Below are 72,089 nucleotides of genomic sequence, written 5' to 3'. Positions count from 1 at the left end.
CCAATCCGCCCTCTAATGATTGGCCGAGTGAGCATGTACTTGATCAAATCAGTCTTGGCGATTATATGCACCACGGAAGGCAACATATAGTGCCTTAACTTGGTCGCAGTGAAGTATAAGGCTAAACAAAGTTTCTCCACCGGTGAATATTTTCTCTCGGTGGCCGTTAGAATTCGGCTTAGGTAGTACACTGCTTGCTCCTTTTTCTCATCGTTGTCTTGGGCCAAAAGACTTCCGATGGAATTTTCTGCGGCCGAAATATATAACTTCAAAGGTCGACCTCGCTTCGGCGGGATTAGCACCGGTGGCTTGGTTAAATACTCTTTAATGGAATCAAATGCCTTTTGGTGAATTTCTTCCCATCGAAATTTCTCCTCATCCTTGAGTTTTAGCAAAGATGAAAAAGGCTCGACTTTCCCGGCGGAATTAGCTATAAACCTCCGAAGGAAGTTTATTTGGCCTAGCAAACTTTGCAATCCTTTCTTGTTTTTCGGGGGCGGCGCCTCAATGATGGCCTTAGCCTTATTTTTATCAATTTCGATCCCCCTTTGATGTACCAAAAATCCTAGGAAATTCCCGGCGGAAACCCCGAAGGCACATTTCTTTGGATTCATCTTCAATTGATGCTTTCGCATTCTCTCGAAGGCTAACCGAAGGTCGTCCAAATGACCTGGTCTCGATTCCGACTTCACAACCACATCGTCGATATAAACTTCTAAGTTTCGACCGATCATGTCATGGAAGATGGCATTCATCGCTCGTTGATATGTGGCTCCGGCATTCTTTAGGCCGAAAGGCATCACGACATACTCAAAGGTTCCAATGGAACCAGGACATCTAAAGGCTGTCTTGTGAATATCTTCTTCGGCTATGAAAATTTGGTTATAGCCAGAGTGTCCATCCATGAAGGATAAAATTTCATGCTTGGCCGCCCCATCAACTAAGAGGTCCGCCATAGGCATGGGATATTCATCTTTGGGAGTTGCGAGATTAAGGTTACGAAAATCAACACAAATTATTATTGCTCCCGTTTTCTTCTTTACAGGTACAATATTAGAAAGCCACTCCACATATCTTGCTGGCCTAATAAATTTGGCTTTAACAAGCCTTACAATTTCTTCCTTGACCTGTAATTCTACTTCCGCCGACATTCGGCGAGGTGGCTGCTTGAAGGGTTTGAAATCCTCCGTTGTTGGCAGACGGTGCTCGACCAAGTCACGACTTAGTCCAGGCATCTCAGTGTAATCCCAAGCAAAGCAATCCTTGAACTCTTTTAAAAGCTCTTCCATCTTGGCCCGAAGTTCTGGCTCCATCAGACCACTGATGTAGATTGGTCGATGGCTGTCTTCCGTTCCCAAGTTGATTTCCAACAAAGGGTCTTGGACTTCCGCCTTCGAATCATCCATCTGAGTTGGTGCCAATTCCACTTCCTCAATTTCAAGCGCATCATCTTCAGGGCCTTCGTGGAGGAATTCCACCAAATGAGCGGTGGACCCATGCTCGGCCGCTCTCTCGGCCCAAAAACCATATAGCCGTCTCAAGGTGTCTTCCACCGCGGCTCTATTCTCTTCTTTCATGGTTGTATCAATCATTAAGAGAGAAAAAATCAGACATCGTGGGGCGCTCCCCATCTGCTTGGGCATCGTGTGCCCCCAAGTCTATCAACTTCTTGGCCGAGACTCCCGTAGGTCGGCCGTTCATATCTGACCCTGTGAAATAAAGAGGACCAAGATCATCCTCGTAAAACCTGGCCTCCACCGCGTTGGCTGAAGCCATGAAAGGCCGTGAGTCGGCCCGAACCAATTCCACGCTCCCATCCTCATGCCAAAACTGTAGAGTTTGATGGAGCGATGAAGGGACACACATATTTCCATGAATCCAATCTCGACCTAACAACGCGGTAAAGTGAGCCGTTGTTTCCACCACAAAGAAAGCTGTCGCCCTGACCTTTTCTCCTACTCTGACTTGGAGTGGGATGATTCCTTTTGATATTGTGGTGTCTCCCACAAAGCCACTGACCGTTGTCTCAGTTGGAATTAGTTCTTCTGAGCTTTTCTTCAATTTCCTCATCACTGAAGCTGGGAGGATATTCACTGTGGCTCCCGTATCAACTAGAACTCTGCTCACTGGAACCCCATCAAAGTGAGCATTTACGTATAAAGGTTTAAGGTGGGAAGACATCTTCTTGGTAGGCATGTCAAAGCACACTTTCTCTGGCATTTCCTTCTCCGCACTTGGCATCACAATTTGAGGTTGAGCTACCTCTGCCTTTGGAGTCTCCCGAATTACCTCGATTTCCTTTGGTTCTCCCATCTGAACCATGGACTCGACTTCATCAAAAACATCTCCCTCCATGGAGTTTGGTTGACCTGGCTGAGCTTCGAAAAATAGTGGAAGTGTGACCACCATAGCATCGACCTCGTCGAAGTCCCCAAACCTCACCTTGGTCTTATTTGTCTTCAATTCACTTTCCAACTTGGTAATCTCTTCCCTACACTCATTAGCTAGTTGCTCCATAGCTTCTTCTGGGAGGTCTTCAAAATACTCGTCATCACCATACTCTTCATTCTCCCCATAAAGTTCTTCATCATTGGCCAAAGCGCCTCCTAGGTTTTCTGAAGTCTCTTCGGTTTCTACGTTGGCCGTTGGTTCGGCCTTTTCTCCCACTACGGATGTTTGGACATCGACCATGACTTGGTCCTCCTCTGCTGTCAGCTTATCTTCTGTCGTCTGGGGTTTTCCTCTGACATCCTCGACCATTTCATGGTCATTTTCCTTTTTCTCCTCGACCACGGGTGATGATACCACTTTAATTGGTGTTTGCCTCTTGGAGGTCGAAGGATTGGCCTTGGGCTGATTCTTTTTAAATCTCTCAACTTTTGATGGCCCATCGTCCAACACCTTCATTAGCTTGCTAGATTCCTCCTTAAGATTGTTTGCTTCGAAAGCTCCGGTCAAATGAGCCTCCAACTCCAACATCGGCTCATCTAATGCTGTCACCACAACTTGGCCATTCACCAATTGTCGATGTATTTTCATCCCCTTGGCCGCTGCTGCCTCTAGCGAAGCCACGGCGTCAGCTTTGGCGAACTCCAATTCTTCCAGTCGAAGCTTCTCTCGAAGGTCGACCAATCGGTTGAGTTGGGCTTGCCTCTCGTCCGCCCACTCGAACTCTGCTTTACAAGTGGCAGCATATTGTCTTTGAGCCCTTCTTGTCTGAGTTTTGCTCAATGGTATCAGAGGCAACTTCGAACCTCTACTCCTATACCATTGTCCTGCCTTTGTGCTTGGCATCTTGAAAGTTGGGACACCACTACCATCAGATGGGCGAGGTCTTGACACATAGGCCACATCTCGATTCTTTCCTTCTCCCACCGAAACCCACATGCTTCTATTTTTATCTTGGCTTGGGTTCAGCGGATCAACATCTTCATACTTGAGTGGCATCTGATGATTTCTTCTCTTAGGCTGATATCGAGGCCTTTCGTACCTATCTTGGTACTCATGCAATGGCCGTTTGTTCGGCCTAGTCTCCATCATGCCCCTCGGGCTATATGGGCCGTAATTCCCGGCCGAACTTTTAATCATATTTTTCCCAGCACTTTTTGGTCTACCTGTCTGGGCTTGATCCTTGATTGCCTCCTTAGTCAGTTCCCTAGCTGGCTCCTTGGGTTTTGGTAGAACTACCTCCAATGAGACCTCACATTGACATCGGCTGCATAGCACAATAGCCTTGGGAAGTTCTTCCATAATTGGGATTTTCTCTTCTAGAGCCTTTGTCATTTCTGGGTACATTTTGGCCTTACCCTTCGCCTTAGGGTCCATCAGGTTCTCCCTTGCTCTTCTCTCAGCTGCTGCTTTTCCGGAGCCACCCAAGTCTAATCTTGGTCGAGGTTGATCTGGCCTTGGGAAGTTGGCATTCACCATGTTGGCTTGAGCATTTGGGAATGGATTCTGATCAACACCCATTGTAGCTTTCTCTGGAAATTTCAAGATCTTTCGATCAATGAGATCCTGCACGACATTCCGAAAAACAAGGCAATTGTTAGTCGCGTGAGACCATACATTATGCCATTTGCAAAAAGTCTTGTTTCTAAGTTCATTAGCCGATGGAATATCATGACCATTTGGCAATTTTATCATCTTTTCTTTTAAAAGTTGGTCAAAGATTAGTTCGGCTTTCGAAATGTCAAAGGTATAGGACTTGGTTCCGACTCCCTTTTGAGAAGTTCCGCTAAACTTAGAAATCTGGACCGTTGTCGGCCTCTGATCCTTGGAGGCTTTGGACAAAGCCTTGCATACGCGTGGTTCGCTGACCACGATTTCAGCCAAGTTTACCCCGGTCGATTCTTCTTCCTCTTCTAGGAAAACTTCATCGTCTGCCTCATTCGAGTCCATATTTTCGACATCCACCGCGTGGACAGCCATGGTTCTAGATGTGGAAGGTTTTGGTAGATCTCTATAAAAAGTTGGCCGAGATGTCGGCCGATTCTTTTGTTGTTCCTCCTTTAAAAGAGCTTCATATCGATCCACCCGAAGTAGAAGGTCATAAATATTGCGAAATTCAATACCCTCGAACTTCTTCCGGAGATCGAGCAACAACCCACCTTGAGCTAACTTTGCAAACTCATGTTCAGGCATGTTGACCGTACATTTAGCCCTTGCTTCTCTGAATTTCCCCAAGTATTCTTGAACTGACTCGTTTTGTCCTTGGCGCATCTTGGCCAAGTCGGCCATTGACACATCTGGCTCCGGCCGATAAAATTGTTCGTGGAAGATTTGCTCCATGGTCTGCCAATTTGGAACGGAGTTCTGAGGAAGTTTGACATACCATGAAAAAGCAGCCCCTGTGAGGGTGCTCGGGAATAGCCTTAATTTCAAGACCTCGCGATGTCCGATTTCGGCACATTGAGCAGTGAATCGACCAATATGCTCCACGGTCGACTGGAGTCCATCTCCTGAAAATAATGCAAAATCCGGAACTTTGAATCCTCGTGGAAATTCCTCTTGATCAAAATGCTCCGGATATGGCCTCCGGTAGACGGGTCTACCAATTCTTCTAGCATGGGGCACCATATCTTGGATCATCTGCTCGACCGCTCCTCGGTCGATTGCTTGATTTCCTAGTAATGGATTGTTCCCACCAAGATTATTCCATCCACCAACTCCAGCGAATTGGTTTATATGAGGCCCAGCGAATTTGACCCCTGCCCCCTGGTGAACTTGTGGGCGGAATTGGTTGAACTGCGGGAGTCCTTGGAATTGATTGGCCGCCGCATATGGGTTATTACCCATCGGTAGAACATTGACCGCTGGGGCTGGGTTGCCCCCAGCCGGTGCATTTGGTTGAGGCGGATTTGCCCCAAAGATATTTAGTTGGGCCTCCACTTGAAGCCCTGCCATTGGCACTCCATTTGCCGCCTGATTTCCATTTTGGCCATTTTGTTGGCCTAGCAATCGGTTAAACCTCTCATTGATCTGAGCATTTTGAGTGGCCATGGTTTGAGCCATGACTTCTATCGTACGAGAGAGTTGTTGGACTTCCATAGATGTGGCCAAATTTGGCCTCAAGATTGGTCCCTCGGCGGCTTCCATGACATCTTCGATCTCCACGTGGTCGAGACCCACACCCGTATTTCGGCCAAGGCCATTTTGTCCTTGCTGAGAGTTTGGAACATCTTGTGGCTGAGAACTTGTAGGAAGTGAACCAGCCATGCTTGACTTTGATTCCAAATTAAGTCTAAATTCTTCAAATTCCTGGTCTCTTCTAGGATTCCTCCTAGTGTTTACAACCATACAATTCTTTTCTAGTCCCACCGGGCGTGCCAAATTATGTTTCCCTCTTTTCGGCCGGGTAGGCCGACGGAAGGAGTTTTTGGTCCTTCTTCTCTTGAGATGCGTAGGCGTGCCACCACCAAGCCACTTGATGGCTTGGATAGAAAGATTGTGTGAGTGTGTTTGCGCTTCTGACTTCTTAATCAAACGATTGATCGACCAAGCAAGGAACCTCCTCTTGGCCTAGGTTCTTTTTCTTCCTTGAGGTCAAGGATGATTGAGCTTTGTATGACTATTTTTCGGATTTTTGTGATAAGTGTAATGAATGTAAAGGCAATGAAAGAAATGACAGAAATGTAAATGCGATAAGATAGATTAAAGCGATAAAGACTTGAATTAAATTCGAATGTAAAGACAATTGAAATTGAATTGCAAGAAAGTAAGCTTACACTAGGAAAACGAAGAACTTGGATAATTTGAAGAGCTTGAAAGATAAAATCCTAGACTATGAATTGAAAAGTACATGATGAAAAGATAGATTTTGTGTGTTCGGTTGGAGGTCTTTCTTTCTTCATCTGATGTTCTATTTATAGAGCTCCTCAGCTCATGGGTTTGGCCATTCAACTAACTCTGCCTTGGAAATCTTCCCAATATTAATGCTTTCGGGAGCTCTAGGCACGAACTGCCCGATGTCTTGGAAATCTTCCCAATATTAATGTCTTCCTGTCTTTAAACTCCGCCACTTGTAGGAAAACATCTGCTGGAACTTGTAGGCTGGGCTTTGGACTTGATGAAGACTCCCACCAACATTAAGTGGCATGTGAACTCCAAATATTTGATATCGGCCGCATGATGAATTCTCCAAATATTTGGAAATTCTAACCTTGGTTGAGAACTTGTTGGCATAGGAATTCTCTATTTTTTATTTATATGGCCATACCTTGTCGACCGCATGATGAACAGATGTCTTACTAATTTCCGCCCAAACGATGAGTGGATGCCTCCCATATGAATAATTATATTAAATTCCAAATATATATATATATATATATAATATTATATTATCACAATATATGAGATGGAGGGTTTAAACTTGGGAGCCTCCAGCCGCATTCATATAATATATATATGTATATAAGACAAAAAACTTCAGCCCAGCTTGCACAAAAAATCCATGCGCCCTATCTACTCCAAAAACCAAATACCCGGCCGACATATATATATGTATATATGATTAAGTTTCCTACTCAAAGCCCTTCAGCCCAGTTTGTAAAGAAACTAAATACCCAGCCGACATATTCCAAAATTGTGTTCGCTCAAAACCAAAAAACAACTGGCCGCAATTTCTAGCAAACCCCAGCCGAGATATCCCAAGCATCACAATCCGACCGCAATCTTTTCGCAAGCCTTAAACCCCGGCCGAATTTGAACAATTCTCGGCCGCCATTCTTTGCCCAGCTTTCCTAGCTTCACCCGGCTGCAAACTTGTGTAGCCCAAATTGCTACGACCTCCAAACTTCAAGGTCCCGGCCACATCAATTCCAAAGAACTCCAAGCTTTGGCCGTATTCATGCATGCATCCACCCATTTATATATATATATATATATATATATATATATATAAATATATAAATGAATATATCAATATGATATGCCCAATCACTTTAGCCCAACTTTTTTGCAAGAGAAGACACCTTGGCCACCTTTTTTGAGAAAACACTCGGCCACCTTTTATCCGCCTCTATGAATTCTTCCTATTATATATCTATATGTAATAGGACAAAACTCAAAAACTCTTCGGCCGAACCAATTCCATGCTCCAAACTTTGGCAACCCTTATTCATTCACTTTATATATATATATAATAGCATAAGGAAAGAACTTTTCAGCCACATTGGCAAACCATCCAAATGCTCCAGCCAATGCTTTTCCATTTATCCACCTAAACTTTCCTTCAGCCAACTTTTCTTCAACCAACTTTCCTTCAGCCAACTTTTCTTCAACCAACTTATTATATATATATATATAAGCATGCAATGATGAAGGTTGAATTCCAGCTTGGTTCGCATTCACTTTCTAAACAAAACCCCAACTTCAGCCAACTTGGTTACACGTTCCCATCTTCAGCCAACTTATTATATATATATATATATAAAGCAAACCATATAATGATGGCTTTGAATTTGGTTTCAACGTTTGCTTTCACTTTCTAATATTATATATATATATATATTACACCATACTTGGAAGCCTTCAGCCACATTCAAGCATGCAAATCTGCCCCAAACTAAACAAAAACCCCATCTGCTCCATCTTGGAACTCCAAGTAACAACACCAAGCCGTGACCTTTTCCTCAATAGAATAAAAATCCAACCGCAACTTCCAGTGCAGCCCGGCCACGAAAAACTCCAAGATTTCGGCCGCAACCTCTTCGCAAGCATCAAATTTGGTTGTGATTTTCAACAGCCCCAAACAGGTGTAATAAAAAAAATGACACGTGAAAAAGAGATATTCCTTAAATAAACTAATTATCATAATTAAATCCTATTGAGCATTGATCCATCTTAGTAATTTGTAATGTTGGGCTGGGAGCTTGCTGTGGACAGCTATCTTCAAGTAGACTTTGAAGTCTTCGTATGGAAACTCATGATGACTGACTCACACAAAAAGACTGTTAAGTCTTTTCAATTTTTTGGTTCCACAAAAAGACTGTTAAGTCTTTTCAATTTTTTGGTTCCACAAAAAGACTGTTAAGTCTACAAACGGTAATTTCCTTTTTTTTTTTTTTCCCTTTTGCTTTATTAATTGCTCAATTACTTTATTTTACCATTTTTATGTTTTTTTCTTTGAAAGGAGCTCTTAGATATAGGTTCAATTTCACTTATGTCATCAGAATTGGACTATTCCAAATTTTCTAAAAAGAAGAAGAAAAAAATTGTACAACGTACAACTGACTCTTATTCATGTCACTACGTGGAAAAAGATGATTGAAGAAAAATTTGTCAAAGGTCCAAGTAAACAAGTAATAAATCAATGAATATTGGGGAAATTAATGGATGAGATCGCGAAGACTTGTGACTTAGACTTGATATGGTGATTTGCCTTTCAACGCAACTATTGTCTTAGACTTAATATGGTGATTTGTCTTCCAACGCGTGTGTCAGAAACATGGGATAGGGCGGATTGGGGGTGGGCTGGGTATTTTATTTTAAATTTTTTTGCAGAGATTTTTTTAAAAGATTATGTTTAGATTTTCAAAAGTTCTTACAAATAAGAATACAAATCACTTGCTAAAGAAAATTCCTAATACTTTGGATTCGAAACTCTTTATTATGGAGGTAATTAAATTAAGTACACTCTAATTGTTCCGTCATAACTTACAGAAACCAAATTAATTATGATGCATGAGCTAACAAGTAAGATGCAGGAATAACAATTACCGAAACCAAATTAATTATGATGGCATGGACGAAATGAATGATGATCACAATACTCAAATTAATATTCCACTACTTTAATTCTCAACAGCAACCAAATTGTTTTTTGTCAATTGTATGCATTTTTTTTTGTTTCCCCATTGTTCGTTCTTTGAAGGGTTTTGCTTCTTATCACCTCGTTATTTTAATTTTAATTTTTTGTTTCTTAATGTTATATTAAGTTTATGTTTTTTTTACTTAAGAGTCGAGGGTGGGTCCAACAAAAAATAAGAATCCAAGGTGGCATCTTGTAACCTGTAATGAGGAGAACTCTCTAGCTATAATTTACAAAAAGGAAAAAGAAGCTCTTAGGTCCAATTTCACTTATGTCCTCAGAAGTGGACTATACCAAATTTTCTAAAAAGAAGAAGAAAAAAACTATACAACGTACAATTGACTCTTATTCATATCACTAAGTAGAAAAAGATAATTGAAGAAAAATTTGTCAGTGGTCCAAGTAAACAAGTAATAAATCAATGAATATTAGGGAAATTAATGGATGAGATCGAAGACTTGTGACTTAGACTTGATATGGTGATTTGCCTTCAAACACGTGCTCCAACTGACTTGCAGGTATTGATTCGACTTGACTTGGTAAGGTGCCTTATCGTGTTTGACCATTGGCTTTGCATCTCATCCCCCTGGGCACAAGTTACAAATATCTTCTTGCAAATGTGGACTTGACTTAAGTGAAACATGTGGAAATATCTCTACCCAACCCAATATTAATATAATACCTATATATTTATTGATACTAATAAATGAAAATTGGGTTTTTATTCAACAACTATAATAGGAGAGCTTTTCAAAACATTTTGGTTATTGACCAAGTATATTTTGAAATGCCCTTATAATTTAGGTTAATATTACATGGGGTCATACGATTCCGCACGAAAGTGGATTATACCAAATTTTCTAAAAAGAAGAAGAAAAAAACTATACAACGTACAACCGACTCTTATTCATATCACTATGTGGAAAAAGATAATTGAAGAAAAAATTCAGTGGTCCAAGTAAACAAGTGATAAATCAATGAATATTGGGAAATTAAGGGATGAGATCGAAGACTTGTGACTTAGACTTGATATGGACCGTATGGTGTTGCGTAGATACAGCTGCACCAAAATGGATTCAGCTGCATCCTCAACTTGTGATACTCGCAAGTGCACGAGCCGTTCGGTAGTATAGCGTATGTAAGTGCGAGGTCGATCCCACGAGGATTGGTGATTGAATGATTCAATTCATTTTCCCTACACAAAACAGAAATGAAAAAGAAGGGAAATAAATAAAACAAGGAAGAAAGAAAATAACTAACTCAAGCAGATAAGTTCCCAAGTTCAATTAGATTAACGGATTGATTCTAGCTAATGTATGATTAAGCCATGGTGTGTGGTCATAACCTTGTGTTCCTAATTCCCTAATTTGATCATTTGTTGTCTAACCTAAAATTAAGCATTAGGAACCCATTAAGCATAGAAGAACAATTTAAACAACCAAGCATGTATCTAATCCTTGTTGTCGAATGTCCATACATACTCTTCCTATTCATAGTTCAATTCGAATTAAAGTATGGTGTCTACTCTTAATTCAAACCAAGATAGCTAACATGCAAGCCTAAATGGTGATCAATCATTCAAACTAGCATATTAACTTATAAGCATAATGAATAAGAACAAAAATCATAATTGAAACTTGGAAACTAATCAAACTTGAAACTAAAGAAAAGAATTTACATAACAATGAAAATTAAAGTAGAACTTGGAAAGACTTAAAGGAAAATTTCAGCACAAAGATCTCATTATAACAATTGAAAACTAGAAAGAGAAACTAAGAGAATTTGAGGGAGAGAAGGGAAGGGAGCTCTAGAGAAGTGTTTGAGAGCTCCCCCCCTTGGGGTGTGTTTACAAGCTTAGAGAACCTCCCTATTTATAGGCCTAGGGGAAGTGAAAATCTGAATTATACAATTGAATTTTCTAAACACACTAACTTCACCTAACACACAACACTTAATTCATCAACTTAACCTAACACACAATTGCATTTGAAAACAATTCTTCTTGTCATTAAGCTTAGTGTTGCATCATCCACTTCAACATCTTTCAATTCATTTGGCTGCTGCAAAATTCCACTCAATTATAGGAATTGAATATGCTTCACCTAACTTCCCCACAATCAATAACACCTCATGCATATGTCAAGCATGACAATGCATTGCAGTCTTCTTTTGGGCTCGTTTTGGGCTTGTTTCTCCATCCATAAAATTCTGGAAAAATATGGATCTTGAAGATCTTTGAATTATCTTTCCAAGCATATGCAGCCCAACTCAAGGCAAAATCCGGAAGGCCTTCAAATGTGATTTTTGGCCCAGTAACGCAGATGCTGCCGAATTTGACCTTAAGTTGCCAAAACATGTATAACTTTCTCTAGAAGACACGGAATCATGAACCGTAAAATTCTACAGAAAATAGACTTCCGTATATTTCCAATGATGTATGGCTCATCATCTGGTTCTTCTTGAGCAAGTGCAGTCCAATCCGTGAAGTTGACTGATCTGCAGACACCGTTTTGAGCTAACTTGTCTCCAAAATGCAATTAGTGATTCTCAAGCTTATCACACTGAAATAAACACAAAACTTATTAAAAGCACAAATTTAACTCAAAAACATAACCAAATCATAAATTAGAAGGGTACAAAATGATATGTAAATATGCACCGATCATATGGTGATTTGCCCTTCAATGCTACTATTGACTTAGACTTGATATGGTGATTTGTCTTCCAACGCGTGCCCCAACTGACTTGACTTAAGTGAAACATATGGAAATATCTTCTTGCAAATGTGGACTTGACTTAAGTGAAACATATGGAAATATCTCTACCCAACCCAATATTAATATAATACCTATATATTTATTGATACGAATAAATGAAAATTGAGTTTTTATTCAACAACTATAATATGAGAATTTTTCAAAACACTTTGGTTATTGACCAAGTCTATTTTGAAATGCCCCTATAATTTAGGTTAATATTACATGGGGTCGTACGATTACACTTGAAAGTTTCTCGTATTATAGTGATGATCACGAAACACTTAGGTATATTTAGTGTTGAATATCTGATCATAGAGTTTCGGAGCAGCTTCCTCCATTTTGCATTCGGATTCTTTGATTTGATTTGTTTTGTTACTCATTAAATGATTAGTATATGAATTACTCAGTCCTGTTCTTCAAAACTCATGTGGTCCGAGGAAATTGTGGTCATCCACTCTTGGAAATGTGGATGGGATTGGTATCCTTGCCTCACCCTCTTTCCAATTCCATCATTGCCCCGTTAAATATTTTATTATAAAGTATAAGATTTCAAGTATTTTAACTTTAAAATTAACTTAGATGGTGCTGCTCGTGGTTATTCTCGTGATTTTGGTAGCCGTTGTATTTGTATGCTACATCGACATATTTGTTATAAAATGTAGGCCTTGCATTTCCAAAACTCTAGACTAGGTACGCTATTTTTATTAACCTAAAAATTATTGTGACCATGTCTACTAAAAAATAATTTACCTATATTCTACATATCTAATACAAGGTAAATTATCTATATAAAAAATACGTAAATATTTATAAAGAAAAAGGTTACATTAAGTATGAGAAAATAGGTACATTGTTTCTATAAAAATAAAATAAAAAATAAAAAAAGAAACGTTACTATTGAAATTAGTTCTATAAAATAAATAGGTACATTCACTGGCGGACCCAGAAATTTTTTAGCGGAGGAGCAATATTGACTAAGTATGAAAAATGGTTTTTCAGAATAATTATTTTCTCAAGATAATTTTTGGCGGCTTTTGTTCCTTACACATCAAATAACAAAACTTGATTTTATGGGATTTTAGTATGAAGTATATATTGACTTAATGAGCCATCATTTTTAGCCTAAATCCTATTTTGCACTAAAACCGAATTTTCATATTTTGATTTGGTGGGAATATGACTTTCTAGTATTTTTATTTGAATCCAAATTGGGGGTACTTCCTTATTTACATTGTAAACTTAAGTAAATGGAGTAATATAAAAATAAATAAAAGTAAAAGGACAAAGACATTTACTTAAATGTTGAAAATGGAAATAAGGAAATCTGTACACTAGTTGAGCAAAGGGGCAATTTCAAGCACCTACAATGGTTTTTCCGGAGAGGGGAGGTGCAGCTGCACCTCCTTGCGCCTTAATAGGTCCGCCTCTGGGTACATTATTTATGAAAAAATAGGCACGTTATTTATAAAAATAAAAATGGGTACCAATTTTACCTATATTTTGTAGGTATAAGAATTTACCGAGATTGTATCGGTGAATTAATTATTCATAGTTCTTTTTTTCTTCTTTTTTTAAACTAAGAATTAATTACCTTAGTTTGTTTTAATGTACCTAAGAAAATGTAGGTAATTGCGGGAACCTAAAACAAAGAATATTTGATTTTAAAAAGAGAGGAAAAAGTTACTTAAAATTTCCTAAATCTATATGCAAAATTGAAACATCATTAATGTGTTATTTGCATACTGATAACACAAATTAGGGGTATTTTTGGGATCTAAAAAAATTACAATAAATTAGATTTTAAGTTTAATTAGGTAAATTGATGAGTCGAATCCAATCATCAGGTTTTAATTATAAAAATTGAGTTTTATTTATAGAAAAATAAAATGATGGATTGTAGGTAAGACATAATTAGTTTGAAGGGAAAAAGTCATATTGGCTATGAAAGGAAGGTAATATAGTAGTTTAGATTTAGAGTAGTTTGGACTATATCATTGTATTTGTATACATCTGCAAATGTGGGTTAGGCTAATTGGTTAGGACGGCGAGCTTACCCCTTCCACCCAAGTTCAAATCCCTTTCCATGTAGATTACATTAGTTGAAATTAGTTCAGAAACTATCGCTTGTGTACCCAAGAAAGAAATAATAGCTTTGGTTCTTGTTCCCCTCATTCTATACTTATTCCTCTTTTCTTTTTTTTTTTCTCTAAATAGTGTAGGGGAGGGGGAGGGGGGCTTCCAAAGTGTAGATCTTTCACCTTCAGTATGAAGGGTGTGGGCCTGTTTACACCCAAAATAAACGGCCAATGAGAGCAAGACACATGGAGGAAACTGGGTTTGGTCAGAGGAGCCCTCGGCACTCTACCTACCGATCACTCCGTTAGGGCAACGCCCTCTCCTGGGACACATGGCACGCTCCAAAGCGACGTCCACAGTCCCACATCGAAATTATCAACAAATGCACACTTCCCAAGACCTATAAAAGGAGGCCAACTATCCCAAAATGGAGGTAATCAGAACTTACGGCATACAAGCCTATTGATCTGTCAGTTGAACTCTCTATTCCTGAACTTACTTAAGCATCGGAGAGCCTTCGGCCGGTACCACACCGGTGCCCTAGGTCTTACCGTGCGTTTGCTTATATTGCAGATCACGCAGACTACCGAAGCATCAAGGATACCGAAGGCACAAAATTACTAAGTTGACCCTCAAAGTCAGAGAACCACGTTTTGGCGTCAACAGGTTTGTGTGCTGTAACATTCAGTTTAATTTAAAAAGAAAAAAAGAAGTTATAGAACGTACTCCAGACTCTTTCTCAGTCAATACCAGTCTGTGGGAAAAAAAAAATCTGTTCATGATGCAAGTGGACAAGTGATGACTTAATTGTTTTAGTTTTATATGGGTTTGTCTTTTTCTAGTTTGTCTCAAATACGATACATAGAAAAGTAGACTGACAAGTCAAAAGAAGAAGAGAAGGTGAAATTAGTACTTAGGTGAATGGGGTAGTTTAAAACCTCAATGGACAGAACTAAGACAACAATGATTTACTATTTCTGGTAAGCAAAAAAACAATTGATTTGCAAACTAATGGTATCAGGTTCGAATCTTCATGGCACCTTGGTAGTGAATGTGAGAAACCACACTCTCATTTAGTTATGACTATCGCTTGTACTAAAACAAAAAAACTAAAAATATTGCACATGTTATTTATTAATAGTAATACCATACATGAAAGTATAATTCGGCCACCAACCACATATTATCATTTAGACTGTTCATGATGTGTCTCTTTGTACACATATGTACATATGTCAACTTCAATTTCAGAATCATTCAAAGTAATAACATGCATTATAAATATAATTCACATGCAAAGTTATTAGAAAATAAAAAAAAGCAAACAAAAAAGTGGGCATGAATGATCGACTACATCCATTCAAGCACATATACATATGTGCCCATGAAGAAAAGATGGGTCGTTGAAACATACCAAATGTCATCTAAGATGTCGTTTATTTCTTAGAGCACTTGGGAATTGAAGAGATACAACTCCAACTTTTGGCACGATGCTACTTTTTTCAGTTCACTGTATATGACAATTATTTCCATTGTTCAACCCGTGACTGATGAGGACGGGGTAAGCAAGAGAAATGCATATCCATCCTTAGCTTGGAAACGAAGAAAAGGAACTTTGATTCATTTGTATGCACTTCCTTTTCAACGCTATATTTTTTTGAAAAAAAGGGCAAAGGTCTCGACCCACTAGTGTTTGATTTTTAGCATACCAAATTATGTCATAATATCAACAAAAATGATCATGATGCCCATCCCAAAGTGTTTAATACTTCCAAGCTATGCCAATTCACTTTTTGGTTTTTTGAGATAATTGGTGTGTCGGTAACACCTTACATGGTGTTATAAGCATGAATTGTAGCAATAGTGGCTTTGATTTGATAAATTAAGGCTTCGAGCTTTCAGAGGCTTCGGTTTACTTGAGGAAAATATTATTGCACTATTCATGTTTGCTTTCAGAGCAGAGTCCGTGTACAGAGTATGTAGATTTGAAAACTTATAACTGCGACTAGTCTTTTTGGTTTAGGCTGTGCCCCCTATGTTACCAAAAAAAACCTTATAACTGCAATGGAAATTCTCAGCTAGTTTTGATGAAATAGGGGGAAGACCCCCAAACATACTGGATACAAAATAGAGTATAGAGTACAGAGTCTACATTTTGTCTAGTTTATCTAGTTTCTTTTAGGTTCACAAAGTCTCCATTTTTTATGTTTCGTGGTTATGATGAAACATACTGGAGTGAAAATAGAGTATAGAGTTAAACTTCTGCTACACTTAGCAAGCCTTTATTTTACCTTTTAATATGATTCGATGCTTATTTGTTTACCATCCTCTCCTTTGGCTCTGTTCTCAGTCTAAATCTTATTCCTTATAGCATTATTAGTTAAGTCCATTACAAGATGCTTTTTGAAATCTCCCTTTCTGTAAAATTGCATCTTCTTATTCAATTTTCTGAGTTACTGATAACTTGGAAGTCTAAGACTAAGAGTAAGATAAATAAACAGAGGATCTTTAAGCTTGATCGATTGTGTTGTCTATAATTATTGTTTACTCATCCATAAAAGAGTTTGGGATTATGATTAATCTTCAAGCCTTCAATAAGGATGTTATTAATTGTCTCCTTTTCTTTTTGCAGTCACATTCGTGTGCTCGAAACCACACAACAGAATATAGCCGCATTGCTGATGGGTCTTGAATATCTAATAAACATCTCATATGTGGATGGCACTAAAAATTTTAAGGTATGATTAATTATGATGAGCTCTCTAGCACCCACCCAAAGGCCCTATTAGCTCTTTCTCTCTCTCTCTCTCTCTTCCCATTTGAACAGATGAAGTGATAATTTGACTTGGTCCTACATCAAATCATCAATGGCAGAAGCAACAAAGAGGTATGTCACTTGTTTATGCTTTTTTTGCCAAATATGACAATTTCTCTTTTTTGTTTCACTTTCTTTCCTGAATTTTTTGTTGCTTTCTTTTTTTGCTCTTTCAGATTTGCAGTTGTTACAGGTACAAACAAAGGGATTGGATTAGAAACTGTCAAGCAATTGGCCTCCAAAGCAAGGCTATTTGAAGGCCTTGGACTTTCAGGTTAGTTATAAGAAGAAAGAACTTCATATCTTTCAAATTTCTTTTTTCTTTATATTTTCTAGATTTATTTACTTTTTCTAAATAAAACATATAGTGATACAGTTGGGTTCTGCACAGGTGAACAATGCAGGGATTGGTGGAGTCAAACTAGATGCTGATGCTTTTATAGCTACAGAATATTCTGGTGGTGGGGTAAGTCTTGCACTTTTCTTTTTTGTTCCACCACACACATTAAGGTGATGCACTTTGAGAAAGGAAGCTTCTAATGTCGACCATATATGCTTCTGTTTACTTCATCTTGATACTATTAGCATACCTTATGGCTCCTAAAACCATGTTTAGTTTGTCTTTCTATTTGTTAAGATGATGATCGATTATTCTTAGTTTGTCTTTCTTTTTGCTGTTTTGTTTTTTCCATCATTTTTTTGTTTTCTTTGTTGGTAATCTAAAAATCTTGTTTTTCATTTGAAAGTATCTTTTTGTAAATAATTATTCTTTGTTTGATGCAAATCTGATGGATAAATTTCTAGTGATGAATCTTATGTTATTTGTTTTTGGGAATCAATTGACATTTAGGTTGAACTTAAATATCTAGCATTTTGTTTATGAGACATCCTCTGAGTTGCGGTTTCATTTGACTTGCCGAAAACTCCTTTCGTGAGTCTGACGCCTCACCAATTGCTTGTGCCAATGGATCCTTTTTCGCTTTCTTATTTGGATGCAAGTCGGAAATTGAAGTTGATAGATGTGTCGAAGTATGTGAGTTGGGAATAAAATTCTCATCATTTTCTTGTTTAACCTCCATATTTTCTTCAGCACAATAACAGAGAGAAAGTAAAGCATAAAAAACATCCACTAAAGCAGCAAAGAAGTGCATTAACTGCTGACTATTACAACCACAAGGACACGATGTGTTGGGAGTTCATAATCACATGTAGAAGCAGTTTCATTTTTATTATACAGAAGATGGGGAATATTGTGAATATTTAATTTTGTTAAGTTTTCGAAAGAGAGAAAAGCATCGAATCACTCCCGAAAATATCAAATTCAAAGGCAGCTCCCTAGTGAAAATAGGAAAATTCATCACTCAAAACTGTTCCAGTCACACTTAAATAAATGTTAACCACCCCATCTCATTAGTTGACTAAAAGAATACATATATGATCTGAAACAGAGCTTATCTTTTTTACTAATTAATGCAATCAAAATCAATCTTACATATATGATCAGAAACAGAGCTTCTTGTTGTGTCGATACAGCTGCACCAAAATGGATTCAGTTGCATCCTCAACTTGTGATACTCGCAAGTGCACGAGCCGTTCGGTAGTATAGCGTATGTAAGTGCGAGGTCGATCCCACGAGGATTGGTGATTGAATGATTCAATTCATTTTCCCTACACAAAACAGAAATGAAAAAGAAGGGAAATAAATAAAACAAGGAAGAAAGAAAATAACTAACTCAAGCAGATAAGTTCCCAAGTTCAATTAGATTAATGGATTGATTCTAGCTAAAGTATGATTAAGCCATGGTGTTTGGTCATAACCTTGTGTTCCTAATTCCCTAATTTGATCATTTGTTGTCTAACCTAAAATTAAGCATTAGGAACCCATTAAGCATAGAAGAACAATTTAAACAACCAAGCATGTATCTAATCCCTGTTGTCGAATGTCCATACATACTCTTCCTATTCATAGTTCAATTCGAATTAAAGCATGGTGTCTACTCTTAATTCAAACCAAGATAGCTAACATGCAAGCCTAAATGGTGATCAATCATTCAAACTAGCATATTAACTTATAAGCATAATGAATAAGAACAAAAACCATAATTGAAACTTGGAAACTAATCAAACTTGAAACTAAAGAAAAGAATTTACATAATGAAAAGTAAAGTGGAACTAAGAAAAACTTAAGGAGAATTTCAGCACAAATATTTCATTACTACAATTGAAAACTAGAAAATGAAACTAAGAGAATTTGAGGAAGAGAAGGGAAGGGAGCTCTAGAGAAGTGTTTGAGAGCTCCCCCCCTTGGGGTGTGTTTACAAGCTTAGAGAACTTCTCTATTTATAGGCCTAGGGGAAGTGAAAAATCTGAATTCAATATGGCTAATGCATACAACACTTGTTTTATAAAATCTGAAATGGTTGATGCACTTGTATTAGAAAATTTGAATTGGTTGATGCACTTCACCAATAAATCCCACCAGCAGCCCTAACTCATCTTCATGTCACCATGACCAAGCTTCCAACCAGAAACAATAGCTCATCCTGAGGTCAGCATGACCAGCAACTTCAAGGGCTTACAAATTGGGCTAGGCTGAATCAAATGAAGACTTTAAGCACTCAAACTTGAATTTCAGAATGTCTTCTTTCCAGCCATATATCATTTGGGCCAATCCAAGGTCGGAGGAGGAAGTTAAGGCCAAAACAAATTGCTAACCCATTTTGCGCGCTGATAAAATCCATCCTGAGCATGCCTCTGTGTTTGCTAGGTAACAGACTCCATATTTATCCAATGGGGCTGAATTTTGGATATGTTATAGTACACACCCATTGGAACAACTTTCATGAAGAATGCGGCCTCATCCAAGCTGTGTAGGGTGCTGAAACAAATATTGCAATGTGACCTACGGAACTGGACTGGCAGGGGGCTGTAGCCAAAATGAGTTTATCTTTAAGCTCTTCTTCCCTTCATCCAAATCAGGCCCTAACATGCATGGATTGCATCATTTCCTATCCAAAGCCATCATTGTTACCTAAAGCTGAAAGATAAACACAAAAAGGATTAAAAGCACAAGTTTAACTCAAAAACATAACCAAATCATAAGCTAGAAGGGTACAAAATGATATACAATTATGAACCGATCAAATACCCCCAAACCTAGATTTTGCTAGTCCTCGAGCAAAACAACACAAAACAAAGTTAAAAACAAAACAAGAAGTTAACTAGACCAGTTTCGTAGGTAACTTGATTGCATTGAGCGTATGCAACAAGCCTTTAAACCTCTAGGCATCCCTAGTAGGAGGAGTTGTGTCTCCTGAGGGTTTAACAGAAACGATACCCACAAACGTTTTACTAACTCTACAAAACAAAGTGGTTAGAAAACTTATTAGATTTGTTAGTCTTTAAGCAAAATAAAAGAAACACAAAAACCAAAACAAAAATAATTACAAAAACAAAACAAAAATATAAATATAAATAAATAAATAAAAACTCAAAACCATCATTCCGAACATTTTCTGAAGAGAAATGACTCATGCACATGACTCAAAAGTTTTAACAATAAAAACTCAATTTTAGACATTATTTACAAGGTGGCAAAGTTCAAAACACAACATGCTCAAAGTGTATAGTGTGATAGCCAAATGCAACAAATTCTCCAATCTTAGTTTCCGCATAATTTCAAAAATCATACAAAGCACAAATTCAACTTCAAATCTCACCAAAATTGTCCTCTCACAAATGAATCACTCGGAAGAGGGCTACAATGCAACACTCAGTTATAAACATGAGATTAGAGTTAAACCATAAGGGACTTAACTCGCAATAGAAAGATGAAGAACTTGCATTAATATGATCTCAAGAAGGATGCCAAACACTTAAAAGTAGAAAAATAAATGCAATTCAACCACATGACATTTAAGATCAATTTAGGTCTTTAGCATAGGTTGTAATGGGGCCAAGGGTGTAAGGTGAGTAAGAAATGAAGGGTATGGATAAAACAAAGTCCAAGAAACTCAAAATATAAGAGCATAAAACAATTGTTTACAAGACTTCGAATCATCACGATTAGATTTTTTCTTTTACACGATCAAAACTCCTTATACCTTCATTTACAATTATTCATACTCCTTTCCTTGAATTGAACAAACACCAATTTATTTAGAAGGCCCAAAAATGAAACCCAAAAATGAAATTTCATTCAACCACCACTTAATCACAATTTTTCTCTTTTCTTTTCTTTTCTTTCACCAATTGAGTGAATTTTTTTTTTCTTTATGTAATATCCCTTCCCAAACTTAGCATGAAAAACACATCCGAATTAGAGCTCATGAGTTCCTTAGAAAGGTAAATTCTTATTTTTCGGGCTAAGGGGAGGAAATATAATTGGTAAAATGAAAGAAAAGGTTTACATGTAGGCTCAAAATGGTTAACAATGGAAAATCATGCTTAAGCATGCATAAGGTTAGCTTGAAAGGCACAAACGATCCAAAGAGGGCCTTAATATCACTTCTTAAATGTCATGAAATCAAATTGCATAAGAATGAATGACTTTTAAGTGTTCAACCAAATCAATGAATAATGAGATCAAACAACAACTTTGATGACAAGAAAATAAGAGTATGTATATAACACTCATGAATTGAAGTACAAGGCTCAAAAGCTCACTTTATATAGTTGGTTAAATAAGTCTAATTTATGATTCATACAATTCTTTAGATCATGCAAATCCTTTAATTGGAAAATTATGAAACAAATGGCAAGTGCAAAGAAGGTTTCGAACATGTCATGCTAGAACGATGCCAAATTAATTAATTAATTAATTATTATTTTTTACAATAAAAATTTACAAGGAAAAAAATAAATAATAAATAAAATTCAATTTTTTATTTAAGTCATGCAACATTTATCACAATCTCATCAAATGTGTTCGGAAAGTGACTAAACAAGATTCAAAACAAGAAAGAAATTTAAATTTTTAAAAAAAAAAAATTTAAGAAAAACCAAGTTTACTTGCTAAACTCCAATACCCCCAAACCTAGAAATGAGCATTGTACTCAATGTTTAAAAATTAGCCACAAACAATGTCATAACAACAAATGAAAGGTATTAAAGCAAATAAAAAAAAATCACAAAATCACAAAAGAAAAAAAAAATCACAAAATCACAAAAGAAAAAAAAAACAAAATAATTATAAAATAAAAATTACAACACAAACAAACAAACAAAAAAAAAAATGAAACAGTAAACCCTAATCACACAATTCTGAAACCCCAAAAAAATTTTGAAGCCCAAAGCCCACAATTTCGAAACACAAACCACAGTGAATTTAACCCACTTTGAAACCCAAACTAAAGTGAAACCCGACCCACAATTTGTTTTCAATTCCGGCTTTTTATTATTATTTAGTTTTGTAAAAACAAACTATCGAACCGTGATTAGCAACACAAAGAGCGGGATTTTAACATGGGTCATGATGTCTCGGTTCAGTGTAAGGGACCAACAGACAGGGCGAGACACATGTCGACGCATAGAGGCGCCGCAGGCTCCACAAGCAAAAATTACGGGCTCATGGAAAGGCGCGAAGACTTTACTGAACGCGTTCGTTCAGAAAAGACACGTCGTGATAAATGAGTTGGGTATGGTTGGAAGGCGAGAAGGTTGTGGGACTCAAGGAATGCTGGAGATTCAGAAAATGCTCAGATGCTGTAATGGCTAGGGTTTGTCAAAGACTAAGTCTATAAGAAAGGGTGAAAAAAAAAACGCAAACTTAGAAACACACAAAAGAGAAAAGAAAGAAAGAAGAAAAGAGAGTGAGAAATCAAATGGCCTCTAACTACCCATTTTCGTTGGATCTCAACCTAGCTCCACCGACTCAGACACGAGGCCAAGCAGCGGCATCAGTATGGATGCCCTACTTTGCTTCCGCACGGGGGCCTGTGACAGTAACTGACTCAATACTCCTGGACAACGATGTTGCCATTGAAGTGGCTAGAAATTTAGTGACTCCTAAAGATATACGTGTTCTGGGGACAAGGGATGACAACCGGGTCGTGAGCGATGCCCTGGCACTGAGCGTGCAGAGTACAGCAACAGTCGCAAGTTTGGGTCATTGCCTACTTGCGAAGTCCCATGAGGTAGAGGTGCTGAAAGGTCAGTTGGCGGCGGAGCGAAGTATGGTTGAGGAGTGTCAGACTGCTATAAAAAGCTTGAAAAGGGAGAGGTCAAGGATAGTGGAGGTGAATCGACACCAGCTAGAAGTATTGCGAGACGAGAATAAAAACCTATCAAAAATGGTAGAGTTGTACTCTCGCGACATGCGAAAACAGCTAGAGGACCTAGACCGACCGGGTAAACGCAAACAAGCAGATCGCGAGAGTAGTTACGCTCAAGCTAAGATTGCGATCTTTGGGAGCTCAAGTGATGAGCCCCAAGAAGCTGTGCGTGAAGCCCCGGAAGAGGACAGCCAGAGGGCCAAACTCAAAGCTCCAATGGTCGAGGCACCAAGCACAGAGAAGAAATGATTTCCTACTGCATTATTGTTGTTTTTATTTTATTTTGTTGTTTTTGTATTTTCGTTATTTTGTTTCGGAAATAAAAGAGTAAGGTTGCAGGAAGAAAAAGAAAAAGAAAACACACTTCCCAACTAAAATAAAACAAAGACGACAAACGGAAAAGAAAACACATTTCCCTAACTAAAATAAGACAAAGAAGATAGCCGAAAGGGAAAGGCAAAAACACAAAACACTAGAAAATGAAAGTAACGGGCAAAAACATAAAACACCAGAAAACACGGAAAAAAGAAAAGTAAAGTGAAAGTTAATGTGCTCCCCCTTGAAGCGATTAGGTCGAGCATGCTCGGGAAATCTGAAATGGTGTTGGCTCTCTCTCATCAGCATATGTCTATTTAAACCACACCTCTGCAAGCGGATGATACCCAGCATTTCTTCCTGCAAACTCAAGGAAAAACATCAAAAAATTCAGAAGCAAAACAAATGGCATCCTCATGCACTCACCTTGATGATCTCAACCTTGAGCTCTCACTTGCACCACCGAATGCCCAGACAAGGGCTCCTCCAAACACTGTCTTTCCAAACTCTTCATATCATCACGGCACGGCCTCAAACTTTGCTGAGGCAATACCGAACTTTTCTGAGGCACTGTCGAACAGAGCAGTGCTGCTAGGAGGCATGATTAGCAGCAAGCTCACTCCGACAGATCATCTGCATGTGGCACAGAGGTCTGATAAAGCAGCGGTAGAGGAGTCCCACAATTTAACTGTGCTCCACGCAGTCTCCGCTACCAATTTGGGCATGCGATTACTGGCGAGGACAAGGGAGTGTGCCGCGATGAGCGAGGAAATAGCTTCCTTGAAGGCTATGGTGGCGGACTTGCAGAAGCGGCTCTACTGTGCCAATCAGCACGTGGAAGCACTGCAGAGAAAAAATGAGGACCATGTGGAGCTGCTGCAGATTCTGCAAGTAAGAGAAAATAGAGGCAAGCCATGATGATGATGAAGATGAAGAAGAAGAAGAAGAAGAAGAAGTTTTTTTTTTGTTTTTTTTGTTTTTTTTGTTTTTTTTGTTTTTGTTTTTGTTTTTGTTTTTAATGCAGCGTTTGAAATATAAAAAAAAAAGTGTTTTAACACTCAGAAATAAACTAACTAACCATACCACGTAAATAAATAAATAAACTAACATAACAACACAAAAACAGAAACAAAACAAAAACAAAGACTCAACAGAAAAGAAAGCAAAGAAAATAAAAAAAAACTTAATTTAAAAACACACAATATACAAGCAACTCACGGATGACCAGTTAAGGGCCTCAGAAAACACAGTCAGGGGATCCGGGAAGGTTGGAGGGGTCACAATGGTCCCGCTTAAAACCCAAACTTCTTAGACACCGAAGGTGTCGCCTAAAGAACTCCTAGACACTGTATTGACGAAGGTGCTCACTGGAGTTACCATAAGTCAGCTCATATGAAAAATAAATTTTTTTTTAAAAAAAAAAATATATATTCTCGTAAGAAAAAGAAACAAAAACAAATTAAGATAACATGAAACAACAAACCATAAACGAAAATGAACTAAGTACTCTAAAAAAACTCAAACAAACGATATAAATTATTGTACTAAAAGAAACAAACCAAGAAACCAAAGAAAAAAACAAACAGCACTTTCAATCACCTATTTATCACCATTTGGACAGATTCGTTTCTATGTTTTTAAGCTTCGACCTCTGTTCAGTTTTTAGGCTATAACTTTCCAACCGTAAGTCCAAATTTTACGTTCTTTATATGGTTGGATTCAGCATAGAAAAACAAAGAACTCAAAGCGGACCAAAAGGCAAAAACAACTACGGAAATAAACAGAATTCAAAGAAGAGAAAGGATTGAAATGCTCCCCCTTGAAGCGATTAGGTCGAGCATGGATGCACTTGGAGGTCGCTACTTCTCCCATTGCTCCACACTTCCCATTCTTATGATTGAGGTTGCCATCTCTCTCCATTTATTATTGAGCTATAATAAATTGCTAAAACAAACATAGAAAACTTGAAACGGAATTAAAGGATTACGAAATATAAAAAAAAAAAACTAAAAATGAAAAGGAAAAATCAACACAAGTCCAATTCCATGCTACAAAGCAACAAGCACCAATGGGTTGTGTAAGCTGGGACTTAAACCCAGTTCTCTTGCTTGTTGGGCAATTGTCCTTTTCTGTTGGACTACAAACACAACTTGTCCATTAACGTCATTAACTTTAAAACAAGAAATTGTCCAGTTAAGAAAAAAAATAAAGTAGGAAAGCCAAATAGAATCAAACAATGTTACCGATCCCCGGCAACGGCGCCAAAAACTTGTTGTGTCGATACAGCTGCACCAAAATGGATTCAGTTGCATCCTCAACTTGTGATACTCGCAAGTGCACAGGCCGTTCGGTAGTATAGCGTATTGATCGGTTCATAATTGTATATCATTTTGTACCCTTCTAGCTTATGATTTGGTTATGTTTTTTAGTTACACTTGTGCTTTTAATCCTTTTTGTGTTTATCTTTCAGTTCATTGAGCTTTAGGTAATAATGAGGGCTTTGGATAATAAATGATGCAATCCATGCATGTTAGGGCCTAATTTGGATGAATGGATGAAGAGCTTAAAGACAAACTCAATTTTGGCTACAGTCCCCTGCCAGCTCAGTTTCGTAGGTCATATTGCAAGCTTTGTTTCAGCAACCTACATAGCTCGGATGAGGCCACATTCTTCATGAATGTTGTTCCAATGGGTGTATACTATAACATATACAAAATTCAGCCCCATTGGATAAATATGGAGTCTGTTACCTAGCAAACACAGAACCATGCTCAGGATGGATCTTATCAGCGCGGAAAATGAGTTAGCAATTTGTTTCGGCCTTAACTTCTTCCTCCGACCTTGGATTGGCCCAAATAACATATGGCTGGAAAGAAGACATTCTGAACTTCAATTTAGAGTGCTTAAAGTCCTAATTTGATTAAGAGAAGCCCAAGTTGTAAGCCCTTGAAGTTGCTGGTCATGCTGACCTCAGCATGTGCTGGTTGGATGCTTGGTCATGGTGAGCTAGGTATGAGCTATCATTTCTGGTTGGAAGCTTGGTCATGGTGACATGAAGATGAGCTAGGGCTGCTGGTGGGATCTATTGGTGAAGTGCATCAACCAATTCAAGATTTTCTAATACAAGTGCATCACCCAATTTAGATTTTCTAATACAAGTGCATCAACCATTTCAGATTTTATAAAACAAGTGTTGTATGCATTAGCCATATTGAATTCAGATTTTTCACTTCCTTAGGCCTATAAATAGGGAGGTTCTCTAAGCTTGTAAACACACCCCAAGGGGGGGAGCTCTCAAACACTTCTCTAGAGCTCCCTTCCCTTCTCTCCCTCAAATTCTCTTAATTTTGCTTTCTAGTTCTCAATTCTAGCTTTCCTTTTGCTTCTTAGTTGTAATTTATTTTTCTTTGTAATGTAAATTCTTTTCTTAAGTTTTCAAGTTGAATTAGTTTCCAAGTTTCAATTATGGTTTTTGTTCTTATTCATTATGCTTATAAGTTAATATGCTAGTTTGAATGATTGATCACCATTTAGGCTTGCATGTTAGCTATCTTGGTTTGAATTAAGAGTATACACCATGCTTTAATTCGAATTGAACTATGAATAGGAAGAGTATGTATGGACATTCGACAACAGGGATTAGATACATGCTTGGTTGTTTAAATTGTTCTTCTATGCTTAATGGGTTCCTAATGCTTAATTTTAGGTTAGACAACAAATGATCAAATTAGGGAATTAGGAACACAAGGTTATGACCACACACCATGGCTTAATCATACTTTAGCCAGAACCAATCCATTAATCTAAATTGAACTTGGAAACTTATTTGCTTGAGTTACTTTCTTATTTTTTTTCCTTCTTTCATGTTCTTTGTTTTTGTTTCTGTTTTGTATAGGGAAAATGAATTGGATCATTCAATCACCAATCCTCGTGGGATCGACCTCGCACTTACATATGCTATACTACCAAACGGCTCGTGCACTTGCGAGTATCATAAGTTGAGGATGCAACTGAATCCATTTTGGTGCAGCTGTATCTACACAACACGTATGTAAGTGCGAGGTCGATCCCACGAGGATTGGTGATTGAATGATTCAATTCATTTTCCCTACACAAAACAGAAATGAAAAAGAAGAGAAATAAATAAAACAAGGAAGAAAGAAAATAACTAACTCAAGCAGATAAGTTCTCAAGTTCAATTAGATTAATGGATTGATTCTAGCTAAAGTGTGATTAAGCCATGGTGTTTGGTCATAACCTTGTGTTCCTAATTCCCTAATTTGATCATTTGTTGTCTAACCTAAAATTAAGCATTAGGAACCCATTAAGCATAGAAGAACAATTTAAACAACCAAGCATGTATCTAATCCCTGTTGTCGAATGTCCATACATACTCTTCCTATTCATAGTTCAATTCGAATTAAAGCATGGTGTCTACTCTGAATTCAAACCAAGATAGCTAACATGCAAGCCTAAATGGTGATCAATCATTCAAACTAGCATATTGACTTATAAGCATAATGAATAAGAACAAAAACCATAATTGAAACTTGGAAACTAATCAAACTTGAAACTAAAGAAAAGAATTTACATAATGAAAAGTAAAGTGGAACTAAGAAAAACTTAAGGAGAATTTCAGCACAAATATTTCATTACTACAATTGAAAACTAGAAAATGAAACTAAGAGAATTTGAGGAAGAGAAGGGAAGGGAGCTCTAGAGAAGTGTTTGAGAGCTCCCCCCCTTGGGGTGTGTTTACAAGCTTAGAGAACTTCTCTATTTATAGGCCTAGGGGAAGTGAAAAATCTGAATTCAATATGGCTAATGCATACAACACTTGTTTTATAAAATCTGAAATGGTTGATGCACTTGTATTAGAAAATTTGAATTGGTTGATGCACTTCACCAATAAATCCCACCAGCAGCCCTAGCTCATCTTCATGTCACCATGACCAAGCTTCCAACCAGAAACAATAGCTCATCCTGAGGTCAGCATGACCAGGAACTTCAAGGGCTTACAAATTGGGCTAGGCTGAATCAAATGAAGACTTTAAGCACTCAAACTTGAAGTTCAGAATGTCTTCTTTCCAGCCATATATCATTTGGGCCAATCCAAGGTCGGAAGAGGAAGTTAAGGCCAAAACAAATTGCTAACTCATTTTGCGCGCTGATAAAATCCATCCTGAGCATGCCTCTGTGTTTGCTAGGTAACAGACTTCATATTTATCCAATGGGGCTGAATTGTGGATATGTTATAGTACACACCCATTGGAACAACGTTCATGAAGAATGCGGCCTCATCCGAGCTGTGTAGGTTGCTGAAACAAATATTGCAATGTGACCTACGGAACTGGACTGGCAGGGGGCTGTAGCCAAAATGAGTTTATCTTTAAGCTCTTCTTCCCTTCATCCAAATCAGGCCCTAACATGCATGGATTGCATCATTTCCTATCCAAAGCCATCATTGTTACCTAAAGCTGAAAGATAAACACAAAAAGGATTAAAAGCACAAGTTTAACTCAAAAACATAACCAAATCATAAGCTAGAAGGGTACAAAATGATATACAATTATGAACCGATCACTTCTCTTTAATACTAAATCACTAACCACAGAAGCATTCGGTGCTAGTTGCTAACTTCAAGTTTATTACTTTCCTTCCACCAGTAAAACCCGAAAATTTTCTTACCAGCTGTACATAAAAAGATATTCAAGGGACAATTCTTTTACAGTGTTAGGCTGAATCAGTTCCTGCAGTCAACTCAGAGGTCCTTTAGATAAAAAATATACTTAAGCCTAGAACTAGGAAAATTCTTTTGAAGCTTATGGTGCTCGCTACATCGTCTTTATTTAACTTGTATCTTTGAAAATATATAACATTAAATAGAATTCTATTTATCATCCAGAACAAGGCAAACTTGAGATTCTATTTATCTCGTACTGCAAGTGTGTATGACAAGGGAGTGATAAGTGGGAGTGGAAAATCATAAGACAGAAACCAATGAGAGGGTATAAAAGAAGAACAACTGAATAAACAAATGGAAACAAAAACCTAACAATTAATAGATAATCAATGGATTAGAAATGAAAGTTGAAGACAGGGTTTAACAAAGCTGAAAAGGACAAAAACACATATAAACTAAAGCAAGCTCAACATTAGAATGACCTGTAAATGGCTCTTTCAATGGGATGCCCAAATCTACGCAACCGGTGAGCTTAACGACCTCATTGGCAAGTCGGGCCATGCGCTTTCTCAGCTCTATAGAAAACTTCTCAAAGCTTTTCGTCTGGGACAGAGGAGGCTGATTAAGCTGTGGAGGACTTGGCTCCGAAGCAGGTGCAGGAGGAGGAGTAAATCAAACAACAGTTCTTCACTTGTTTCATCTGTCTCATCATTATGAAACATCATCTAGTTGATAGGTGGCATAAGTTGTTTAAGCTGATCCGTAGGATCAATTCGCACCTTAGACGCCATGGCAAACCTAGTGATCAACGACCCAAAAGGCAGGGAATGAGTTTCGTATTAGTCGTCTGGGGTTGCAGCCAGACAAATGGCTCGGAAAATGTGGGCGAGCAGATCAATGGACACATTATTTTCATCTCTCATACTTTTCTTATTCTTTTCAATAAAAGTACGGATAAAAAGTAAGAATGGAAAGATCCAAGATCATTTGCCACTAACACAATATTTCTATTTTCGATGTGAGATAATACTCTCAACAAAAGCATGGGCTAAATACGAGAAAACACGGAGGACAAAACATTCCCACGCATAATGCATGCTTAATTATTTTAAGTCATGATCAAAGAAAAAAAAATTGTAGTTTGTAGAGTTTTTCCTTGTTACCAAAGAAAAAAAAATTAGCTCAAATCCTAATTCTAAGTCGTGATCAAGTACATGATTAAGTGATTTTTATTATTTTTAATAGATTGAATAAAATGCCTGTATATGTTATAATATATTATGAAGCTTGCTGGTGCTTTGAGTTCGCACATTCAAACTTGAACGGGCCCCAGCGAAGCTAACCTAACTTCGTTTGCTGAAAAAGGTTGACTTTTAATGAAAATCGGAGTATCAATTGAGTTAGGGGTGGGCACGGTACGGTATGGTACGGTATTGAGCCCGTACCGCTACCGATACCGGAAATTTAAATCGGTATGGTACGGTATGGGATTATCGTTTGTCAAAATTGGTACCGTACCATACCGTACCGTGTCGGTATCGGTACCAAAAATGACGCAACTAAAAAATGAACCAATTTAATATTCAACATATTCATTTACCAAAATAAGTGATGCCTAAGTTACAAATTCAAAGATTCAACATATTCAATTATCAATATTCAAATCCTAATCAACATATTCAATATCCATCAACATATTCAATATCCAAATCAACCAAATCCTAATCAACATATTCAATATCCATTGAATATAACATATTCAATATCCATCAACATATTCAATATCCAAATCAACCAAATCATAATCAACATATGCAATATCCATCAACATATTCAATAGAAAATTATATATCTGAATAGTATTCGGTACGGTACGGTATTGATCGGTACCAAATACTTGATACAGCTACCATACCATACTCTATTGGTACGGTACGGTACGGTACCGAATATTGATCGGTACCGAATGAAACGGTATGAAATCGGTATGGTACGGTTCGGTTAGGGTACGCTTTCGGTATTTCGGTTTTAGATGCCCACCCCTAAATTGAGCATTCTTTATTTGGTGGTTTCAGTTTGTGGGGTTTTAACATTTATGTCCAACAAAAGGTTAAATTTTACATATAACTGTTCTATAAACACTCTTCTCGTGACGAGAGACATAAAGTTCAAGTGGTTAAGAGCAGTTACAACATAATTTCTGCTTAAACTTTTCATGTGATTTGACTGCTTGAATGTGAAAGAGAACTTTCATATTACCAAGACTTCTATTTACACTCATGCAATGGGTTTCTATTTTTATTCTCACCATTCTCTGGACACCCATCTCATCCCTCCTTTACACATATGCATTTATTACGTATTAAACAATAGAGTAGTGCTAATGAAAAGACATTCATAAGATTGGAACTATAATTTTACATTTTTTTATGCAAGACCATGGCTCCTTATCTTTCGTTGAAATTTCGGAAATAGAGTGTATATTGGATTTGATATAAGACGGCGAGATAGTAGTCAATGAGAAAAATAAACTGATGGAGGACAAAAGAGTGAGGAAAACTGAAGAACTGAAAACCTTTAAACTTTCATATCCAAAAGAGTTTGGAATTTCATTATTTTCGTTTTTTTATATAATTATTTTCTAGTTTACGTTGTTGGGTATATATAAAAATTGGTTAAAAATAAGAAGAATGCTAGCTATCTTCCCATTTGTACCGTATTTTTCTACCTTCTTCATTCTCATCTTACAATATGGCTTAATGGACAAAATTTTGTATGTTCTTGGTCACCCTTTAAAGATCATCACAACAAAAGGGTTATTTTAGGCCTAAGGTACATACCTAGAATATCAACTCGGATCAGGTGAGAACACTATATGAGGATCAATCTCAGCCATTCAAAGTCATCTGAACGGCTGAAGAGAAAAAGCAAGCTTAACGTAGAAATGGGTACGCTGCACTTACCTCTTAGCCCACGTGTCCTACCGCGCCTTTTCCAATCGCGCCTTTCTTTATTCCTTCCTCATCAGCTTTTTCCAGAGAAACCCCAAAATCTTCAGTAGAGATGAGGAAATATCCAACCCCTCATCTTTCCCCTTCTCCCAAATGTCTGTATCTTTCTTCCTCATTAATTATTTTTTGAAATTTCCACCCCAAAAACTCTCACATTCTCTCCCCCTTCATCGTCCTCATTCTCTTCACCTTCTTCACGTCAATTCTTCTTCCAAGCTACATCTACTCACCTCCTTTCTCACACCACGACAACTTAATCAGCTACAAGTTCCTCTCCTCCAGCCCCACTTGGAAATCTGGGTACAGAGCCAAAGCTTTGCTAACCTCCGCAGTCATAATTTTGGCCTTCATGCGTGCCATGGCCTCTATCTCTGATAATCTCAACCACCCAACTCCCACTTCCCAAGTCCAGGTCCTTTATCTTTTCTTTGGTAGGTCTAGGATTTAAAAAGTTTGAATTTTGGTTTCCGCAGTCATAATTTTGGCCTTCATGCATGCCATGGCCTCTATCTCTGATAATCTCAACCACCCAACTCCCACTTCCCAAGTCCAGGTCCTTTATCTTTTCTTTGGTAGATCTAGGATTTAAAAAGTTTGAATTTTGGTTTGAATTAGAATACCCAGTTCGATTTTATGTTTGATTTTGCTTGTTGGGTCTGTTTAGGTGCTGAACATCAATTGGTTTCAGAAGCAACCAAATGGGAACGACGAGGTACATTTCTCTAATTTGTAGTTTGATGGGTTATATGTAAAATTGCTCTGTATATGAATTCAATTTGGTATTGGCTTAAATGGGTTTACTTTGATTCTTCGTTATCATCTAGTTTAAAGACTACCACTTTGGGATTGATTTGTAAGCATAAATGAGGGCTTTACACTCATCCTAGTGGAATACAACTCAAATGCAAAAGTAGAGTCCATTTACAACTCACCTTGTTGCTCATACAGAGTATAAGGGCAGATTAAACAATTGAGCTAAAGGAGTCCTATTTGTATAAGGATTAATACATAATATGTACGGTTAAAGTTGGGATTAATACATCATTTTGATATGTTGGTTGTTGTATTAATCTAAAATGTAAACACAGCTGTAAAGCTATACATAATAGTAAAAGACCATGTGCAGAGCCACTTGATGAGGAATAAACATAATGATATTATATTTTATGTGATAATAAGTGCAGAACATGGAGACAAGACTTGTGCTCAAGAAATACTTTGATAGATTTCTTTAATGGGAAGAAATCTGTGAAGAACACACCACTTCAGTTATAAATATGATAGGTCAATGCTCTCTTGATCGAACTGCAGAATCCACCCCCTCTAGCCCCATTGATTGTACTGCATAAGGAGATCGTAGAGTTGCATAAGCATATGTCATTGAAGCAAGCATCCCTTCATCATGTAAGTGATCAAGAGGTATTGTGAGTTTCCTAAAGACTATAGCAGATTGATTTTTCAGTCTTACATGATTTTCTATAGCAAGTGTCTTTGAGGTTTATTTTCTATATCAAATTTCCATGTGTATGCATTTGTGTGTGTATGGACTATGTATGGATGTACAGATTTCAAAGCAAAGCTCTGAAATTTCTGGGTTTTGTGTTTTAGCTTTAGTAAATCATTTGAATCTTTGATCTAGGTGTATTTTATGTGTTGAAAGTAAAATATAAAACGTTAATATTAGGATCTAGAGAGCTTAATCACCTCTTTCCACTATTGGTATGAGCTCATTGGTTATCTATTTATAAATAATCAATTAGTAAGATCACAGTCCTTCAGCCTTTTAAAAGATGTGGTTGTTCTCCTCAGTCGAAAATGAGGTCCATGGTTTGGCTAATTATAGGTGGTAATTGCTGGTGTTGAGGTTTGTGACAGATATAAGAGAACAGAATGAGATTGTTGTGACTATAGGAAAACAGGTAAAAGAAAATTTGACACCTTTTTATTTTTGTTTGGTGATAAAAGGCTGTTACTAGAGTTCAAGGTTATAATAACCCCATGATTGTGGATTTTTTTCCTACTATTTGGCTCTCTAATGCTCCACTTCCTTCTTTATGCAGCTTGTTTTTCCCCTCCAATTTGGTTTTGTTTTTCTTTCGTAGTTTTTAATACCAACTTTGTTCTTTATCTGTATATGTACAAAACAAAATTTAGGCATGGTCTTTGTCTATATTTTTTAATGTCACTTTTTTCTTTTGTATTTGGTTCTTTGTCTGTATTTCTTTTTTCTTTCTTACTTTTGATAATAGTGTGAGTAGTATGATATGGGTATCATTTCTGTATCTTAATGTGTTGATAATAATGTGAGTTGGTACCATTTGTGTACCTTAATGTGTTGATAATAGTGTGAGTATGTATCGTTTCTGTATCTTAATGTGTTCACAATAGTGTTAGTATGTATCATTTATGTACTTTAATGTGTTGATAATAGTATGAGTAGGTATCACTTATGTATCTTAATGTGTTATTACTAGTTTGAGTAGGTATCATTTGTGTACCTTAATGTGGTGATAATAGTGTAAGTTGGTGTCATTTTTGTACTTTAATGTGTTGATAATAGTGTGAGTATGTATCGTTTCTGTATCTTAATGTGTTCACAATAGTGTTTTTTTTTTTTTTTGGTAAGGCACAATAGTGTTAGTATGTATCATTTATGTACTTTAATGTGTTGATAATAGTGTGAGTAGGTATCACTTATGTATCTTAATGTGTTAGTAATAGTTTGAGTAGGGATCATTTGTGTACCTTAATGTGGTGATAATAGTGTAAGTTGGTATCATTTTTGTACCTTAATGTGTTGATAATAGTGTAAGTAGGTATCATTTCTGTATCATAATGTATTGACAATAGTGTTAGGAGGTATCATTTCTGTATCTTAATGTGTTGACAATAATGTTAGTAGATATCATTTATGTATATTAATGTGTTGACAATAGTGTTAGTAGATATCATTTCTATATCTTAATGTGTTGATGATAGTATCAGTAGTATGGATATGGGTATTAGGTCTGTATCTTCATGTTTTCGTAATAGTTTCAGTATATCTTATGTAAACGGTGTATGTTGCAGGTATAAAATGGAATATGGGTTTGAACTATGTTTCACAAAGGCGAGTACAGTCATGTAATCAAGCAATTTCTATGTATAAACGTCAGTATTAAAATTTACAATAAAATATGGGTCGTAAACGATTCAAAGGATTCACTAGACCTTCAACATCATATTTTTATCATTTTTAAAAATTATAAATTTTACAAATAATAGAGAAATGACAAGTCAGAATTGCAATGCTGCATCATTTCTTATTTGCCACCAAAATATCTTTCGTAAACACTTCAAAAGGATTCACTAGAGCTTCAACATCACTTCATTTATTGTTCACTAAAGCTTCATAATATTATTTTTATTTTTTGACTAAGAAGTCTTCATTAACACTTTTATGAATGCTTTAAGATGAACTCAAAAGACGTAGAAAGTTTCACATTGAGTTTGTAGAATTTTTTGGTGTGTGTATTTTTCTGCTATTTAATGAAATACTATGGTTTTTGAAAAAGTTCGTCATCAGTGCTTCTAACGAGCATCATTTTGCGTAGCGCCACGTGTCATCAGAGTTTCAATTTATGTATGTTTATCTTTAAAAATTCACAAAAAATTAATTAAAAAATAAAAAAAAATCCATCCTTAATTTCTACAAATTTCATGCCACATTATCTTCGATTATGATGCGCTAAATGTTTGATTTTAAAAAAATTCCAAATAATTAATTCAAGTTTGCTTCATTACTAATAATAACACTAAGTTCAGATCACTCTTCATCACTATAACTCTTCCCCCAATTATTACTTCAAATTTCCCAATGTTAAATTTTGATTTTCTTGCATCAGAGTCGAAGATAATGTTACAAGGAATTTTTAGAAACTTTCGGTGTATTTTTCTAATTTTTGTAATGAATTTTCTTGAATTTTTTAAGATAAACTCACAAAAATGAAATATTAATGGCACGTGGCGCTATGAGATATGAAACACCCATAAAAAAAGCTGACGATGCACCTATCAGGCACTGCCATGTGTCACTCTCTATTAGGGGTGGGCACGGTATGAGATGACACGGGATGGAGGTCATCCCGGTGTCAATCCCGAATAGAGGAATCGGTATGGGATGACACGGGATGGGGGATTTTGAAAACACGTTCAAATCATACCGGACCCAAATGGGATCGGTATGATTCGGTATCAATGTTGATACCGTAAAAAATCTGTAAATTTTCAAGTTCAATCAAATCTGAAAATCAAATGGCTGTTAATACTAGCCTGGAGATAATCAAATGTTGTTAAGACCATATGCTCAACCTTTCTCTTTTTTTTTACAACTTAGCCTGGAGAAAAATTTGACATTCATCTCGAACATACACAGCTACTAATACTATAGTACAACAAATTACACACATCTAATCACTTCTCAACTGCATGAATTTTCAATACAGCTTCCATACAACTTCTTTAAGAACAGAACTTACAGAAGTATCAGATATATATATATATATACATAAACTGACAGTAGCCTAGCCCATATGCATGTCAATAATTCATGTCTTCCCAAAATCAAAACCAATCCATCCTAAATAATAAGAGAATTTATACCATATGGAATTAATAGATTCATGTCTTCCCACGCATGCTTACAGAACCAATTCATATCTTCCCAAAATCAAAACAATTTCTCAAATTTGAAAACAAATAATTTCAAACCAAAACAAGTTTCCATGAATACCCGAGAATCTGAGATCGTACTGAAATTGGTAGCAGAGGCAGAGGGTAACGGGCTTGAAGAAGAAGATCCCACAGAAATTCGGAGAGACTTTGGGTTGGGGCTTTCCTTTTCCACTGGTTTTTTGGTTTTGGAGAAGAACAAAGAGAGAGAGAGAGAGAGAGAGAGAGAGAGAGAGAGAGAGAGAGAGAGAGAGAGAGAGAGAGAGGAGGAGGAGGAGAAGAAGATGAGGTGAGATCGATTGATGTTGGAGGAGTTGGGAACAGATTCAATTTGGTTGAGAAAGGAGAAGAGAAGAGAAGAATCAGACAGAGGAAAGGAAAGGAGGAAAAAACGCAGAGAAAGAAAGAAAAGAGGCAGTCGACAACACAAAATCTCTGTGGACTCAGATAGGGTTAGAACTTAAATTAAATTAGGAATTAATAAAACTAATTTACTGTTCGGTACGGTATGACACCAACCGGGATCACAAATGTGAAACCGATGTCGTGCCAAACAGTAACGGGATGACACGGTATCATCCTGTTTACACGTCAACACCAAACGGGATGGCATGAAATTGGCACGGTTTGGCACGGTTTCGGGATGGTTTCGGTATTCCGGTTTTGATGCCCACCCCTACTCTCTATTATTTATTATTATTTTTCAATATTTTGAATTCCAAAAATCATAATAAATTTGAAAAATTCACTAAAAAAGACTCCCCAATTCTTGTGACATTTCCAACATCTTTTGAGACTTAAAATATAATTTTGACTAAGAGAAAAATTCAAATAATTTCACAAAGTCAAGTTTGCTTCCAAACTAACAATAACACTAAGTTGAAAATCATTAGTCTTCATTACTACAACTCTTCCTCCAATTATTACTTTGAATTTCCCAAAGTCAAATTTTGATTTTCACGCAATAGAGTTGAAGATAATGTCACAAGGAATTTGTAGAAACTTTCGGTGTATTTTTCTGATTTTTTAATCATTTTTCGTGAATTTTTGAAGATAAACACACAAAAATGAAACATTAATGACACATGGCTCTACAAGATACTGACACTCATTGGAAAAGCTGAGGACCCAGCCATCAGACGCTGCCATGTGTCACTCTCTTCCGTTTATTACTATTTTACAATGTTTTGACTTGAAAAAATCTTAATTAATTCGTAAAAAATCCGAAAAATTCACCGAAAAATGCCACAAACTCCTTGCGATATTTTCTTCATCTTTTCAGTTGTAAAATATAAATCTGACACATAAAAAATTGAAATAATTTTTCAAACTTAAGTTTTTTCATGTACTACCTATAACACTAAGTTGAAGATCATTTATCTTCCTGGCTACAACACTTCCTCCAATTATAACTTCAATTTTTTGAAAGTAAAATTTTGATTTTCACGTATTAGAGTCAAAGATAATGTGGCAAGGAATTCGTAGAAATTTTCGGTGTATTTTTCTGATTTTTTTAATGATTTTTCGTGAATTTTTGAAGATAAACTCACAAAAATGAAACATTAATAACACGTGGCGCTACAAGATACTGACACCCGTTGGAAAAGCTGACGACGCACCCATTAGGCTCTGCCATGTGTCATTCTCTTCCATTTATTACTATTTTTCAATTTTTTGACTTCCAAAAATCATAATAAATTGATAATAAATCTGAAAAATTCACCAAAAAATTCCCCGGACTCCTTGTGACATTTCCAACATCTTTTGAGACTTAAAATATAATTTTGACTTTAAAAAAATTCAAATTATTTCACAAAGTCAAGTTTGCTTCCATACTAACAATAACACTAAGTTGGAGATAGCTAGTCTTCATCACTACAACTCTTCCTCTAATTATTCCTTCAAATTTATCAAAGTCAAATTTTTATTTTCCAGTATCATAGTCGAAGATAATGTCGCAAGGAATTTGTAGAAATTTTCGGTGTATTTTTCTGATTGTTTAATTATTTTTTGTGAATTTTTTAAGATAAACTCACAAAAATGAAACATGAATGACACATGGAGCTTTGAGATACTGACACCCGCTGGAAAAGCTGACGACGCACCCATCAGCCGCTGCCATGTGTCATTATCTTCCATTTATTACTATTTTTCAATATTTTGACTTCCAAAAATCATAATAAATTGATAATAAATCTGAAAAATTCACCAAAGAATACTCCGGACTTCTTGGGACATTTCCAACATCTTTTGAGACTTAAAATATAATTTTGACTTATAAAAAAATTCAAACAATTTCACAAAGTCAAGTTTGCTTCCATACTAACAATAACACTATGTTAAAGATCACTAGTCCTCATAACTATATCTCTTCCTCCAATTATTACTTCGAATTTTCCAAAGTCAAATTTTTATTTTCACTCAATAGATTCGAAGATAATGTCGCAAGGAATTTGTAGAAATTTTCGGTGTATTTTTCTGATTTTTTAAAAGATTTTTCGTGATTTTTTAAAGATAAACTCACAAAAATTAAACATTAATGACACGTGGTGCTATGAGATACCGACACCCGCTGGAAAAGCTGACGACACACCCATCAGCTGCTGCCATGTGTCATTATGTTCAATTTATTACTATTTTCCAATATTTTGACTTCCAAAAATCATAATAAATTCATAATAAACTTGAAAAATTCACCAAAAAATACCCCGGACTCCTTGTGACATTTCCAACATCTTTTGAGACTTAAAATATAATTTTTACTAAGAGAAAAATTCAAATTGTTTCACAAAGTCAAGTGTGCTTCCCTACTAACAATAACACTAAGTTGAAGATCACTAGTCTTCATCACTATAACTCTTCCCCCAATTATTACTTCAAATTTCCCAATGTTAAATTTTGATTTTCTTGCATCAGAGTCGAAAATAATGTTTCAAGGAATTTGTAGAAATTTTTGGTGTATTTTTCTGATTTTGTAATGATTTTTCGCGAATTTTTAAAGCTAAACTCACAAAAATGAAACATTAATGAGACGTGGCACTACGAGATACTGACACCCGTTGAAAAAGCTGACTACCCACCCATCAGCTGCTGCCATGTGTCATTCTCTTCCATTTTTTACTATTTTACAATGTTTTGACTTCCAAAAATCATAATTAATTCGTAAAAAATTTGAAAAATTCACCGAAAAATGCCACAAACTCCTTGCAACATTTTCTTCATATTTTCAGTTGTAAAATATAAATTTGACTTAGAGAAAAATTCAAATAATTTCTCAAACTCAAATTTGCTTCCGTACTAACAATAACACTAAGTTGAAGATCACTAGTTTTCATCACTATAACTCTTCCTCCAATTATTACTTCAAATTTTCCAAAGTCAAATTTCAATTTTCACACAAAAGAGTTTAAGATCATGTCACAAGGAATTTCTGGAATTTCTAGAAATCTGAAAATTTCACCAAAAAAATACTCTAAACTCCTTGTGACATTTCCTACATTTTTTGAGACTTCAAATATAATTTTCAGTATGAGAAAAATTCAAATAATTTCTCAAAGTCAAGTTTGCTTCCATTCTAACAATAACACTGAGTTAAAGATCACTAGTTTTCATAATTATAACTCTTTCTCCAATTATTACTTCAAATTTTCCAAAGTCAAATTTCAATTTTAACCACAATTATTACGTCAAATGTTCCAAATTCAATTTTCAATTTTCATGCATCAGAGTCGAAGATCATGTCACAAGGAATTTTTAGAAATTTTTATTGTATTTTTTTTAATTTCAAAAAAATGATTTTTCATTAATTTTTTAAGATAAACTCACAAAAATGAAACATTAATGACACGTGGAGCTATGGGATACTGACACTTGTTGGAAATTCTGAAGACACACCCATTAGGCACTGCCATGTGTATTGACTTCCAAAAATCATAATAAATTCATAAAAATCTCAAATAATTTCTCAAAGTCAAGTTTGCTTCTATACTAACAATAACACTATGTTGAAGATCATTACTCTTCCGTATTACAACTGTTCTTCCAATTATTACTTTAAATTTCCCAAATTCAACTTCGGATTTTTCTCGCATAATAGTCAAAGATAATGTCACAAGAAGTTTGTTTTTAGTGTAATTTTCTGACTTTTTTTTGTCAACTTTTTAAGGTAAAGACATAAAAATGAACATCTCATGACACATGACGCTAAGAATGGCACTCGTTAGAAGCACTGACAACGCATTATTCAAGTGTTGCCACTTGTCAATCTCTTTCGTTTATTACTATTTTTGAATGCTTTAACTTCCAAAAATCATAATAATTCATTAAATTGCATCAAAATACGCACCAAAAAAATTCTACAAACTCAATCTAACACTTTCTACGTCTTTTGAATTCATCTTTAAAAATTCATAAAAATACTAACGAGGACTTCTTAGTTAAAAAATAAAAATAATATTATGAAGTTTTAGTGAATAGTAAATGAAGCAATGTTGAAGCTCTAATGAATCCTTTTAAAGCTTTTATGAAACATATTTTGGTGGCAAATAACTAACGCTGTAGCCTTGAGATTCTAACTTGTGTCATTTTTCTATTATTTTATTGCATTACTTGTAAAATTTATAATTTTTAAAAATTAAAAAATATATGTAAAATTGCTATAAGTTCCTTGGCTTTTTGGACGGCAATTTCCTCCTTAAGCTTTGCCATCTTTTCTCTTTTCCTCGCCTGTTGTTTGTGCAGAAGAAACACAAATACCCTTTAGTGATCAAAAGAAAAGTCAAAATAAACATAATTAACGAACTTCTATCTTAAAAACAATAAACTCAAACATTTGTTCTCATCTTAATAATTTTGCAATGCAAATGCAAATTGGAGGGGAAAAACAAGCTGCATAGAGAAAGAAGGAGAGCATTAGAAAGCCAAATAGTAGACAAAAATCCATAATAAAAAACCCAATTGGGTGGGGTTATCTATTTTCTCATTTACTAGCCAAAGACACATATTTTTTCAGCAATCACAGCAACCATAGCAATTAAGGCAATCACAACAACCAATACCAATCACAATCATCCATTTGAACCATACATTGTATAACTATACATACATTTACAGAGTGAGATTTTTTTAAAACCTTGATTACTAACCTTCACAGAATCACGAAAGCCAACCTTTGTCCAATCTCAAAGCCAATTACAATTTTAAACAAGGCCTGCCAAATTTAATTAAAGAGGACAAAATCAAACCAAAACCAAACAGACCAAATTAATTAATGAAGAAAAGAATATTGAAAATCAAGTAATCAAAAATGAAAATAACAAGTCATAATTAAAGATATTGATGCAGATAGAGAACGGTAGGAACAACCAGATGGGTAGCCGTAAAAATCCAACCTCTGAGCGCCAGTATGACTTTGCCAGATTACTACCTTTTCCTCCACCACCACGAAAAGCGAGGGACACAACGAAGAGGAAAATGAAAGAGATATCAAATGAGAGCAGTAAATAGGGCTTTTGGACCTTGATTTTCGAATTGTGGTAGGGAAAGGGAGGAGAGAGAGAGAGAGGACGATGACGAGGAGGAGGAGAGAGATCGACGCAGAGAAACTGAGAGAGCAATACAAGAAAGGAGTTTGAAAGGAGAGAAACTGAGAGGGCAGAGAAAGAGGAGAGGGGGAGTTCTAGAGAAATGTATCAATTCTGACCAAAGAAAATAGGAGAAGGTATTGATTGAGAGGAATAAGAGGGAGTCTGAAAAAAAAAAGTGAGGGAGCGTGAAAAAATTGGGAGGGAGGGTGAAAAGGTTGAACATCTGTTTAGGAAGGAGGGAGGAGAGAGAACAAGTTGAATGACTCACTCTAGTACAACCATTTCATTTACAATTGCTTTTCACAGAGTCATATCCAACGGTGTTCTCATATAAAATTCTCATATAAGTGTTCTCACTAGATCCTGACCCCCTAGAATATACCCTTGGGCCCTAGTCATTAACAATCAAGTTAAGTGCTCTGTTCAACATTGTCCAAAAGGGTATCTGCTAAAATTGGTGGACATTACTTTCCCAACCCATTTAGACTCTAATAAGCCACTATCAAGCTGAACAAGAAGTTTATGAAAACCAGGTTCATCTGGGTTTGGCCTATCAAGTTTTTTTGTTCGTTTTTGGTTACAAGCGATATTGGGAGGGAATCACACTTAGGACCTAGAGTGCAGGGATAGACGCTCTTAACCGCTTGAGCTACAAGTCCCTTACTAGCTTATCAAGTTTAAGCAAATGGTGAAGGCGAGTATTTGGTTTTGCCTACCAAGTTTTCATTATGGCTCTACAAATGTTTGTAATATCCAAGAGAAAGCAGTGATTGGCCTGCAGCCTTGATGGAATTGCATATGTTGGAGCCTTTATGCCACACAACACTATATATCTGCAAGTAATGGGCAATAACTTGAACATTTCTACAAATTGAAAAGAGAGAAAATGCTTGTGATTGCTTTTCCAGGAAGACCTTCAATCTTGTACTCCACACATTTAGCACACATTTTGTACATAAATTTTGGTACAAGGCATTTTGCAGCTCACAAGTAAGCCTAATACAATCTTAAGATCCACAAAATAGAGCATTGCAAGCCTGACCAAATACAAAAAGTCTGTTTACAAAAAGGCATCTTCTACCATGTGCCCAGAACAAGATGTTGAATTATGAAAGGAAAGAATTGGCCACTCTGCTCCCTGTATATAATCATTGAAGAAAATTGGCATGTCACAAGGCAGTACTAATTGAAAACTTGAAGAGGTATCATAAGGTGATGCACTTGGAAACTACATCAAAGGAGGGAGTATGTGCAAGTAAATTCTGTCCAATTGGCTACACTAGCATTCTTACTGAAACTCATTCAAGGAGGGAGTATGTTCTGTCCAATTGGTTCATACTTTTGTTTTTCTCTTTAATTTGGAGTAGAAGGATTTACAATTGGGATATTTCAGTTCAAATCTCTCAGTTGAACCACATAATTGAACCCTAGAAGCTCCTTTCAAAACAGGAAACAAGAAAACTTGAATGGATTATAAGTTATGTTCTTGAAGCATGTAATTCATAGCTAACAAGTCAAGAAGCTAATTGTAACCAACATAAGACGTTATGCAGTAGTGCTTGGAAGTGTGAGTGTGAATAAGAACAAGGACAAGAACAAGTATATAATGAGAATGATACATGAAAAAGAATAAAAAGATAGATTAGTCATACTACTCTATCAATGATTGATAAAGCAATAATATATATACACTCTTCTATCTACATATGAAGTAGGAATCTTACAGAGTGAAGTATTGGTTTGATATGTTAAAAGCATAAAATTAAAACAACAACAAATGCAGAACTAGAAATTAAGTTAGGGAGAGAGAGAGGGAGAGGGAGAGGGGGAGAGAGAGAGAGAGCCATACCATGGCCAGAAGGGATAGCGTATCTCAAACTTTCTTCTTTTCCTGAGAGAAAGTAAATGTTGATAAGTGGCTTTATGTCTAAGACCTATTTTATATCCCCTGAGCTATTGGCTCAATTTTCATCAAGAAAGTTACCTTCAGATTGACTAATAAGTAAGAGTATCCACTCTGTCTTCTCAACATTAGGAAGAGATTTCAGTAGAGAGAATTCTTCTGGGTTACCACTCAATATTATGCGTACAGCCTTAAAAACTTGCAATCTACTGAGGTTAGGTATCTTTGAAACCACTCCAAGGACCTCCTCTCCTTTGAGTTGTAGCTTCATTTGACTTGCCAAAAACTCATGCAGTAACTTTGACACCTCACCAGCTGCATGTTCCAATGGATCTTTTTTCGCTTTCTTATTTGGATGCGAGTCAGAAGTTGAAGTTAACGGATTTATACAAGCATGCGAGTTAGGGCCGTTTTTTTCTTCTTCAGCCTCCATTATTTCTTCAGCACAAGCACAGAGAGAAAGTAAACATCAAAGAGAGCAAAAACGGCACAAGAGAAAAGATTCGTTTTTCTTATATTGTTCACACACAAAGATATTAAACTGACAAAGTATTTGGTAACAAGCAGAGAGAAAGCAAACAACTGATTCTAATCTATCTGAATTCTGAAGTATAACAGCATTGACTAAACCAGCCAAGGTGTGCAATGCATCGTGACTATTACAACCAGAAAGAGACAAAATGTGATGAAGTTCACACCTCATTGTCACATGAAGTATCTGAGTCGTTCATTTTATTATCTATGTGCAATGTCAAATACAGATTACAGAGATGTGGGAACATTGTAAAATTTTCCAAAAATAATAAGACCTCTCCATCACTTTATATGTTTTCAAGAACAGAGGCAACTAATTTTTGAAGACAGGAAAATGTGAAAATATGAGCCATTATCGCATTCGTAGACTACTTCATGATTTATCTTTCACACTAAACCTTAAAAGAATACAGATGTGATTTCAAACAGAGAGCTTATCTTCTAGAGGTTTCCACTTACCATGCAAACAATATATACACAATTGAAGGACATAAGTACTAATCAAAGAAACATTCCATGTTTGATGCATTTTACAGTAATAAGCTGAATGTCCAAGCGTGATCTAAGGAACATTACATTTGATTAAGCCTCCTTTATAAACTCTTTTACACACACATATAACTTAACATCTGTCTATTAAATGGATTCACAATATCTGTCTATTAATATTTGACTGACCTGCAGATGGCTGTTTCGAAGAAGGTGGGATGCCCGAGTGGGTGGAAACGGGGTGCACATCACCCCTGTGCTCAGCAACGTCATTGGTAAGTAGGGCCATACTGGGCTTGTGGCTCACCACCGCTTGAGGCTGCTTGACTGCAGGAGAAGATGGAGTAAAGCTATAGCCAAAAATATCCATGTTGACCAAAGGCGACCAAGGAGAATAAAGTTTATCCGTAGGCTCAACTGGCACGTGAGAAGCCATGGCGAAGCGCGTGATCAAGGACGCAAAAGGCAGGGAGTCGGGCATGGAAGTTGGGAATGCAGCACGGCAGATGGCACGAAAAATGTAGGTGGCCAGATCAATGGGCACATTGTTCCCAATGGCATAAAGGAGGCGAGCTCTATCAGGGCTAAGCAAAGAAGGGATAACGTGACAAGGAGGATCGATATTATATCTCACTATGCTGTTAAGCACTTTGTACAAATCACTCAGTCGATTTTCACGCAAAACCCTGACCCTCTTGTTCCAACCCAAAGTAGATTTCACCAACTTCAAGTCAAGATTATCAACAACAAGCCCAGGAAAACCAGGTGATTTTTCATTTGGGTTTGGCCTAGCAAGTTTAAGCAACTGTGCAATGCCAGAAACAGAGAAATTCAACACCTTACCTCGCAAATACACATCAAATGAGTCAGGGTATTCTCGACCGCTGGAGAAATGCAGAGTCTCATCCCACAAACAAGTATCAAAAGGGCCCAACCCAGGTGGGTTTTTCTGCTCGGCGGAGAAAGGAGGAATGTTTGCGTAGAATTCTCGGACAATCTGGATATTAGCAGGCTCTGAAGGACCCATTGCCAAAAGCCAACCTCTTGATTTGAAGATTCTAGGAAGCCCAAGATCCTCGAAGTCACTCAATTTGACCTCCCGCTCAACCGTCACACGTTGAACACTGAAGATTTTCTTGTAGCGGTTCATTGCTTCCGAATTCTTGAACTTACTTTCATCAATATCGTCATCAACATAAGCTCGCCCCCTACCCATCAAATCAATAATATCCAATTACAACGAAGTAGTAGTTTTAGAAGCTTTGAGCAAAAAATGGGTGTGAGTTGGATTGAAGGAGGAGGATGACAAGAGAAAATGACGTTTGAGTTGAGGGAAAATGGAAATTCCGAAAATGAAAAATATATACCGGTATTCTTCCAGGGGAGTGAGGGGGAAAAAGAGGGAGGAAATGGGAGGGAAACTTTTTCATAAACGCGCCACTTTAATTTTAAGTTCAGAAAGTTGATTTTAAAATCTCTACTATTTTGCCCACTTGGCCTGGAAAATCAGTCCGCAATCCTGGACAAAATGCATGATAAAGAAGAGCATCCAAATCAGATCGCATTTTTTTTCTTCTTATTTTTTTGTTGGGTTTGAAAAGGAAGTTCATTGAGTTGGGATTAATGGATGAGAAGACGTGGGGCCCGTGTCGTCAGGACACATAACGAGCTGGGATGAAAGGATCGTAGGAATCCAACGGCTTCCTCCAAACTAGTGTTTCATTTTCTTTTCCAATTTAATTTCTATCGTTATAAAATACCTAACGGCTAAGATTTAATTTGAGCAAATCCAATTGTACAAAAAAAAATCCAATGGCTCAAAATCAAATCCAATGGCCAAAATAGTATTATTAAATAATCAAAATCAAATCAAACACCAAAACTCACTCCAAACACAATAATAATCCACCAAAATCATTTTTTGTTCATTCTCACTTTGTTAATTTTGGTAATTCTCCTTTCATTCTTATTGAAGAGAAAACCCCAATTAAGTGTGAAATTACATTATGTTTTGGAATTTAAATTTTTTAAGGTTAAAATAATTAGAAAATTAAATCACGAAAGTTTAAACAAAAAATTTGTCAAGAAAATTAATGGCAAAAAAAATTAGGAATTAACCATTCTTAAACAATTTAATAAAGTTACGTTTGAGTTAGTATGGTTGGAGGAAAAAATGATTTGAGTCCGAGCAATATATGAATAGTTGTATTTTAGAGTTTTGTTCAGTGCTTGTTTCATGGTGAGTGATATTCTTGAAAAAATCATTGAGAAAGTAAATATCAAAGAGAGCAAAAACAGCACAGATGAAAAGATTCGTTATTCTTATATTGTTTTTCCATAGAACCACGATAACTAGACACACACAAAGTCAGGATTTCATGTGTGTGAGGGCCTTTTACAAATTATAAAGAATCAAAAATTCGAACTCACAATACATACGAAAAATAGTATATATATATCACATATGTCAAGAATTATATTGCTTATTGATTGCAATCATAATTGTCCTCAACAAAGGATAGCCAAATACATTATGAGAAAGAAAAATTGGAAGAGATAGACAAAGAGTACCGATTTAGCAAATATCTTTAAAGCTTTTCCCCTCATTAAACCCAATAGAAAGAAAAAAATCAAAATTTCACAAACTAAAAAAAAAACCTTAGGTCCCTTCATATATTCATATCATACATGAAAAAATGTTTTATGTAAAAATATTGACTAAGTATGAAAAATGGTTTTTTGGAATAATCATTTTCTCAAGATAATTTTTGGCGGCTTTTATTCCTTACACATCAAATAAGAAAACTTGATTTTATGGGATTTTAGTATGAAGTATATATTGACTTAATGAGCCATCATTTTTAGCCTAAATCGTATTTTGCACTAAAACCGATTTTTCATATTTTGATTTGGTGGGAATTTGATTTTCTAGTATTTTTATTTGAATCCAAATAGGGGGTATTTCCTTATTTACATTGTAAACTTAAGTAAATGGAGTAATATAAAAATAAATGAAAGTAAAAGGACAAAGACATTTACTTAAATGTTGAAAATGGAAATAAGGTAATCTATACACTTGGAGTGCACCACTACTAGCTAAGCAAATGGGTAATTTGAAGCACCTCATTGTGCCTTAATAGATCTACCAAAACACATGTGGGTACATATCAAAACGTAAAGTATTTGAAATAATATACATATAAAAATACATAACAGTATATTACTTTTAAAATATAAAACAATTGAGTGAGGGCCCGTGACAACACTGGTCCTAGTGTGGCTCCGCCCCTACACAAAGATATTAAACACAAAAAGTATTTGGTAACAAGCAGAGAGAAAGCAAACATCTGGTTCTAATCTATATGAATTATGAAGTATAACAGCATTGACTAAACCAACCAAGAAGTGCAATGCATCGTGAGTATGTGATGAAGTTCATACCTCATTGTCGCATGAAGTATAGGCCTCAACTTATGTGCGGGGTTTAGTTGTTTTCTAGGGGTTTCCCTTATTTCACCAAAAAGAAGAAGTATCTAAGTCCTTCATTTTATTATCTATGTACAATGTCAAATACATATTACAAAGATGTGAGAACATTGTAAAATTTTCCAAAAATAATAAGACCTCTCCATCACTTTATACGTTTTCAAGAACAGAGGCAACTAATTTTCGAAGACAGGAAAATGTGAAAATATGAGCCATTATCGCATTAGTAGACTACTTCATGATTTATCTTTCACACTAAACCTTAAAAGAATACAGATGTGATTTCAAACAGAGAGCTTATCTTCTAAAGGTTTCCACTTACCATGCAAACAATATATACACAATCCAAGGACACAAGTACTAATCACATAAACATTCCATGTTTGATGCCTAATTGCTTACTATAAGTTCAACTCTGTTACAAAACCTCATAAATGGGTACTAAAATCTTTTAATTTACAAATATTAAGATCCTCTTTACATAGTAATGGAACCATAGTGTCGAAAACGACCTATGTAAAATGCAATTGCCAAGCCAGAAGATATAAATTGCATATTTTCCTCTGTGATTACTAACTCCTTATCTGATAATTGCAAGATACTTAGAAGAGTTTAGTCACTAATATATGCTGGAATGATTAATATTGTTTGATGATAGTGTTGATGCTTTAGATACATAATATTATCGAAAAAAAAAGAAATTTAAATAAATATTATGATTGATATCGATGATCATCAATTATCCTAACCGAAATAGTAATTTCATACAAATGATAGTTGGTCATGAGCCTCCACAATGGGATTCTTCCATGGACACCATGTTTATGCATGATATATGGTTTCTAAGATGAACGTTTATTTATCATTCTCGAAACATAACATTTTAATTTTTCTAGCCATATAACATTTCAATACAATGTGGTGTGTATACGATTTTATGCATAACAATTTCTCAATGAAAGGGAGTATTTTATTATTATCTATATCCATATATGCAAAGCAAAAGGCAGAGAATGATAAAACATTTAAAATACCAGAAAATGCCATTGATTAATGCAAATATTAAGAATTAAAATTATTAATTAATTGAGGATAATATGGTAAATTCAAACTTTTTCATATTTAAAAATTAAAATAAAAAGAAAAATCAAATAATAGATCATATTTTTATAGAACACAACTATCCATTATCTTTTTTAATTCCAAAATAAATTTAAATTTTTTTTAAAAAAGCCTCTCACAGGCACAGAAGTGCGTGTAAAGAGGCTAGTGAATATTTAAATTAGAAAAAACCTAACAAAAAGTAGTAAAAAATACTATAGATCAACTCATGTGCCAATATCCTATTTGTTGTTAAAAAATAAAAATAAAAGTAGGCCTAGAATGATTATAGAAATAAAAAAACTAGATTATTGTTTGTATAAAAAAAAATCTCCACTAACTATATTTTCTAAAATTTTCCTCATCTTTTTATTTCATACGTAATATTTTTCTATTTACTAAAGTTTCTCTGTAATTTATTAGAATACTTATTCCTTTTGCCTTTGGAAAGATAAATGATATTATTATTATATTAGCTTCTCTAGTTTCACAGGTTCCAAATTTAGGCGTATCGATACACCAGGCGCACTCCAACTCAAGTTCTCAACCCTAATCGCTAAAATCTCTCATCTCAGTTGAGATTATTTCTGAAACAGAAACGCTCCAGCCGTCAGCGACGAACAATCCGCCCATCTCAACCGTCAACTCCTCCATTTTTCGACGCCGTCTTCCTCCCATATACATATTGCTAAGCTCTCCTCTCTCTCGACAGTGACAACGGTTGATGCGCAACCATCTTCGATCTCATCTCATCCCAAGTATGATGTCTTACTGCAATATATTCTATCCTTGGACCCCATCTCATCACAGATTTAAGATCCACTGAACCCCCACCCTCTAGGAACGATCAGTTTCCTTGATTTTGTTTCATATTTCTTTTTTATTCTCTTCCGTTTCTTATTTCCTGGGTTTTATGTTCTACAGGGTTTTAGTTGATTTTTTTTTTGGCATTCCAAGTTTACTTTATTATTAGTTGAATTAACTCTCCAGATCCTTCTGGTATGCAATTTTAGATTTTTTGGTGCGTGAGTTTGAAGTTCTAGAAATTGTTTCTTTATTGTGATAAATTTATCATTCATGAATTTTGAACTTTATGCTACTGATTACAATGATCTTCTCATAAATTGAAATTTCCGTTGATATGAATTTTTTGTGTTGAATATGAATAGGGCCTGTGCAAGTTCATATTATACGGTTTATGCATCTTCTTATAAATTTTGAAATTTCTATTGACATGATTTTTTTGTATTGAATATGAATAGGACCTCTGCAAGTTCATAATGGCTGCCACTGACGATGGTTTGAAGAAGCTCGAGTACCTTTCCTTGGTTTCCAAGGTGTGTTCAGAGCTCGAAACCCATATAGGGGTTGGGGACAAAGTTCTGGCGGAGTTCATCACTGAGTTGGGACGAAACTGCGACACGGTGGACGAGTTCGACACCAAATTAAAGAAAAACGGTGCCGAGATGCCCGATTACTTTGTCCGTACACTCCTCACTATCATTCACGCTATTCTTCCACCGAAGCCGAAGCCGGAGAAGGACTCGAAGAAAGAGAGCGCTTCTGATGGTAGGAAGACCAAGTTTAAGGCTTTGGCGGTCGCCGATAATAAAGATAGAGTCAAGGACATCGAGAAGGAAATTGAGATGGAGACCAAGGAAAAGCGAAACAGAAGAGAAGAACAAGACGAAGAGCAAGAAGAAGATAGGCGTAGAGGTAGTGATAGATATAGGGAAGGAGATAGAGATAGAGATCGAGATAGACACAGAGGAGGTAGAGATAGAGATGGGAGGGAGAGGCGAAGGGAAAGGTATGATAGAGATGAGAGGCGTAGAGATACACATTATAATGATGATGGTGACGACAGGGGAAGACATGCAGATCGATACAATAAGCATAAGAGAGATGGGTATGAAGACGATGGAGATGTTAAGGAAGATGGTGATGATAGGAGAGGTAATAGGGATTGGCGGAATGGCCAGAACCATTCGGATGAGCCCGAATTGTATCAGGTTTATAAGGGCAGGGTTTCGAGAGTGATGGACACCGGTTGCTTTGTTCAGTTGAATGATTTAAGAGGGAAGGAGGGTCTGGTTCACGTTTCACAGATGGCAACTCGGCGGATTAGTAATGCTAAGGATGTGGTGAAGAGGGATCAGGAAGTTTATGTGAAGGTGATTTCAATTTCAGGTCAGAAGTTGAGCCTTTCGATGAGGGATGTTGATCAACATACAGGTAGGGATTTGCTCCCCTTGAAGAAGAGCTCAGAGGATGATGCTCTTAGGACGAACCCATCTTTTTCAAAGGATGGACCTGTGACTAGGACTGGTCTTTCTGGGATTAGGATAGTGGAAGAGGATGATGTTGGCCCATCACGGCGGCCATTGAAGAGAATGAGCTCGCCAGAGAAGTGGGAAGCCAAACAGTTGATTGCCTCAGGTGTTTTGGGTGTTACAGAGTATCCTATGTATGATGAGGAAACCGATGGGATGCTTTATCAAGAAGAGGGAGCTGAGGAAGAGCTTGAGATTGAGCTCAATGAGGATGAGCCAGCCTTTTTAAATGGACAGAGCAGGTATTCTGTTGATATGTCACCTGTGAAAATCTTTAAGAATCCAGAAGGGTCACTAGGTCGTGCAGCTGCTCTTCAGTCCGCACTCATTAAGGAGCGTAGAGAAGTGCGTGAGCAGCAGCAAAGAACCATGTTGGATTCTATCCCAAAGGATCTCAATCGTCCCTGGGAAGATCCAATGCCAGAGACTGGTGAGAGGCATCTTGCACAAGAACTTAGAGGTGTTGGTTTGTCGGCATATGATATGCCTGAGTGGAAGAAGGATGCTTTTGGGAAAACCATCAGTTTTGGGCAGAGGTCAAAACTCTCAATCCAGGAACAGAGGCAGAGCTTGCCTATCTACAAGCTGAAGAAAGAATTGATTGCAGCGGTGCATGAGAACCAAGTGCTTGTTGTCATTGGTGAGACTGGTTCAGGTAAGACAACACAGGTAACGCAGTATCTTGCAGAAGCGGGTTACACGACAATGGGTAAGATTGGTTGTACACAGCCACGTAGGGTGGCTGCCATGTCTGTGGCCAAGAGGGTTGCTGAAGAGTTTGGTTGTCGTTTAGGAGAGGAAGTCGGCTATGCAATTCGTTTTGAGGATTGCACTGGTCCGGATACTGTCATCAAGTACATGACTGATGGTATGCTTCTTAGGGAGATTTTGATTGACGAGAACCTTTCTCAGTATTCTGTGGTCATGCTTGATGAAGCTCATGAGAGGACAATCCACACAGATGTTCTTTTTGGACTACTGAAGAAGCTTGTGAAGCGGAGACCAGACCTTCGTTTGATTGTCACATCTGCTACTTTGGATGCGGAGAAGTTTTCCGGTTATTTCTTCAACTGTAACATCTTCACTATCCCTGGGAGAACTTTTCCTGTAGAGATACTCTACACTAAACAGCCGGAAAGTGACTACCTTGATGCATCTCTAATAACCGTTCTACAAATACACTTGACAGAACCTGAAGGTGACATCCTTCTTTTTTTGACTGGACAAGAAGAGATTGATTTTGCATGCCAGTCTCTTTATGAGAGGATGAAAGGTCTTGGTAAAAATGTCCCTGAGTTGATTATCCTACCAGTGTATAGTGCCCTTCCTAGTGAAATGCAGTCGAGGATATTTGATCCTGCCCCACCAGGTAAGAGGAAAGTAGTTGTGGCTACTAATATTGCTGAGGCATCACTGACCATTGATGGGATATTTTATGTCATTGATCCTGGTTTTGCAAAGCAAAATGTTTATAACCCAAAGCAGGGGCTAGATTCACTGGTCATAACTCCAATTTCCCAAGCATCAGCCAAGCAACGAGCTGGGCGTGCTGGGCGTACAGGCCCTGGGAAATGTTACCGCCTCTACACTGAGAGTGCATACCGCAATGAGATGTCCCCTACTTCAATTCCAGAAATCCAGAGGATAAATCTTGGGTTTACTACGCTTACGATGAAAGCCATGGGGATAAATGATCTCTTGTCTTTTGATTTTATGGATCCTCCTTCACCCCAAGCACTCATTTCTGCCATGGAACAATTGTACAGTTTAGGAGCACTGGATGAGGAGGGGCTGCTCACCAAATTGGGTAGGAAAATGGCTGAGTTTCCTCTGGATCCACCCTTGTCTAAGATGCTACTGGCCAGTGTGGACCTTGGATGCAGTGATGAGATCTTGACCATCATTGCAATGATTCAGACTGGTAATATTTTTTACAGGCCTAGGGAAAAACAAGCCCAGGCAGATCAGAAGAGAGCCAAGTTTTTCCAGCCAGAGGGAGATCATCTGACTTTACTTGCAGTCTATGAGGCATGGAAAGCTAAGAATTTTTCAGGGCCATGGTGTTTTGAGAACTTTGTTCAATCTCGATCCTTGAGGAGGGCACAGGATGTCAGAAAACAGCTTCTCAGCATCATGGACAAGTATGTTCTTCTAATTTATCTTGATGTGTATTCGTGGTTGCATATATCTTTTTTTCTGGTTGAACATGAGCATGAATGGTTTTAAAAGATGTAGATTAATGTTCTAGGTTTGCTCATGTTTGGTACATTGTATTTTTGCAGTAGTCGTGAATTAGGCATGCCTTTTGCTGTCTGTACTTGATGGAAATGCTGAAATGTTGTTCAGGCCTAGTTTGTGTTTTAAAATCTAGATATATGGTACCTGAGCAGCGAATAGGTCATTACGAGTTGTCATGTTGATTTTACTACATACACTGTTTTCAGAGCATTATTAGCAGAAGTGCTTTTTTCCACCATTTTTTCAGTGGTTAATTATAGTATCTTTATAAATTATAACTACTCTTTTGTGTATAGCTAAATTGCCAGTATATGCTCTTCAAATGTGCTCTCTTGTGCGGACATGTTAGGCATTTTGATACCGGAATTGTTTGTTTCATTGATTGACATAGCATTGTCATGTAAGCTCTAGGATAAGTTTGTGTATAAAAACCTAGCATAAGTTTGTCATGCCAATGTCTCTACTAGCACCCCTTGCTTTAGTTTATAACAGTGATCAACGATTTCTAAGTTGAGTATTCTTATTTGAAGATGAAATTGCATTCTGACAATAAATTGTGAATTTCAGATATAAACTAGATGTTGTGAGTACTGGAAAGAATTTTACAAAGATCAGGAAGGCAATTACGGCAGGGTTTTTCTTCCACGGTGCTAGAAAGGACCCACAGGAGGGTTATAGAACCCTAGTGGAGAACCAACCAGTTTATATACACCCAAGCAGCGCCCTCTTCCAGAGACAACCAGATTGGGTGATCTACCATGAGCTGGTTATGACCACAAAGGAGTACATGCGCGAGGTGACGGTCGTCGACCCCAAATGGCTTGTGGAACTGGCACCCAGGTTCTTCAAAGTGTCAGATCCCACCAAGATGAGCAAGCGCAAGCGTCAAGAACGTATTGAACCGCTATATGATAGATACCATGAACCTAACTCTTGGCGTCTTAGTAAGCGACGTGCTTGATATGTGTGTCATCTGCTGCTTTTGGTTTTTCTGTATGGATTCAATGTGAATATCTTGTAATTACTAGAGCTAATTTTTGACATTTGAGTGCAAAATTTGGGCAGCCTCATTACTTTTTAACATCCTCATGAAATTCCTTCAATGTCGCAATAAGGGCGTCATCAATTGCTTATTTTCCTTACTGCAAGCAAGCTGGGGGTAGAATCTGTTGTGTAATTTAAAAGCTATTTTATTTCTTGATTTCTACTTTAGGAGATATTAGTTGTTCTGTTCTCTGGACAATGAATTGTTAGGAAATGAAAGAATCAGTGCGTTCTTGAATGTATTAAGGCATTCAATATTTGATGTATTTTAGCATTCAAATATTTATGCCCTTCTCTGATGCTAGTTTGTTAGCATGGTCTGGGTTTTACCCCAAGAAGTTGAAGAATCAGTTATCAGATATCATTGTACTGGTAAATTCAATTCTGTGGCTTCAGGCTTTAAGCCAAGAAAAGTATGGATAAATAAACCATTTAGTTTTATAACCTCTTTTAGAGACCAACATGTTTAGCGGACCTCGAGTACAGGGATAGATGCTTTTAACCGCTTGAGCTACAAGCCCCTTGCTAGCTTATCAAGTTTAAGCAAATGGTCAATGCAAGTATTTGGCTTTGCCTACCAAGTTTTCGTTATGGCTCTACAAATGTTTGTAATATCCAAGAGAAAGCAGTGATTGGCCTGCAGATGGAATTGCATATGTTGGAGCCCTTATGCTACACAACACTATATATCTGCAAGTAATGGGCAAGAACTTGAACATTTCTACAAATTGAAAAGAGAGAAAATGCTTGTGATTACTCCACACACAAGATTTAGCACACATTTTATACATAAACTTTGGTACAAGGCATTTTGCAGTTCACAAGTAATCTTAAAATCCACAAAATAGAGCATTGCAAGCCTGACCAAATACAGAAAGTCTGTTTACAAAAAGGCATCTTCTACCATGTGCCCAGAACAAGATGTTGAATTATGAAAGGAAAGATTGACCAAAACAGAGCCACACATTTACAAGGAGAAGCTGTACGTTGCAAATAGATGACCAAAACAGAGCCACACATTGTAATTTGAAATCAAGTCCGCTTTGGCTTTGGCTTAGTTAATTAAAATAACACTATAGCTGGAATTAATACAGTAATCGGAGTGAGCTTGGATTAAAATATCAGTGGAGTTTTGCTCACTATTCTTGCTTAAATTGTACTATCTTGCTTATTTGTATGGTTTATTGTTTGCAAGAACCGTCCTATGGGGCAGTGTTCTTCATGTATAATTATAATTGCCTCTGTTATGATTGGATCTGAATGGATCTGTTTACTTCTCTCAATAAACAAACAAAAAATACATAAACCGGAGAACTCCGTATTAATTGTTCTGACAAGTAATTAACACCAATATAAATCATATTTATTCCTACTAAGCACTCCAAATTAACTTGTAAACTCTTCTCCAGACACGTGTGTGCGCGTACTGTAAATCTTCCACACTTGAACTAAAAGGACGCATTCAGCTACAGCTACTTTTCTCCTAATTTATATGCTGCAGCTAAATATCAAAGTAAACAAATTAATACCCGTTAGTTTGGAGAAAAGGAAAAAATAATTATAAAACGAAATTAATGATGACAGAGAAAGAGTACCGCTGCGAGCTTATCTATTAAGCATATGCTAACTTTAGTTGCCGCTTAATCAAAGCTATCCTCACATAAAGCCAATCATTTAAATCATTCAAGAACTTGAAGTATGCGTATCTCCATGACTTGTTGAATATCAAAGTGCCACAAACGCCCCAAAATCCAGCAGCAAACCCAATCCCCATACTGATGTAAAATCCCAGTGTTATAAACTCATCCTTATCCTCTTCATTGCTCAAGTCAGTTGGCTCAATTTGATCAGCACACATCTTTTTAAGTGGAGGTCCACAGAGTAGAGGATTTTCAGCATAATCAAGGGGATCAAAGCTTTGGAGTTGAGTGCCTGTTGGTATTTTGCCAGACAAGTTGTTATATGACAAGTCCAAGAAACTAAGACGATCTATCCGAGCAAGGCTTGTCGGAATTCTTCCATCTATTTGGTTTCTTGACAAATCAAGAGAATCCAATAACTGCAAGTTTCCAATCTTTGGAGTTATTTGACCTGTTAACTGGTTTCTTGAAAGGTTTAAAGAAACCAACTCAACAAGATGAGTGATTTCACTTGGAATCTCCCCTGTTAATCTATTGCTTGAGAGATCAATTCTCTTCACAAGGGCCAAAGTGCTTTTGTATGTCTGCATTCTTCCTTTCCATATGAAGCTTGCATCATTCTCATAATTAATATAACTTCGGAAAAAATCATCCCTACGTGGATATCTAGTATAAGGATGTGTGCTGGATAGAATTGAATTTCCTTTTTGATCTAGAGTAGTCAAATTGTTGAGGCATTTGGGTATGCTTCCAGACATGTTGTTCATAGAGAAATCCATAATTTGAATGTGTGTTAGATGGCATAATTGTGAGGGCATGCTTCCATTGAAGTGATTAGTGGAAAGCACCAGGATAACCAAATTCTTGAAGCTCACACCTAACCATGTAGGTATTGGTCCTGATAATTTATTATCTCCCAGATCAATAACTTCTAAACTTGAGCAGTTCTTCAACGATGAAGGCAATTCTCCAACAAATCGGTTGCTTCTTAATTTCAAAGTTTGCATTTGAAATAAAGAGCCTATTGTCATGGGAATTTTTCCAGAAAAAGAGTTGTTACTCAAATCAAGCATGACTAGAGTCTCCAAATCGCTCCAGCAATCTGGAAGCTCTCCAGAAAAACTGTTGCTTGAAAGATTAAGATATATTAAACTCATATCTGTAGATCCGCATAGGAAAGAAAGCGACCCTGAAAAGTGATTATTAGAGAGATCCAGATGTGAGGCTTGTGCTCAAGTTGAGGGATACATTGGATCTAAACTAGTTGTGTAATCTTCACTGCCAAATCTTCAGATGTTCCTCTGATTAGGTTCTGTGAGAGATTAATAAAGTATGCGTGACGAAAATTTCTCCGAAACCAACTTGGAAGGATATCAGAAATTCCAGCATTCGAAATATCAAGCTGGGAAGACTTATTTTGAGTTTGAAGCCATTTTGGGAAAAGAGGACCGACCTTGCAGGACACCAAATTAATGTCACTCAACTGGAAGGGAGGAATCCAATCAGAATGGAAATTTAAAGCTAGTGAGGTAGAGGATAAATCTAAAGAGTTTAATTTGGAGAGTTTTGAGAAATGAGTTTCTGAAACCACCCCTTCCAAAGAGTTTGTGCTGAGATCCAGACTCACAAGAGAGCTCATGTTTCCAATGAAATCGGGAATGAAACCAGTTAGATTATTGATGGAGAGGTCAAGAGTAACAAGGCTTGTACTGTAGTTGGACAACCAAAGAAATATTGAAGAAGTGAGATGGTTGTCAGAGAGATCAACATTTGCAAGAGATGTAGAAGAATTTCTTTTGGAAAGAGTACTAGATAGAATTGGAGTAGGAGGAGGAGGAAGACTACAGTTCAGCAAGGTCAACTCCACTAGTTTAGGGAGCTTATTAAGTACTGCTTCTGGCCAAACCAAAACAGTACTGAGATTGGCTCCGCTTAGGTCCAAATGCGTTAAAGAAGAAAGAGCAGGGAGCCAATTGAGGTTTTCTGCTTGAAGCTGATTATCGCCGAGGTAGAGATGTTGCAATTGCGTGAGGTTTCCAAACGAACTTGGAATTTGACCAACCAAATTACAGAAACCGAGACTGAGGTATCTTAGATTGGTTAGAGAACCAATGAAATCAGGAATTTGGCTCTCATTGAAATCAATGGATGCAAGGTGCAAATATTGTAAATGCTGCAACTCAATCAGTTTAGGACTAATCATCTTACCTCGGAAATAATATTCAAAATTATCAGGTTGAATCATCTTACCAGGGAAAGAATGTGCAAGATCAAGTTGAATGACATGGCCAGTTTGGTTGCTACAATAGACTCCTTCCCATATGCAACAATCTTGATTTTGGGCTTCTGAACCCCAGGAAGAGAGATAATTAGGGCTCAAGTCACTGTGGGTTCGCTTAAAATCAACTCAGATTGGAGGAGGACAACGAGAGAAAAGTGGCGCGTTGATAGTTTTTGACGTTCTAGGGTTAGGGTTTAGTGTTAAAATAGTAGGCAAACATGATGGGTTAACAAACGGGTGGTTTGGCAGTAAACGGGTATTATAATTGAAGGTAAAAACTAATTATTTATAGGAAGTTAGAAAGGGTGGCTTGGCAGTAAACGGGTATTATAATTGAAGTTAAAAACTAATTATTTATATGAAGTTAGAAGTGTTATTGGTGTTATATAACTAAGGGAAAATTGTAGAGAGAATTGGGAAGTAGAGGAAGACAATAGAAATTGTTCAATCAACTTGTCTGTCTCATCTTGATAAGACCTCTTATTTATAGGCTTACAATGGTAAGAAGACATTAACAACTCATAAGTTACAAGCCCATAACTATGGTATTTAGTGTATAGGTTACATAGAATTAGAAAGGGTGAATGCTAAGAGGTATGGTGGTCATCCACCAACTCATGCATTTACAACACTCCCCCTTGGATGTCCACCATACAATTGACATAGTTGCCTCATTAAAAACCTTGCTAGGAAAACCCAGTGGGACAAAACCTAAGCAAAGGGAAAAAGAGTGCAACATTCTTTTGGATCATTGATATGGTGTTGGACGTGCTTATGCTGCCTCATTAAAACCTTGATAGGAAAAACCCAGTGGGACAAAAACCTAGTCCAAGGGAAAAGAGTACAGCGCACATATGTCCTATATGTATAAAATTGTTGAATCCTCCCCCTGATGAATTACTCCCCCTGATGAGGACAAACTTGAATTATTTGAAGATACAACACAAATGATATTGATATCTCATTTTCCTCTGACAAAGCAAGCTTTGGTAATGCTTTGTGTAAAAACTTCTTCAATATCATCACTGGAGGATGTATGTGTGTCATTCCTTTGAATCCCTGTTGAGGTTAGAGTAATACCAAAAATATCTAGACTATTTTCACAAATCCTTTCACATTAACAATTCTTAAAATAACATCATATTCTATAATATCACAATAATATAAGCAAACTCATACGTTACCGTTACGAGGACAAGAGTATAAAATTGCATGATGTAATAAGCTATTCATATAAATTTTTGTATACTATACTAGCATGTCATAGGCTCTTCAAGAGACCTAAATATTCTGATAACTTCTTTAAAAATCTGAATATGTTGCAACGATATTGAACTTGATCTTGAACTCATAATTTAATCAAAGTACTCACTGAGGCAATTAGATCACTTTCATTTCATGATATTTGAGTATAGACATTGAGCTTCAGGCTCCTTAACTTCTTAGAGATTTTCTTTCAATAATTTATATAATGTATGACGTTTTACATCTCTCAGAATTTATTCCTATGTATTCTTCAAAACATCGCTTCTGGCAATACGCTTAACTTCATAATCTTTTTAGATTTTCCATCTCAAATTCCTTTATCAAATCAAGGGAAGCCTTTGTAAACTCTTCAAAAGTTCTAACAAAATTCTTCATATATATACTGCAATGATGGTAAACTCATTTCCAAATTATTTATATATCCTTTTTGTAATAGATATTCATTGAGACGATTATACCATATTCTTCCACAATACTTTAATCCACACAATGATCATTACAAGCCATCATATTTTAAATCATTTGCTTCAGGCATTCTGAATCCTTCAGGAATTTTTATACACATGATCATTTTTCATAAAAATGCGTAACATAGTTGCATATGTTTACCATCATAATCCCATGTCTTTATTGGGAAACATTGTGCCATATCATCAAGTGATTTATTTCACTTCATCTCAAACACCAATTTGTAACATATACATTTTTATATCCTTTTGGTGTTTTAACTATAGGTTCAATCATTGCACTTTTTCCAGAAATATTCAACTTTACTGGACTGCCTCTTCCAGTTGGCCAATCTTTATTTACATTTGTTGACAATTAGAACAAGTGGTGCAATATCATCATGTATAGCCCTTGATAACTTTAGTACGTACTATAAACCAATATATCATCAATTCATGATCCCACGATTCTCATGTGCATGCGCATGCATAATTTATAAGCATCTCATTGCTTTCATTATTTCTGGTACCAGTGCCACTTCAGAGGCTTTCATTGTCACTTCATGGACAAATATCTCTTCTAAGATGTATAATTTATGGAATGTGGATCATAACCTCTTCTAGAGTGTTATTTTGAGTAGGGCTTAAACTTTGCAATTAATCTCCTCTTCTGGGGAATTAAGTCTTTGGAACCTATAGATCTGTTATGCTTCAGGCATCTAACAACTTTTATGGGGAGTTCAATTTTTGCAATCTATAAATCTGTCATGCTTCAGGCATGCAACAAATTGGTTATTAGTAGTCACTAACTTTGTGTCTATATTTGCTTATGGTCATTTGACTTACAATCCTTTTTGTGTTTGAATATGCTTCTGGCATTTATCTTTTATACCAATTCGTTTGATGAGACAATAATAAATGTATTCCATAATCATTCACGTTGTTCTTTTGTTCTTTCAGGAACAACCAATTCTCCCCCTAACGACGAGAATTTTGGTCTCATCAAAATAATACAAAGAATGTCATAAGTATTGTCCTTCGGGGACCTTATTTCATGTCATAAGTATTGTCCTTTAAGAACCTTAATGCATTCGTCGTGCATCATATTAATATTGACATGTTAATGGGTTGTCCTTCTGGGACTTTAATCTATCCAGTGTATTATCAATGTATTCAACTTGCAATCTTCACAATTTGCATTGTATTTAATCATTTAGAAATAGATACATATCAGGATGATTCAAGCCTTTCCTCTAGAATGGTCTTTTGTATATAATCCAAGTCATTCTTCTAGAATGATATTTTGTACATAATGCAAGTCGTTCTTCTGGAACACTCTTTTTGTACATAAAACATGTCGTTCTTATGGAACGATTTCTTGCATGCCATTCTTCCGGAATGGTCTTATCTTCTCATTTTGTGCTTTGAACTACAGGTTCAAATTAAATATAAAAATAATTAAAATTAAGAACCAAGGAACTTGAAAGTTCCAATTAGAATTTGGTTACAATATTTTGATTCCATTGTGGAAAACATGATAAAGATAAAAGAAACAACGTTTGATTTTGAACTTCAAGTTCAATTTACATCTTATATATGTTATACCAGAACTGCAGGTTCTTGACAGGATATGAACTAAAGATTCATATTAATATTAATCTCAATAAAAATGATGAACTTTGGATATATATTAACATATATCTGGAACTGCAGGTTCGAGTACATATATCAAATTTAAAAAGAATATTTGGTTTTGAACTTCAGGTCCAAATTTGTATTAATATGATATTTTTCAAGGTAATAAAATAAAACGATAATAATATATAAAAAAATATAGAAAATCTGAAATCCAAACAATGTTGAAACTTCAAGTTCTTAACATGATTTATATTTTTCAACCCATATTCATAATACATATGCACTTGTTGAAATATCAATTTGGAGGTTAACACAATTAGAACTTCAGGTTCTAGAATTTACCTATTTTAATGCACATGTGGCCGAAACTTATAGTTTGGATTAGACTTAATAAGAACTTCGGGTCCTAAGATATTTGAACTTCGGGTCATATGAAGAACTTCACGTCCTTAAATATAAATTATTGAAATGAAAACAAATAACTGAATATAACAATAAAATAAAATAAATTGTTGGAACTTCTGGTTCCAAGTTAGGGAAAAATCAAAGAACTCCAAGTCTTGATTTACTTTCTGAGAATTGCAGAACTCCAAGTCCTTATATAGATATTATATGGATTGAGAACTAAGAGACTTCGGGTCTTTATTTAATTATATAAGAATAATTTAGGGACTTCAGGTCCTTGCATAAAATAAAAATGAAACCAAAGAAAAGAACCAAGTAAAAGTAAAATACAACAACAACAAAATAAATTGTTGAAACTTCTGGTTCCAATGAAAAAAGAATCAAAGAGCTTCAGGTCCTCATTTGTCTTTTATGAATTGGGGGACTTCAAGTCCACAAATATTTATATTATAAGGATTGCCTTTTAAGAACTGGTCCTTACATATAAAATATTGACAAAAATAAAATACAACAACCAAAGTAAGACAATAATTAAATTGCCGTAAAATAAATAGTTGAAACTTCTGGTTTCAATAAAAGTGATTGAAGAACTTCTCGTCTTTTATGCCTTTTGAGAAAAATGAGGAACTTCAAGTCCACAAATAGTTATTTTACAAGTATTGATATGGGAGATCTTCTTGTCCCAATTCATTGAAAATGAATTTAGGAATATGTAAACCTTAATTGACTATAAATATAATATAGTATGCACCAATAATTTCCTCATATCACTTAGAACTTTTGGTTCTATAATTATCACATTTGTTCAATATTTAAACTTCATGTTTAAATTATTATGATATGGACTTCGGGTTCCAATATCTGAATTAACGAAATCCCTTTTTCATTCAGGTACATGGTGCTAAAGTTGTTCACAATAAATTGAACACATTACTGTACAGTGGGATTTACAACTCAAACGAGACTACAAACAGCTTATGAGTGTCTTCAAATTTATAAACCATAACAATGAGATAACCAACTAATATTTGGTATTGATCAACGTGGTTCACGTTAACATTTAATCACCTTTTCACTTTGTGAACCATAAAATTATATATGTACATACACATATATAAAAGGATTTTCTTGCCTTTTTAGATGTATAGAAATTGTAGCTTCTGGCTCATTCCTTTACATGTATAGAATTTAGGATTTTCAAGTCCTTCATTAAATATATTGAGGATCAAGATCTTCGGGTCTTAATTCCCCCCCCTTTTTTTTTCAGCTCCATCAAAATACACATAGAGTGTAACCTATATTATCTTTTCGTTTCGTATAAATGGGCATTGATTGCTTCTGGCAATTATGATTTCAGTTATATATATAAAATAACCATAAGTATCAATATTATATTACTATTGTAAAACGAATTTAACTAATAACCCAACATAAATAAAATAAAATAAAATGAGTAAAGTGGTATAAATGAGGAATAAAATAAATAAATTAAAGACTATGAAATTCCAAGATAATATAATATTAATATGGATTCAATATGTAGATAATACTACAAGTTTAAGAATTCGATTTCCAACCAATTCAAGTTCATATATAGTATTAAGATCCATGAAAAACTATGAACTTCAGGTTCATATCAACATATATATATATATATATATATATATATATATATATATATATATATATATATATTCGAAACTTTAGGTTCGAATACGTAGATCTAAATAAATTGAATTAATAGTTGTGCTTTGAACTTCATACTCAAATCGATGTATATGCATTCGAAACTTCTGGTTCGGGTTCTTGACATATGTAGACCTCATGGGATTCTGATTTTGATTAATACAAAATCAAGGAGTTTCATGTCCTTATGTGCTCTTTAAATTCACGGGACTTCACAACCTTAATTATTTGGAACCAAAGAACTTCAGGTTTTGATTTAATCAAAAGGACTCTAGGTCCTAATGTAGTTATATGATGAGGATCGAGGAACTTCGGGCCCTGATCTTTTGTATAATACAAACTCATTATAATAATTAAGATCATACTTAAGATCAAATAAACAAACAAAAAAAAAAAACATGGCATTATATTCATGTGTAATAAGAATAAGGATTTTTTTTTCTTAAACGAGCATGATGAAGTCTGATGGTGAGTACAAAGAAACTGTATACCATGTGATAACTCTAGCTCATATAAAAAGAAAGAAAATTCAGAGAAAGAATACATACCAAGAGCAATGTCGTGCTGATAACGTGTTATATAACTAAGGGAAAATTGTAGAGAGAATTGGGAAGTAGAGGAAGACAATAGAAATTGTTCAATCAACTTGTCTGTCTCATCTTGATAAGACCTCTTATTTATAGGCTTACAATGGTAAGAAGACATTAACAACTCATAAGTTACAAGCCCATAACTATGGTATTTAGTGTATAGGTTACATAGAATTAGAAAGGGTGAATGCTAAGAGGTATGATGGTCATCCACCAACTCATGCATTTACAACAATTGGATTGTTATTAGGTCGATTTGAGATTAAGTTAGAAAAGAAATACAAATAATTGTTTATTGTATGCGTGCGTGTCACTTTATAGGAAGTTAAAGTGTTATTGGATTGTTATTATGGTGAGTCCATGCTTTCATGAACCTACTGGTAGTTTAGGCATTAAACTTTTATTTTGACAGAATTAAATCATATTATTGTGTGGATGATGCAGTTTGGTTTTCAAATGGGATTGTTTGTATATGAGGCATGGGTGAATTCGAATTCAGCAAGGACTTCATCTCATGGGGACGAACTCAGGATTTCAAAATGGCATGGGCTAAATTTACCTTACGTACTAACCTACAGAAAACTCGACGGTACGATTGATAATTCATAAGTCTCAATTGTAAATCCATAATTGATACTTCATAAACCTTAAATCTCCAAAATTTCAACATCAACAAATTTAGAGAAGAAAATTAAAGAAGATGAAGAATTGAAGATTACCTCCTTTAATTAAGTCTTCAAGAATGACATGGGTGATGGCTTTGGCAGGCAAAGAGAGAATGAATGTTTTTTGCATAAGTGTCCCGTGTGGGAAAACAATTTTTAAAAAAGTCATGTTTGTTGAATATCTAAGCTGTTAACTTCAGAGAGACGGGCCAGTGGCCCACTACTAACAACACCAATATTGTCCCCAACTTAACTACCTACAAAGCCCAGTAGGTGTGAGGTTTTATCACAAAAGGCCTCGGTGTTATTAGTAGTAGAACCATTCATTATATTTTGTATTTTATTTAGTCAAGTTTCCGATGTGGGACTCATATTATTCAGCAGGCCCCCTCACGTGGAACTACCACATAGTAGGCCACACGTGGAATTAAGTCCACATCAAAGTCAAACATTCAAGCCCAACACGGGATCACCATGTACTGGGATAGGGTAAATATTCAAGTCTAACATGTGAATACCACATATTGGGTAAGGGGTAAGGATAAAGGCCCAGTAATTCAGGTCCAATCAGCCAACCCTCTGATACCATGTTAAAATATAAAACCTAATATGAGAATATTTTCTGTATATTCCTCTCCTTGTAGGAGGTCATATTTATAATATAATGAAGCCTTAGTGGCCAAGTAAATAATAAATTCTTATTTCTATTTACAGTAGGAAATCAGGAATTAAAGTAAATCAAATATAATTATAATGGGAATTCTTGGTGTGTGAGGAAAGAAAGTTAATGGTCTACAAGTCACGCCAACACTTCCCCTCACATTAGTGCATAGATGTCGCCAATGCCCAACTCGTCCAGTGAATTGTGGAACGCCCTACTGCCTTCTGTTTCTTGCTTCTCAAAGTAACCAAATTACCTCCCACAAATGTGAAGTAATAGGATGTGGATTTCCTATCCGTTATACTTCCTGTCCAATCTGCATCTGTGTAACCATCAATATCCAGATGACCATGTTTTGAGAACATAAGTCCTTTTCCGGGTACAGACTTCAAATATCTAAGTATCCGAAGAACTACATTCATGTGGTCTTCCCTCAGAGAATGCATAAATTCACTGACGACGCTCACCGCATATGCAATGTCTGGCCGAGTATGAGACAAATAGATCAATCTTCCCACTAACCTTTGGTATCTTTCTTTGTTAGTTGAAACTTGATCCGGGTATTCTCCAAGATGATGATTCTGAGCAGTAGAGTGTCTACAAGTTTGCAATCTAGCATTCCTGTGTCTGTCAACAAGTCCAAGACATATTTCCTTTGAGAGAGAAATATGCCTTGTTGTGATTGGGCCACCTCAATCCCCAAGAAATATTTGAGTCCACCTAGATTCTTCATCTCAAATTTAGTAGCCAAATAGTCTTGTAGCTGAGATATTTCCTGTTTATCATTCCCAGTAATAATTATGTCGTCAACATAGATTATTAAAGCTATTACCTTCCCTTTTTGATGTTTCAAGAACAGAGTATGATTTAAGTTATTTTGTCTGAAACCATTGTTCTTCATTGCCATGGTGAACTGCCCAAACCATGCACATGGTGAACTGCCCAAACCATGCACATGGTGACTGTTTCAGTCCATACAACGCCTTTCGTAATTTGCATACTGTTATAGTCTGAGTAGTATTATATCAAGGAGGAATGTCTATATACACCTCATCCGTGAGTTCTCCATGTAGGAAAACATTCTTTACATCAAACTGGTGTAGTGGTCAGTCCAAATTAGTTGCGATGGATAGTAAAACTCCAACCGTGTTCAATTTTACAACTGGTGGAAAAGTTTCTTCATAATCTACACCATAAGTCTGTGTGTACCCTTTCACCACAAGTCTTGCCTTGTATCGCTTGATAGATCCATGTTAAGCTCATAATTTCATACATATACATGCCCAAATTTACTTACTTCTTTTGCTTAGTTTCTTATAATTTTGAGTTATTTGCCTCCCTTTGTGTGTTTTGTAGGCCAAAAGAGCAAGAGAGCATAATTCATGCAATTCAAGCATGTTAAGGCCTAATTTGGATGAAGGGAAGAAGAGCTTAAAGACAAACTCATTTTGGCTACAGCCCCCTGCCAGTCCAGTTCCGTAGGTCATATTGCAAGCTTTGTTTCAGCAACCTACATAGCTCGGATGAGGCAACATTCTTCATGAAAGTTGTTCCAATGGGTGTATACTATAACATATCCAAAATTCAGCCCCATTGAATAAATATGGAGTCTGTTACCTAGCAAACACAGACCCATGCTCAGGATGGATTTTTGTCAGTGAGCAAAACGAGTTAACAATTTGTTTTGGCCTTAACTTCTTCATCCGAGCTTGGATTGGGCCAATACTTGTGTGGTTGGATCAGACACATTCTGAACTTCAATTTGGAGTGCTTAAAGTCGTCATTTGCTTAAGAGAAGCCCAATTTGTAAGCCCTTGAATTTGCTGGTCATGCTAACCTCAGGATGAGCTGGTTGGAAGCTTGGTCATGGTGACATGAAGATGAGCTAGGGCTGCTGGTGGGATTTATTGGTGAAGTGCATCAACCAATTCAGATTTTCTAATACAAGTGCATCAACCAATTCATATTTTCTAATACAAGTGTTGTATGCATTAGCCATATCAAATTCAGATTTTCACTTCCCCTAGGCCTATAAATAGGGATGTTCTCTAAGCTTGTAAACACACCCCAAGGGGGGGAGCTCTCAAACACTTCTCTAGAGCTCCCTTCCCTTCTCTCCCTCAAATTCTCTTGGCTCACCATGACCAAGCTTCCAACCAGCTCATCCTGAGGTCAGCATGACCAGCAACTTCAAGGGCTTACAACTTGGGCTTCTCTTAAGCAAATGACGACTTTAAGATGTCCATTGTGAAGTTCAGAATGTGTCTGATCCAACCACACAAGTATTGGCCCAATCCAAGCTCGGATGAAGAAGATAAGTCCGAAATGAAATTCTAACTCAGTTTGCTCGCTGACAAATATCCATCCTGAGCATGGATATGTGTTTGCTAGGTGACGGACTCCAGATTTATCCAATGGGGCTGAATTTTGGATATGTTATAGTACACACCCATTGGAACAACTTTCATGAAGCATTTGGCCTCATCCGAGCTGTGTAGGTTGCTGAAACAGATCTTGCAATGTGACCCACGAAACTGGACTGGCAAGAGGCTGTAGGAAAAATGAGTTTGTCTTTAAGCTCTTCTTCCATTCATCCAAATTAGGCCTTAACATGCTTGAATTGCATGAATTATGCTCTCTTGCTCTATTGGCCTACAAAACACACAAAGGGAGGGAAATAACTTAGAATTATAGGAACTAAGCAAAAGAAGTAAGTAAATTGGGCATGTATATGTATGAAATTATGAGCTTAACACACCCCCAAACTTAGATTTTGCTAGTCCTCGAGCAAAACAAAAGAGAAACAAAGATAAAAACAAAACAAGAAGTTAACTAGACCACTTTCGTAGGTAACTCGATTGCATTGAGCGTATGCAACAAGCCTTTAAACCTCTAGGCATCCCTAGTAGGAGGAGTTGTGTCTCCTGAGGGTTTAACAGATACGATACCCACAAACGGTTTTCTAACTCTACAAAACAAAATGGTTAGAAAAACAACTTTGAAATCAACTAATGAAAATGAAAGAAAGTTTTAGTCATACCTCCAACACCATAGAGTTGCCAAGATAGGTCATCAATCAGTGTGTACAAGTGGAAGCTATAGCTCAAAGGCACACAGTTTCAAAGCAAGCACACTCAAACCTTGAATAGAGAACATGCTTCGACTCTAATTCTCACAGATAACACTCAATCACTCAGAACCTATGTTTTAATTTTCTCAAGAAAGCATAAGTGAGTGTATGAAATAGAAGCACAAATTTGGTTAGATCTCATGAAAGGAATTAAATACTAAGAATAGAGATACACACATACTTACCAGCACCCATGAATACATCCTCAAAGATCAGCTAGGTCTTTCACAATGTTGTAATGAAAGGCTAAGGTTTAGGGGAAATGGAAGAATTGGAAGGAAAAAAAAATAACTTAAGAACATACCAAGGTTGCATGCTTCATTAATCTGCAAGGCATCATTGATTTAGATTGGCAGGCAGCAAACTTCATGGTTTCACCTGGCATGGACTTTATTTTTCACACTTAGATCAAATCGAAACACTTTCATCTTCGTTGATTTGATCTGCATCTTCATTAACTTCATTGCATAGATTCACATCATCTTTCATTTAGGCACATGGCAGCAACTTCCTTGCTTCAAACTTTATCTTGGCACACCTTGGTATATTTCTAAGCTATAGGGTATGGCTACAATAGGTCAAGTATCTCAGATTGAGATACAAAGGTAGGGAAATGATGAGGGTGATAGAAGAAAAAGGCTTTAAGTGTTTGGCTTCAAGAGGGCTAATGGAACACACATATGGGTAGGGTGAAAAGAAAGCACATAGAATGGTTATGCACACATAGCCTAGCATCACTTCAATGAGTTCATTCATGAATGAGAGCAAGCACATGATATCTGCAAAAGAGAATCATCCTTAGTTATTCAATCAAAATGGAATAATGAGATCATTTAGAGTGAAATGAAGAAAATAAATTGGGATGAGAAATAGAAACACTTTAAACCCTCTCAAGAAAGCAATTAGGCTCAATATAGCTCACTAGGGTATTCTCCTTCGAGAATTTGAGCATGGTACTTTAGCCACCAGAATTCTAAGAGCCAAAGCTTTGTGAAGTGCAAAATTCTAATATGAAACCTCAATGGCAGCTCCATAGCATCGATTGTAAAAAAAAAAATTTAGTGACAAATGAACGAAAATTGAAAACACAAATGAATGAAATTTGAAAACCTTCCCCCCAGACCTGAATTGAACATTGTCCTCAATGTTAAAGCAAAGTAAAGAAGATTGAGAACAAGTAAATGATAAAGGGAAAAGTTAAGAAAAAGGTTTAGAGAAAAAAAAAAAATAATAATAATAAAAAAAAAAATAAAAATAATAAAATATACAAGCAACTCACGGATGACCAGTTAAGGGCCTCAGAAAACACAGCCAGGGGATCCGGGAAGGTTGGAGGGGTCACAATGGTCCCGCTTAAAACCCAAACTTCTTAGACACCAAAGGTGTCGCCTAAAGAACTCCTAGACACTGTTTTGACGGAGGTGCTCACTGGGGTTACCAAAAGTTAGCTCATATGAAAAAAAAAAAAATCTTCTTCTTTTTTTTTTTTTTAAATTTAATTTAATTTAATTATTATTATTATTATTATTTTATTATTTTTAAATTTTATTTATTTATTTAAAGAAACAGAAACTTAAAATGACTAAAATAAAAACAAAACAAGTAAAGAGAAAGGATAGAAATGCTCCCCCTTGATGCGATTAGGTCGATTGCTACCAAGCATCTTCTTCTTGAACACATGGGTTGCCTCCCAAGAAGCGCCTTAGTTACTGTCTTGGCAAGACATTGTGCAATCAGCTAAGTTGATGGTACGAAGGGAAGTTGATCTACCACATGGCCAGTTTGGATGCCAGCTGAAACTCCCTCATAGAATGGCTTTAAACGTTGTCCATTTACTTTGAAAGTCGAGCCATCTTTAGGGTTTTGAATCTCCACAGCTCCATAGGGAGAAACATTGACCACGGTGAATGGGCCTTGCCATCTAGACTTCAATTTTCCTGGAAAGAGACGCAAACGTGAGTTAAACAAAAGAACTGACATACCTTTGGAGAACTCTTTCCGTTGAATGTTTCTGTCATGG

The 72,089-nt window shown here is 36.3% G+C and overlaps 1 protein-coding gene, 2 long non-coding RNA genes and 1 pseudogene across 6 annotated transcripts; 2 read left to right on the top strand and 2 right to left on the bottom strand.

Moving 5' to 3' along the window:
- Positions 1-16,293: 16,293 nt before the first annotated feature.
- On the top strand, positions 16,294-45,962 carry LOC110773247 (uncharacterized). 3 transcript variants are annotated; one of them, XR_015833768.1, is made up of 4 exons: positions 16,294-17,029; positions 17,134-17,231; positions 17,349-17,423; positions 45,655-45,962. It is a non-coding gene; the product is annotated as an uncharacterized LOC110773247 (long non-coding RNA). The 3 variants fall into 3 exon arrangements; XR_015833767.1 differs by lacking the exon at positions 45,655-45,962 and adding an exon at positions 29,840-30,147 and having other exon boundaries at positions 16,295-17,029; XR_002529280.2 differs by lacking the exon at positions 45,655-45,962 and having other exon boundaries at positions 16,304-17,029; positions 17,349-17,748.
- On the bottom strand, positions 40,794-42,832 carry LOC110745379 (uncharacterized). 2 transcript variants are annotated; one of them, XR_002524804.2, is made up of 3 exons: positions 42,313-42,832; positions 42,093-42,157; positions 40,794-41,835 (listed from the first exon to the last, which is right to left on the bottom strand). It is a non-coding gene; the product is annotated as an uncharacterized LOC110745379 (long non-coding RNA). The 2 variants fall into 2 exon arrangements; XR_015833769.1 differs by having other exon boundaries at positions 40,794-41,673; positions 42,313-42,831.
- Positions 45,963-50,515: 4,553 nt separating the features above from the next.
- LOC110773956 (putative pre-mRNA-splicing factor ATP-dependent RNA helicase DEAH5) lies at positions 50,516-55,899 on the top strand. Its single transcript, XM_088248792.1, has 3 exons — positions 50,516-50,804; positions 51,309-54,520; positions 55,185-55,899. Exons 2-3 carry the CDS (start codon positions 51,327-51,329, stop codon positions 55,576-55,578), a joined length of 3,588 nt encoding a protein of 1,195 aa, XP_088104918.1. The 5' UTR covers positions 50,516-50,804; positions 51,309-51,326; the 3' UTR covers positions 55,579-55,899.
- Positions 55,900-57,273: 1,374 nt separating this feature from the next.
- Positions 57,274-59,557, bottom strand: LOC148296638 (receptor-like protein EIX2; annotated as a pseudogene).
- Between the last annotated feature and the right edge of the window lie 12,532 nt (positions 59,558-72,089).

The sequence above is a fragment of the Prunus avium genome, chromosome 2, assembly GCF_965620075.1.
Source record: "Prunus avium chromosome 2, drPruAviu1.hap1.1, whole genome shotgun sequence".
NCBI lineage: Eukaryota > Viridiplantae > Streptophyta > Magnoliopsida > Rosales > Rosaceae > Prunus > Prunus avium.
Note: the sequence above shows the minus strand (reverse complement) of the source record. Positions and strands in the feature narration are given on the sequence as shown.

Bases quoted from the DNA above. Each gene is read 5' to 3' on its own strand.
- LOC110773956 (XM_088248792.1), top strand. From the start codon at position 51,327: ATGGCTGCCACTGACGATGGTTTGAAGAAGCTCGAGTACCTTTCCTTG. The intron at 54,521-55,184 runs GTATGTTCTTCT...TGTGAATTTCAG, and splicing joins CTTCTCAGCATCATGGACAA to ATATAAACTAGATGTTGTGA.